The sequence below is a fragment of the Phyllostomus discolor genome, chromosome 14 (assembly GCF_004126475.2).
Source record: "Phyllostomus discolor isolate MPI-MPIP mPhyDis1 chromosome 14, mPhyDis1.pri.v3, whole genome shotgun sequence".
NCBI lineage: Eukaryota > Metazoa > Chordata > Mammalia > Chiroptera > Phyllostomidae > Phyllostomus > Phyllostomus discolor.
This window is the reverse complement of record NC_040916.2, coordinates 61,082-133,170: the sequence shown is the minus strand read 5'-3', so window position 1 is coordinate 133,170 and position 72,089 is coordinate 61,082. Positions and strand designations below refer to the sequence as shown.

At 37.3% G+C, this 72,089-nt stretch overlaps 1 protein-coding gene across 1 annotated transcript; it reads right to left on the bottom strand.

Moving 5' to 3' along the window:
• Positions 1-38,259: 38,259 nt before the first annotated feature.
• On the bottom strand, positions 38,260-51,290 carry FCRL1 (Fc receptor like 1). The gene is made up of 7 exons (XM_036015906.1): positions 51,092-51,290; positions 46,774-46,794; positions 44,275-44,544; positions 42,938-43,225; positions 42,495-42,773; positions 40,787-40,814; positions 38,260-39,845 (listed from the first exon to the last, which is right to left on the bottom strand). Exons 1-7 carry the CDS (start codon positions 51,120-51,122, stop codon positions 39,677-39,679), a joined length of 1,086 nt encoding a protein of 361 aa, XP_035871799.1. The 5' UTR covers positions 51,123-51,290; the 3' UTR covers positions 38,260-39,676.
• Between the last annotated feature and the right edge of the window lie 20,799 nt (positions 51,291-72,089).

The window sequence follows — 72,089 nt, the reverse complement described above, 5'->3', positions numbered from 1 at the left end:
AAATGTAATAATATCCATATAATAGGGATACCAGAAGAAGAAGAGCAAAAGATAGAAAACCAATTTGAAAGAGTAATGCTGGAAAACTTCCCTAATTTGATGAGAGAAAATGTCACAAAAATCCAGGAAACATAGAAAGTCCCAATCAAGAGGAAACCAAAGAGGCCCAGTTCAAGATGCATCATAATTAATATGGCAAAATACCAAGAGAAAGAGAGAATCTTAAAGGCAGCAAGGTGGAAACAGGAAGTAACATACAAGGGAGCCCCAATAAGGTTAGCAGCTGACTTCTCAATGGAAGCCTGAAGAACATGGCAAGAATTAATCCAAGTAATGAGAACCAGAGACCTTTAATCAAGGCTACTTTACCCAGTAAAGCTCTCAGTCAAGATATAAGGCCAAATAATGAGCTTCCCAGACAAAAGAAGGCTAAAAGAATATGCCTCCACCAACCAGTTCTGCAACAGATGCAAAGGGACTTCTTTAAGGCAAAGAAGGAGAAGGAGAAGAAGAAGAAGGAGAAGAGGGAGAAGAAGAAGGAGAAGAAGAAGAGGAAGAAGAAGAAGAAGAAGAAGAAGAAGAAGAAGAAGAAGAAGAAGAAGAAGAAGAAGAAGAAGAAGAAGAAGAAGAAGAAGAAGAAGAAGAAGAAGAAGAAGAAGAAGAAGAAGAAGAAGAAGAAGAAAAGAAGAAGAAGAAGGAGAAGAAGAAGAAGAAAGAGAGACAGAGAGAGGGAGAGAGAGATGGGGGAACACAGGTACAAATGAATAAGTACCCATCAATAATAAACTTAAACATAAATAGATTAAACATAAATGGATTAAATGTTCCAATCAAAAGACATAGAATAGCTTAATGGATAAGAAAGCATGAACCACATATATGCTGCCTACAAGAGACCTGCCTCAAAGACAAAAGACCTACACAGACTGAAAGTAAAGGGCTGGAAACCCTTTCCAAGCAAACGGACAGGGGAAAAAAGCTTGTCTAGCAATACTCATATCAGACAAAATAGACTTTTAAAAGAGGGCCATAAAGAGAGACCCAGAAGGTCACTTCATAATACTCAATGAAAGAATCAACCAAGTAGACATAAACATTGGAAATGTATATGCACCCATCATAGGAGTGCCCAAATACATAAAGAAGATCTTAGAGGACTTCAAGAAAGATATTGACAGCAACACAATTATAGTAGATGATGTTAACACCCCACTATCAAAAATGTACAGATCTTCCAAACAAAATATCAACAAAGATATTGTGGCATTTAAAAATGCTCTAGAGGAAATGGAATTAACTGATATATATAGAGAGAGCCCTTCTTCCCAAAGAAGCTAAGTACACATTCTTTTCAAATGCACATGAAACATTTTCAAAGACAGACCACATGATAGGACAAAAGCATGCCTCAACAAATTCAAGAAAATTAAAATAACAAGCATTTTATGTGACCACAACACACTAAAACTAGAAATCCACCCCAAGGAAAAAAATCCAAAATACTCAACATCATGGAGATTGAATAGCATGCTATTGAACAATGAATAAGTCAAGATGGAAATTAAAGAAGAAATAAAAAAGTTTCTGGAAACAAATGAAAATGAACTCACAACAACACAAAACTTAGGGCATAAAGTGAAAGCAGTCCTGAGAGGGAAGTTTGTAGTGATACAGGCCTACCTATAATGGGTAGAAACATTTCAAACAAAAAACCTAACTCGACACTTAACAAGAACTCGAGGAACAACCACAAAGACAACTCAGAGCATGTAGAAGGAAGGAAATAACCAAGGGCAGAGCAGAATTAAATGCCATAGAGACTAAAGGCACAATTCTAAGGATCAATGAATCCAAGAGCTTGTTCTTTGAAAGGATCAACAAAATCAATAAGACTTTAAGCAGGCTGATCAAGAAAAAAAGAGAGAGGGCCCAGATAAACACAATCAAGAATGAAAGAGGAGAGATTACAACTGATGACACATAAATATGATGGATTGTAATAAATCACTACAAAGAACTGTATGTCAAGAAATTTGAAAACCTAGGTGAAATGGACATATTTCAAAAAAGATATAATCTTCTAAATCAGAATGAAGAAGAAGTAGAAAGCCTGAAGAGAACAATAATAGCAGATGAAATTGAAGCACTAATCCAAAAACTCCTGACACACATAAGTCCTAGACCAGAATGTTTCACAGAATTCTACAAAGTATTTAAGGAAGAGGTAACCCCTATCCTTCATAGATAATTCAAAAAAATCTGGAATGATGGAAGACTCCCAAACTCATTTTATGAAGCCAACATCATCTTAATACCACAACCACATAAAGACACAATAAAGAAAGAAAACTTCAGGCAATTCTGGATTAATATAGACTGTAAAATACTCAACAAAATATTGGCAAACCACATGCATTCACCATGACCAAGTGAGATTCATCCCAGAGATGCACAGATGGTACAATATTCACAAATCAATAAATGTAACACATCACACAAAGAAAAGCAAAGACAAAAATCACATATCAATAGATGTGGGAAAATCATTTTATAACGTACAACACCCGTTTATGATAAAAATACTCAACAAAGTGGGAATGAGGGAGCATTCCTCAACATAATAAAGGCCATATATGAAAGAACTACAGCCAACATCATACTCAATGGGCAAAAACTAAAATCTTTTCCACTTAGATCAGGAGCAATACAAAGTTGTCCACTTTCACCACTTCTATTCAGCATAGTATTGGAAGTTTTAGCCACAGTGATCAAACAAGAAAAAGAAAAAAAAAGGCATCCAAATTGGAAAGGAGGAAACAAAACTGTCATTGTTTGCAGATGACATGATAGTGTACAGAGAAAACCCTACAGACTCTGCCCAAAAACTGTTGACCTATTAAATGAAATTCGCAAAACAGCAGAATACAAAGTCAATATCCAGAAATCAAAGCCATTTTTGTATGCCAACAATGAAGCAGCAGCATCAGAAATTAAAAAAAAAAAATCCCATTTGATATACCAACAAGAAAAATAAAATACCTAAGAATAAGCCTAACCAAGGAAGTAAAAGACCTATATACAGAAAACTATGCAACACTGAAGAAGGAAATCAAGGAGAATACAAACAAATGGAAGCATATACCTTGTTCATGAATTGGAAGAATAAACATCATCAAAACGTCCATACCACCCAAAGCAATTTGTAGATTCAATGCAATACCTATTAAAGTAACAATGGCATATTTCACAGACATAGAACAAACAGTTTAAAAATTTATGTGGAACCATAAACAACCCTGAGTAGCTACAGCAATATTGAGAAAGAAGAGCAAAGTAAGTGAGATCACAATACCTGATACCCAACTGTATAACAAGGCACTGTAATCAAAACAGCCTGGTACTAGCATAAGAACAGACATATGGACCAATGGAACAGAACAGATAGCCCAGAAATAAGCCCAAGTGTCTATGGTGAATTAATATTTGACAAAGGGGCAGCAATATAAAATGGAGTAAAAATAGCCTCTTCAACATATGGTGTTTGGAGAACTGGACAGCTATATGCAAAAAATGAAAGTTGAACACCACCTTACATCGTACACAAAAATAAATTCGAAGTGGATAAAAGATTTAAATATAAGTCATGACACCATTAAAGTCCTAGACGAGAACATAGGCAGGAAAATATCAGATATTTCATGCAGCAACATTTTCACTGGTATTTCCCCTAGAGCAAGGGACATAAAGGAAAGGATAAACAAATGGGATCTCATCAAAATAAAAAGCTTCTGCAAGGCTAAGGAAACAATATTAAAATGAAAAGAGAACCAACTGTATGGGAAAACTTTTTTTGCCAATGATACCTCAGACAAGGATTTAATCTCCAAAATATATAAAGAATTTACATGACCCCACTCTAAAAGACAAGCAACCCAAATTAAAAAATGGGCAAAGGACTTTAACAGACACTTCTCCAAGGAGGACAGACAGAGGATCCAGAGATATATGAAAAGATGTTCAATATCCCTAGCTATCAGAGAGATGCAAAAAGAAACCACAATGAGATACCACTGCACACTGGTCAGAATGCCCATCATAAACAAATCAATAAATAACAAGTGTTGGAGAAGTGGTGGAGAAAAGATAACCTTAGTGCACTCTTGATGGGATTCCAGACTGGCACAACTACTATGGAAAACAGTATGGAATTTTCTCAGAAAACTAAAAATGGATTTGCATTTCAGACCAGCAGTCCCACTGCTAAGACTATATCCTAAGAACCCTGAAACACCAATTCAAAAAGAACCTATGCACCCCAATGTTCACAGAAGCACAATTTACAATAGCCAAGTGTTGGATGCAACCTAGGTGCCCATCTGTAAATGAAAGGATCAAAAAACTATGGTACATTTACACAATAGAATTCTATGCAGCAGAAAGAAAGGAGCTCCTATGTTTATGACAGCATGGATGGAACTGGAATGCATTATGCTAAGCGAAATAAGCCAGGCAGTGAAAGACAAATATCATATGATCTCGACTTTAACAGGAACCTAATCATCAGAAGAAATGGACAAGCAAAATAAACCAAAGACACTGAAACAGAGAGTGGACTAACAATGACCAGAAGGGAGCGAGGAGGAATTTTCATGGGAAATGGGGAAGGGTTTTCAGATACAAGTATGGGGGACACATAGATGGAAACAAGAGGAGTGGAAGCTGGAGGGAGGTGGGGAGGCCTGTGGGGTAGGCTGGTATGGGAGTAAATGGCAGAAAACTGTACTTGAACAACAATTAAAATAAAAATTAAGAAAAAGAACAAAAAAGCCTGGTCACAAAGTAAAAGCTGTTAAATAAAAATATTTTTAGTAATTAAAAAAATAATAATATTTCATTGTATATATGTACAGCACCTTTTTATTCACTTGTCTACTGATGGGCTACTGGGTAGTTTCTATATCTTCACTATTGTAAATAATGCTGCAATAAACATGGAAATGCATATATTTAAAAAAAATTGTGCTTTTAGTTTCTTTGTTTTTATACTCAGAAGTGTTATCACTGGATCCTAAAGCAGTTAATCCATACAGTTTTCCGTGGTAGCTGCAGCAATCTGCATTCCCACTAACAATGTAAAAGGGTTCCTTTTGTTCCTCATCCTTGCCAACACTTGTAGGTTTATTTATTGATAATAGTCATTTTGACAGGTATGACGTGATATCTCACCATGCTTTAAATTTCAATTTTCCTGATTATTAGTGTTATTGAGCATCTTTTCATATGCCTACTTCCCTCTAGGTATTCTCTTTGAAAAGTGTTTATTCAGGTTATGTCCCCATTGTTTAATTTGATTGCTTATTTTATGGTGTTTAAATCCCCAAATTTACAATTTTTTGTAAAATTTGTATATAAACCCCTACCAGATGTATTATTGGCAAATATCTTGTCCTAATTAGTAGATTATCCTTTCATTTTGTTGATGGTTTTCTTTGCTATGACAAAAATTTTAGTTTGATATAGTTTCATTTGTTTATTTTTTCTTTTTTGTCCTTTCTTGAGAAGATATTTCAGAAAAGGTATTGCTAAGTGAAATGCCAAAGATTTACAGATTCTTTTCCTTTAGAAGTTTTATTGTTATAAGTCTTACACTTAAATCTGTATTTTGAGTATATTCTTATGTATGGTGCTAGAGAGTGGGGTTGTTTCATTTTTTTCCTGTATTTGTTCAAATTTTCTAACACTATGCATTTATTTATTTTATTAATCCTAACCTGATTTTTCTGTGTTTTTTTTTTAATTTAGAGAGAGAAGGAGAGAAGGATGGGAGACAGAGAATATGAGAGAGAGAGAGAGAGAGAGAGAGAGAGAGAGAGAGAGAGAGAGAGAACCATCAATGTGAGAGAAAAACATGGGTTGCCTACAGTATTTGCCCCAGGAGAGAGTTGAACTCACAACTTAGGTATTTGTCCTTACCTGAGATTGAAACTGCAAATTTTTGGTACATGGGACAAGAGTTCAACCAACTGAGCAATCCAACCAAGAGTCCAATAGTATTTATTGAAGAGACAGTTTTTTCCCCATTGTATATTCTTGTCTCCTTTGTCATATATTAATTGACCACACAGGTGTGGATTCAATTCTGGGCTCTCTATTCTGTTCCATTGATTTATGTCCATTTTTATGCCAGTACTATATTCTTTGATTGCTATAGCCTTGTAGTTTGATATTAGGTAGTGTAATACATTATACCTCATTTTTTCTTTCCAAGATTTATGTGGCTATTTGGTGCCTTTTGTGGTTCCATATACATTTTTGGAATATTTGTTCTTGTTCTGTGAAAAAGGCCTTTGGTGTTTTTTTTTTTAAAGTTCATTTCCTCATTTTTTCAGAATGATGATTTCATTGCTTTTTAAAAAGATTTTATTTATTTATTTTTAGAGAGGGAAGGGAGGGAGAAAGAGAGAGAGAGAAAAACATCAATGTGTGGTTGCTGGGGGTCATGGCCTGCAACCCAGGCATGTACTCTGACTGTGGCACTTTGGTTCACAGCCTGCGCTCAATCCACTGAGCTCTGCCATCCAGGGCTGGCCTTTGGTATTTTGATAGAGCTTCCACTTAAACCATAGTTTGCATAGACATTGTAACAATGTTTGTTCTTCTTATCAATGGACATGGTATATACTTCCATTTATTCATCTCTTCATTTTTTTTCAGTGTCATAATTTTTCAAGTATAGGATTTTTACCCTTATGGTTAAAATTAATTTAGGTACTTTTATGTAAATTTGTTAGGTTCTTTTTTAATTTTTCTTATACTTCATTACTGGTAAATGAGTATTAAATATTAACTTCATATCCTGATTTGTTTTAGTTATTTTTGGTGATATATATATATATATTCTGCATATGAAAGTTTTACCTTTTCTAATTTGTCTTTCTCCTTATTTTTAATATTTCCTTGTTTATGCTATTATAGTTGTCCCACTTTTTACCACTTTATCTTCTCCACCCAGCCTATCCCCTACTCCAGTAATCACCTCCTTCATTGTTGTCCATGTGTACGTATCCTTCATATATGTTTTTTACTAATCCCTTCACCTTTTTTTAATCAGTCCTTGCCTCCCACCTCCCCTCTTATCAGTCTGTTCCATAATTCCATAACATAGAGTCTATTTTTCCCATTAGTTTATTTTGTTCTTTATATTACTCTTATAAGTGAGATCATATGGTATTTGTCTCTTACTGATGGTCTTATTACGCTTAGCATCATACTCCCCAGTTCCATCCATGCTTTTGAAAAAGGTAAGACTTCTTTCTCTTTGCTGCATAGTACTCCTTTATGTAAATGTATCACCATTTTTTTAATTTATTTTATTTTAATCATTGTTCAAGTACAGTTTTCTCCCCCCTACTCTCATTCCAGCCCGCCCACCCAACCCTCCCCCCTTCCCCCCCATTACCCCCCACCCCTAGTTATTGTCCATGTGTCCTCCAAATTTGTTCCTGTAAACCCTACCCATTCCCCCCTGAAATTCCCTCTTCTCTCCCATCTGGCCACTGTCAGACTATCCCCTATTTCAGTGTCTTTGGTTATATTTTGCTAGATTTTTTTTGTTTGTTTTGCTGTTTAGATTCCTGTTACAGGTGATATCATATGGCATTTGTCTTTCACTGCCTGGCTTGTTTCACTTAGCATAATGCTTTCCAGCTCCATCCATGCTGTTGCAAAGGGTAGGAGCTCCTTCTTTCTTTCTGCTGAATAGAATTCCATTGTGTAAATGTACCATAGTTTTTTAATCCATTCATTTACTGATGGGCATCTAGGTTGCTTCCAGCACCTAGCTATTGTAAATTGTGCTGCTATGAACATTGGGATGCATAGGTTCTTTTGAATTGGTGTTTTAGTATTCTTAGGGTAGAGTCCCAGCAGTGGAATTGCCGGGTCAAAAGGCAGATCCATTTTTAGTTTTCTGAGGAAGTTCCAAACTGCTTTCCATAGTGGTTGTACCGGTCTGCAGTCCCACCAACAGTGCACTAGGAACCACCTTTCTCCACAGCCTCTCCAACACTTGTTGTTTGTTGCTTTGTTTGTAATGGCCATTCTGACTGGTGTGAAGTGGTATCTCATTGTGGTTTTAATCTGCATCTCTCTGATGGCTAGAGATATTGAGCATCGTTTCATGTGTCTTTGGATTTTCTGTATGTCCTCCTTGGAGAAGTGTCTGTTCAAGTCCTTTGCCCATTTTTTAATTGGGTTACTTGTCTTCTTAGAGTGGAGTCGTGTAAGTTCTTTATATATTTTGGAGATTAAACCCTTGTCTGAGGTATCATTGGCAAATATGTTTTCCCATACAGTTGCTTCTCTTTTTATTTTGATAGTTTTCTTTAGCTGTGCAAAAGCTTTTAATTTTGATGAGGTCCCATTTGTTTATTCTTTCCTTTATGTCCCTTGCTCTAGGAGACAAGTCAGTAAAAAAGTTTCTGCGTGAAATATCTGAGGTTTTCCTACCTACATTCTCTTCTAGGACTTTAATGGTGTCACACTTTATATTTAAGTCTTTTATCCACCTTGAATCTATTTTTGTATATGGTGTAAGTTGGTGCTCGAGTTTCATTTTTTTGCACGTAGCTGTCCAGTTCTCCCAACACCATTTGTTGAAGAGGCTATTTTTATTCCATTTTATGTTGCTGCTTCCTTTGTCAAATATTAATTGACCGTAGAGGCTTGGGTTTATTTCTGGGCTCTCTGTTCTGTTCCATTGGTCCATGTGCCTGTTTTTAATGCCAGTACCAGGCAGTTTTGATTACAGTGGCCTTGTAGTATAGTTTAGTGTCAGGTATTGTGATCCCTCCTACTTTACTCTTCTTTCTCAAAATTGCAACAGGTATTCGGGGTCATTTATGGTTCCATATAAATTGTTGAAGTGTTTGTTCTATGTCTGTGAAATATGCCATTGGTACTTTAATAGGTATTGCATTAAATGTGTAAATTGCTTTTGGTAGTATGGACATTTTGATGATATTAATTCTTCCAATCCATGAATACGGTATATGTTTCCATTTGTTTGTGTCTTCCTTGGTTTCTCTCCTCAGTGTTATGTAGTTTTCTGAATACAGGTCTTTTACCTCTTTGCTTAGGTTTATTCCTAGGTATTTTATTTTTCTTTTTGCTATTTCCAATGGGATTTTTTTCTTGATTTCTGCTTCTGCTGTTTCATTGTTGGTGTACAGAAATGCCTTTGATTTCTGGATATTGACTTTGTATCCCGCTGTTTTGCCAAATTCATTTATTAGGTCAAGCAGTTTTTTGGTGGAGTCTATAGGATTTTCTATGTACACTATCATGTCATCTGCAAACAGTGACAGTTTTGTTTCCTCCTTTCCGATTTGGATGCCTTTTATTTCTTTTTCTTGTCTGATCGCTGTGGCTAAAACTTCCAGTACTATATTGAATAGAAGTGGTGAAAGTAGACATCCTTGTCTTGTTCCTGTTCTTAGTGGAAAAGATTTTAATTTTTGCCCATTGAGTATAATGTTGGCTGTAGGTTTCTCATATATGGCCTTTATTATGTTGAGGAATGCACCCTCTATTCCCACTTTACTGAGTGTTTTTATCATAAATGGGTGCTGTGCTTAGCAAATGCTTTTTCTGCATCTATTGATATGATCATGTGGTATTTGTCTTTGCTTTTGTTTATGTGATGTATTACATTTACTGATTTGCGAATATTGTACCATCCTTGCTTACCTGGAATGAATCCCACTTGGTCATGGTGTATGATCTTCTTAATGTATTGTTGGATGCGGTTTGCCAGTATCTTGTTGAGGATTTTAGCGTCAATGTTCATCAGCGATGTTGGCCTGTAGTTTTCTTTCTTTGTTGTGTCTTTATCTGGTTTTGGAATTAAGATGATGTTGGCCTCATAAAAAGAGTTTGAGAGTCTTCCATCTTTTTGGATTTTTTGAAATAGTCTGTGAAGGATAGGTGTTAGTTCTTCCTTAAATGCTTTGTAGAATTCTCCTGTGAAACCATCTGGTCCAGGGCTTTTGTGTGTTGGGAGTTTTTGGATTACTGCTTCAATTTCTTTTGCTGTTATTGGTTTGTTCGGGCTTTCTGCTTCCATTTTATTGAGTTTTGGAAGATTATATTTTTCTAGAAATTTGTCTATTTCATCTAGGTTTTCAAATTTCTTGGCATACAGCTCTTTGTAGTAATTTGTTACAATCCTTTGTATTTCTGTGGTATCTGTTGTAATCTCTCCTCTTTCATTTCTGATTGTGTTTATTTGGGTCTTCTCTCTTTTTTTCTTGATGAGTCTGCTTAAAGGCTTGTCGATTTTGTTTATCTTTTCAAAGAACCAACTCTTGGATTCATTGATCTTTAGAATTGTTCTTTTAGTCTCTATGTCATTTAATTCTGCTCTGATCTTGGTTATTTCCTTCCTTTTGCTTGCTCTGGGCTGTCTTTGTTGTTGTTCCTGGAGTTCTTGTAGACGTAGGGTTAGGTTGTTTGTTTGAAATGTTTCTAACTTTTTTTGGTTGGCCTGTATCGCTATGAACTTCCCTCTCAAGACTTCCTTGGCTGTGTCCCATGAGTTTTGGGTTGTTGTGAGTTCGTTTTCATTTGTTTCCAAAAACCGTTTGATTTCTTCCCTAATATCATTCTTGACCCATTCATTGTTTAATAGCATGCTGTTTAGTCTCCATGAATTTGAGTGTTTTGGGTTTTTTTCCTTGGGGTTGGTTTCTAGTTTCAGTCCCTTGTGATCCGAGAAACTGCTTGGTATGATTTCAATTTTTTTGAACTTGTTGAGGCTTGTTTTGTGTCCTATCATGTGGTCGATCTTTGAAAATGTTCCATGTACATTTGAAAAAAATGTGTATTTAGCTTCTTTGGGATGGAGGGTTCTGTAAATATCAGTAAAGCCCAGTTCATCTAGGGTATTGTTCAATGCCACAATATCTTTGTTGATATTTTGTTTGGAAGATCTGTCCATTTTTGATAGTGGGCTGTTAAAATCCCCCACAATAATTGTGTTGCTGTCCATATCTTTCTTGAAGTCCTCTAAGATTCTCTTTATGTATTTGGGTGCTCCTATGTTGGGTGCATATATATTTACAATATTTATGTCTTCTTGGTGATTTCTTCCCTTGAGTATTATGAAATGACCTTCTGGGTCTCTCTTTATCGTCCTTCTTTGGAAGTCTATTTTGTCAGATATGAGTATTGCTACCCCGGCTTTTTTTTTCCTGTCCATTTGCTTGGAAAATTTGTTTCCAGCCCTTCACTTTCAACCTGTACAGATCTTTTATCCTGAGGTGGGTTTCTTGTAGACAGCATATGTGTGGGTCATGTTTTCTTATCCAATCAGCTACTCTATGTCTTTTGATTGGAGCATTTAATCCATTTACATTTAAGGTTATTACTGATAGGTACTTATTCATTGCCTTTTATGTACGTGTGATCCTCTCTCACTCTCTCTTTTCTTTTCTTTCCTTAAAGCAGTCCCTTCAGCATCTCTTGCAGAGCTGGTTTAGTGGAGGTGTATTCTTTTAGACTTCTTTTGTCTGAGAAGCTTCTTATTTGGCCTTCTATCTTAATTGAGAGCCTTGCTGGGTAAAGTAGTCGTGGTTGCAGGCCTCTGGTTCACATTATTGGATTATTTCTTGCCATTCTCTTCTGGCTTGGAGTGTTTCCATTGAGAAGTCAGCTGTTAGCCTTATTGGGGCCCCCTTGTATCTTACTTCCTGTTTCTCCCTTGCAGACTTTAAGATTCTCTCTTTGTCTTGAAATTTTGCCATTTTAATTATGATGTGTCTTGAGGTGGGCCTCTTTGGGTTCCTCTTGATTGGGACTCTCTGTGTTTCCTGGATTTGTGTGACTTTTTGTCTCATCAAATTAGGGAAGTTTTCCGTCATCACTTGTTCAACTAGGTTTCCTATCCCTTGTTCTTCTTCTTCTCCTTCTGGTATCCCTATTATACAGATATTATTACGTTTCATATTGTCTTGCATTTCTCTCAATCCCTCTTCATTTTTTTGAGCCTCTTTTCCTTTTCTTGCTCTTTCTGGGTGTTTTCTTCTACTTTGTCCTCTAGCTCGCCGATCCAATCTTCTGCGTCATCGATCCTGCTTTTCATTCCTTCTACTGTGTTCTTCATTTCAGAGATTGTATTCTTCATTTTCTCTTGGCCCTTATTGAGAGTTTCTATTTCCTTTTTTATGCTGACGTAGTTTTCATTGAGTTCATTGTAGCTTCCCTGTAGTTTCTGGTAGCTCCTTGTGAGCTCATTGAGCTTCCTGACAATCACTGCTTTGAATTCAATATCTGATAGTTGAATTGCCTCTATTTCATTTAGCATTCTTTTTGAGGCTTCCTCCTTTCCTTTCATTTGGGGATTATTTCTTTGTCTTCCCATTGTTTGTGAGACTCTTCTTGTTCACCTCAGCTTCTTATATTTATCTGTTCTGGCTCCCTGAGTTTATGTTGTGAACTTCTTTAGTAGAATAGCAGTGAGTTTTAGTGGTGCTGTTTCCTTGATCGCCGAAGCTCACAGGTCTTGGACTGTCGTTTTAGTTGGCTTTGTGTTTGCCTTTGGGTTTTGATTGTTGTTGAGTCTTTCTTTGGTGGTTCCTTCCCACCAGCTGGTTAAATGTGGGTCACTCTGTCCACCACCTTCTGTATTTTGTTGTGCTGGTGAGGGCAGGTTGTGTTGAAGCTGGTTCTTCTGTGTGTACAAGGTTTAAAGAAATCTTGTTCAGTTGCTTGTATTGGGTACTGTCTCTACTGTTTAGTTGTATTTCCAGATAAGTCCTGGATTGAGGTTTGTGTGGTTACTACTCCCTCCTTCACCTTCTTTTGCTGTTATCTGTTAGTGGTTCCTTTGTTGTTGGGTTTCCTCTTCCAGTGGGTATCCTGGTGTTCACCTCCTCCACCTATTCATTTTTGTCATCAGTTGGAGGGGGAAGGCAAAATGGTTTAAGACAGCAACAGAGAATTCTATGCTATTTACAGTAGTAGCAGGTAGGGAAGATATAGGAGATCCTTTCACTATGTATAGTGTTAACCGTGGTCTTTCACCCAGCTAGCTGATTTTTAGAAAGAATGGAAAGAAGATAAGACTCTTGTTGGGGGAGGAAGGATTGTTAGTTGGATCTATAAAGCAGAGAGGTTGTGGGTGGTCAGATTCTGGGGTAAGGTGAGAGTAAAGGATAGTAAATAGGTGTAGTGTGTGAGAGAATAGAGTTAACCACTACAGTAATAGAGTTCAGGAAACTTTGAAATGGGGTAAGATCTGGGGGGTGGGGTGTTGTGAAGTAATTACAATTGCATGGAACAGCGGTTATTTACAATAATATTATGGCAACATTCATATGACAGAGTCTATGAGATCTAGGTAACAAGAATAGGGAGTACAGAACATCGAGTAGTGTGCTAATGGGACACAGGCGAGTTAAAAGACAGTAGATTAGTAATACAGTATGGAAAGAGATATCAGGGGAAAGCTGTCAGGTCATACAATATATCCAGCCTAGCAAAGCAGGCTATACAAAAAGAAGAGGGATATAAAAATACTGTTAAAAAAAGATGTAGGAACACTGGAAAAATAATAATGATACAAATATGCAATAACTTGCAGGTTCTCTGTAATAGCAGAGTGACATTTATCTCATTGTCCCAGCTGTTGTGATGCCCCTTCTTTGGTTTCAACTTTGGTCTTTTCACAGATCCAGGATTTTGTCTCACTTGTAGGTATTTAGGAAAAAATTTAAAAAAGTAAAAAATAGAAAAGGCAGACGAAGGAAGGAAGAAGAGATAAAATTGGAGGACAGGAAGGAGGAAGGAATAAAACAAGAAATCAGGTAAGAGAGGAAAAATAAATCAAAAGAATAAAAACAATAAAACTTAAAAAATTAAAAATTGTTAAAATAAATAGACTCAAATTAAAAAGTCTCTTGATTTCAAAGTGGCCAAACCGGTTTTTCTGCTCTTGCTGGTTGAGACAGGCTGAAGGATGATTTGTTTGGCTTTACTTCCTTGGCCAGTGGAGTTCACACTGGCTCCTCAGCTTTGGGCCCTGGGTGTGGGAATCAGGTCTTTCCCCAGGGTTACTGCTGTGGGCTGGGGTGCGGGGATGCTCTCCCTGCAGGCGCACCGTGTGCCGGTGCACCCGTCAGCTGGGATGCAGACAGGCTGGAGCTACGATCACTTTAGGAGAATTCCCCAAACAGTGTCTGTGTCTATTCACTCCTTTCTCTTGAGAAGTTCCTCCTGTTCAAGCCCACCGCTCCCCACAGTGGCCTGGCTTCTCCCACCGCCAAAGCTCCAGCCAGACCGGTGACCATGGGAGTCCGGGTCCACTGCTCGACTTGGCCCCTCCGGTGTCCACCACCGCCTCCAAAGGCGCTCCCCCCCCCCCCCCCCCGCCCCCCGTGTGTTTGCCAGCACCTGGATTCCTCCCAGAGCCGCTCAGACCTTGCTCAGCTGGGGAGGGAGCAGGTGACCTGGCTCTCTCCCTAGAACCCTATGGTAAACCCAGCAACGGCCCGGGCCTGGGGCTGCAGCCCCAGGCCCACACGCTTGTACTGGGACCCTACCTTGTTGCAGCACTCCCCTTAGGATCTGTTCTTTGTTCTTTCAGTTCTGCCACAATCCTTGGTCCTCTGTTTTCAAAAATGCTGAAATATGTTGGTTGCTTGCCTTTCTACTCCATAGATCGGTCAGGATTTTCTCCCCTGAGCAGAGGAAAGCCGAATCTGCTCCTTCCTACTCCGACGCCATCTTAGATCCCCATGTATCACCATTTTTTAATTCACTCATTTACTGATGGGCACTTGAGCTGTTTCCAAATCTTGGCTATCATAAAGAGCCCTGCTATAAACATCTATAAACATGGGGGTGCATAAATTCTTTCGAAGTGGTGTTTTGGGATTCTTCAGGTATATTCCCAGAAGTGGAATTGCTGGGTCAAAAGGCAGTTCAATATTTACTTTTTTGAGGAAATTCTATACTGTTTTCCACAGTGGCTGCATCAATCTGCATTCCCACCAACAATGCACTAGGGTTCCCTTTTCACTACATCCTCAATAAATGTTGATTTATTAAGGATAGTCATTTCAGAAGGAGTGAAGTGATATTGCATTGTGGTTTTAATTTGCATCTCTCTGATGGCTAGTGACACTGAACATTTTTTTCATTTGGCTATGGGCCATCTGTCCTACTTTATTTCTTTTTGTTTTCTAACTTATGTGGCTAGGACTTCTAATACTATGTTGAATACAAATCGTGAAAGTGACATCCTCCTGTTGTCCATAACTTTAAAAAAATATATTTTAGCTTTTTTTCATTCCATTTGATGTTAGCTGTGAGTTTGTCATATATGGCCTTTGTCATGTTGAGTTAGTTTCTTTTTTCCCACTTTGCTGACCATTTTTATCATAAATGGGTATTGGATTTTGTCAAATACTTTCTCCTCATCTATAGATATGATAACACATTCTCAATCTTTCATTTTGTTTATATAATGTATTATGTTCATTGATTTGCAGATATTGAACCATCCTTGCATATCAAAATAAATTCCATGGAATATAATCTTTTAATTTTTTATTTATGTATTTTAGAGAGAGAGTAGAAAGGAGAGGGAGAGAAAGAAACATCAGTTTGTTGTTTCACCCATTTATGCATTCATTGGTTGATTCTTGCTATGCCCTGACTGAGAATTGAACCTTCAACCTTGGTGTTTCAGGATGACAGTCTAACCACATGAGTTACCTGGCCAAGGCTTAATGTATTGCTGACTTTTGTTTGCTAATATTTTCTTGAGAATTTTAGAATCTATGTTTATCAAGGATATTGGCCTTTAATTTTCTTTTTCTTTTTTTGCAATGGCTTTGAAACATTTTGGAATCAGGATAATGCTAGCTTCATCAAATAAGGTGGAAGGCTTCCTTCCTCTTGAATATTTTAGGATAGTGTGAGAAAGAGGTTAATATCTTTGAATATTTGGTAAAATTCACTTGTGAAGACCATCAGGGTAAGACTTTTAGTTATTGTTTTTGGAATTTTTTTCATTACTGAATCAAGTTACATTAATTGTAATCAGTCTGTTCAGATTTTCTGTTTCTTATTTATTCAGTGTTGAAAGAATGTATTGTTCTAGTAATTTTTTCCTTTTACTACAGGTTTTTTTTAATTTTGGCATATTATTGCTTATATTTTCTGACATTTTTATTTGTGTTAACACTTATCCTATTCCATTTGTACTTTTATTTATTTAGGTCTTTTCTTTTCTTTTTTCCCCTGGGGAGTTTCATTAAAGGTTTGTCAACTTTGTTTATAGTTTCAAAGAACCAGGCTTGTTTTTCTATGTTTCTTTTGCTGTTTATTTTTTTCTCTAAACTTTATGATTTTTTTCTCTCTTATTTACCTAAGGCTTGTTTATTTGAAGGAATGACCTACTGTTAGCAGCAGATGATGCTATGAACATGTGTACAACCTAGCATTCACTACAAGTGAGACTGATAACTCAATCTCTTTTCTCCTGCTTGATTTTTACCCCTTGCCTCACTTTTGACTCCAAGTGTTGGCATTTCTTAAAATTGTTTTTAATTTGTTAGTGGGTCCTTTTGAAGTGTAACCCCTCTATGTTGATTGTTAAATTTTAATCCTTACAGAATTATAATACTTTCTACTGTCTTCCTGAATTCTTGGGTGATTTAAAAAAATTAATTTATTTTTATTAAATTCTTATCATTTTATTATAAAAATTTATAATAAAATTTTATTAAAATAAAAAAATTAATAAAAATTTTAAAACTTTTATTAAATTTTTATAAAATGCTAGCCTCATAAAATAAGGTGAGAGGCTTCCTTCCTCTTGAATATTTTAGAATAGTGTGAGAAAGAGGTTGCCTTTCATGTGCTCCCTGCTGGGGACCTGGCAACTCAGGCATGTGCCCTGAACTAAGAATCTAATTGTGACCCTTTGGTTTGCAGGTCTGCACTCAATCCAGTGAGCTACAACAGCCAGAGCATATTTTTTTTAAATAATAGTTTATTGTTCTTCAAGGACAATTGTCTTCATTTTCCCCACCACCACCACCCCACCTCAACCATCCTCACCTCCCACCCTCAGTCCTACACCCCTATGCTTTAGTCCATGTATTCTTCATACATGTTCCTGAAAACCCCTTCTCCTTTTTCCTCCTTTATCCCCTCCACATCCCCTCTGGTTACCATCAGTTTGTTATTAATGTCATTATCTCTGTTTATATTTTGATTGCTTATTTGTTTTGTTGATTGGGTTCCACCTATAGGCCAGATCATATGATATTTGACTTACACTGCCTGGCTGGCTTACTTTCACTGCCTCACTGCCTTAGCATAATGCTGTCCAGTTCCATCCATGCTGTCACAAACATAGGAGCTCCTTCTTTCTTTCTGCTGCATAGTATTCCATTGTGTAAATATACCATAGATTTTTAATCCATTCATTTACTGATGGGCACTTAGGCTGCTCCTAGCACTTGACTATTGTGAATTGTGCTGCTCTGAACATTGGGGCATATAGGTCCTTTTGAATTTGTTTCAGAGTTCTTAGGGTATAATCCTAGTAGTAGAATTGTCAGGTCCAAGGGCAGTTTCATTTTTAGTTTTCTGAGGAAATTCCATACTGTTTCCCACAGTGGCTGCACTAGTCTGCATTTCCACCAACAGTGCACTAATGTTCCCTTTTCTTCAGATACTCTCTAACACTTGCTGTGTGTTGATGTGTTTATCATGGCCATTCTGACCAGTGTGAAGTGGTATCTCATTGTGGTTTTACTTTGCATCTCTCTGATGGCTAGTGATGCTGAGCACTCTTTCATATATCTCTTGGCTTTCTGTATGTCCTCCATGGAGAAGTGTGTGTTCAAGTCCTTTGCCCATTTATTAACTGGATTGTTTGTATCCCTGCAGTGGAATTGTGTAAGTTCTTTATATATTTTGGAGATCAAACCCTTGTCTGAGGTATCATTGGAAAATATGTTTTCTCATATGTTTGGTTCTCTTTTCATTTTAACCCTGTTTTGTTTTTTTTTTTTTTTTTAGTTATGCAGAAACTTTTTATTTTAATGAGATCTCATTTGTTTATTCTTCCTTTTATGTCCCTTGCTTTAGGGGACATATCCGTGAAAATATTGCTACATGGAATATCTGAGTTTTTTCTGACTATGTTGTCCTCCAGAACTTTCCTAGTGTCATGACTTATATTTAAGTCTTTTATCTACCTTTAGTTTATTTTTGTGTATGGTGTAAATTGGTGGTTAACTTTCATTTTTTTTTTTTTTGCATGTAGCTATCAGATCTCCCAACACCATTTGTTGAAGAGGCTATTTTTTTCTCCATTTTATGCTTTTGTATACTTTGTCAAATATTTATTGACCATAGAGACATGGGTTAATTTCTGTGCTCTCTATTCTGTTCCATTCTTCTATGTGTCTATTCTTACATTAGTAAAACACTCTTTTGATTACCATGGACTTGTAATATAGTTTTGTATCAGGTATTGTCATCTCTCTTACTTTGTTCTTCTTTCTTATAATTGCTGTGACTATCCGGGATAATTTATGGTTCTATATAAAGTTTTGAAACATTTGTTCTGTATCATTGAAATATGTCATTAGTATTTTAATAGGGATTTCATTGAATCTGAAATTGCTTTGGGAAGTATGGACCTTTGATGTTAATTCTTCCAATCCATGAACATGCTATATGCTTCCACTTATTTTTCTCTTTCTTAATTTTTTTCATCAGTGTTGTGTAGTTTTCTGGATAGAAGTCCCTTACATCCTTGGAGATGTTTCTTCCTAGGTACTTTTTTATCATTGTTGATATTTCAAATGGGATATCTTTCCATGATTTCTGTATCTGGTATTACATTGTTGGTGTACAAAAATGATTTTGATTTCTGAATATTGACTTTGCATCCCACTGTTTTGCCAAATTTACTTATTAGGTCCACTAGTTTTTGGTGCGATCTTTAAAGTTTTCTATGTACAATATCATATCATATGCAAAAATGACAGTTTTACTTCCTCCTTTCCAATATGGATTCCTTTTATTTCTTCTTTTGTGATTTCTGGGGCTAGGATATCCAATCCTATGTTGATTAGAAATGGTAAAAGGAGACATCCTTGTTTTCTTCCTGATCTTAGTGGAAAAGAGTCTAGTTTTTGCTATTTAGGAATGTTGTTGTCTGTAGGTTTTCGTATGTGTCCTTTATTATCTTGAGGAATCCTCCCTCTATTCTTACTTTGCTGAGTGTTTTTATCATAAGTGGCTACTGTACCTTATCAAATACTTTTTCTGAATCTATTGATGTGATTATGAGATTTTTCTATTTCCTGTTGTTTGTGTGATGTATCCCATTTATTGATTTGGGAATATTGTGCCATCATTGCATCCCTGGGATGAATCCCACTTGGCCATGATGTATGATGTTTTAATATGTTGCTGGATGCAGATTTCCAATATATTGTTGAGGATTTTAGTCTCTATGTTTATCAGCAATACTGGCCTGTAGTTCTCTTTCTTTGCTGTGTCTTTATCTGGGTTTGGATTTAGGATGATGCTGGCTTCATAAAAAGAGTTTGGGAATCTTCCCTCTTCTTGGATTTTTTGGAATAGTCTGTGAGGATAGGGGTTAGTTCTTCCAATAATGTTTTGTAAAACTTTCATATGGAACTGTCTGGTCCAGGGATTTTGTGTGCCAGGAGTTTTTTGATTACTGCTTTAATTTTGTCAGCTGTTATTGATCTGTTCAGGCTTGTTGCTTCTTCTTCATTTTGTTATGGGCAATTACATTTTTCTAGAAATTTGTCCATTTCAGATAGGATTCCAAATTTCTTGACATGTGGTTCTTCATAGTAATTTCTTACAATCCTTTGTATTTCTGTGGTATCAGTTGTAATGTCTTCTTTTGCATTTCTAATTATGTTCATTTGGATCCTCTTTCTTTTTTTTTCTTGATGAATCTGCTTAAAAGATTGTTGATTTTATTTATTTTTTTTCAAAGAACATGCTTCTGGATTTATCGATCCATAGAAATATGCTTTTACTCTCTATGTTGTTTAACTCTGCTCTGATCTGGTTATTTGCTTCCTTCTACTTGCTCTGGTATATCTTTGTTCTTGTTTCTCCTATTCTTGTAGGCATAATGTTAGGTTGTTTATTTGAAATATTTCTATCTTTTTTATGTAGGCCCGTATTGCTATGAACTTCCCAATCAGCATTCCCTTTGCCGTGGCCCATTAGTTTTGGTCTGTTGTGATTTCATTTTTATTTATTTTCGACAACTTTTTCATAACTTGTTTTTATTGTTATTCAAGTACAGTTTTCTGCCTTTCCCCCCAACCCCTCCCCACCACCCCAGCCCCCTACCCCAACCTCCCTCTCCTATTTCCAACACTACAGTGTTATTATCCATGTGTCCTCCATAATGGAGCCTGAAAACCCTTCACTTTTTCCCCTATAATCCCCTCCCCTCTATCCTCTGGTCATTGTCAGCCTGTTCTATATTTCAGTGTTTTTGGTTATATTTTCCTTGCTGCTTTGTTTTGTTAATTAGGTTCCTCTTCAAGGTGAGACCGTATGGTATGTGTCCCTCACTGCCTGGCTTATTTCACTTAGCATAATGCTCTCCAGTTCCGTCCATGCTGACACAAAGGTAGGAGCTCCTTCTTTCTTTCTGCTGCATAGAATTCCATGGGGTAAATATACCACAGTTTTTTTTTTTTTTCCATTCCTTTACTGATGGGCTCTTAGGTTGTTTCCAGCATTTGGTTACTGTAATTGGGGTGCATAAATTCTTTTGGATTGGTGCTTCAGTGTTCTTAGGATATAATCCAAGCAGTGGAATTGCCGGGTCAAAAGGCAGTTCCATTTTTAGTTTTCTGAGGAAATTCCACACTGTTTTCCATAGTGGTTGTGCCAATCTGCAATCCCATCAACAGTGCAGTAGGGTTCCCTTTTCTCCATAACCTCTCCAACACTTGTTTGTTGGTTTGTTTATGATGGCCATTCTGACCAATGTGAAGTGGCATCTCATTGTGGTTTTAATTTGCATTTCTCTGGTGGCTAGTGATGCTGAGTATCTTTTTATATGTCTCTGGACCCTCTGTAAATTCTCCTTGGTAAAGTGTCTCTTCAAGTCCTTTGCCCAGTTTTTACTTGACTAGCTTGTCTTCTTAAAATGGAGCCATGTGAGCTCTTTATATATTTTGGAGATCAAACCTTTGTCTGAGGTATCATTGGCAAATATGTTTTCCAATACAGTTGGTTCTCTTTTCATTTTAATGCTGTTTTCCTTAGCTGTGCAGAAGCTTTTTATTTTGATGAGATCCCATTTGCTTATTTTCTTTTATGCGCCTTACTCTAGGGGCCATATCAGGGAAAATATTGTTGCTTGGAATATCTGATATTTTCCTGCCTATGTTCTCCTCTAGGACTTTAATGCTGCCTTGACTTATACTTAAGTCTTTTATCCACTTTGAATATATTTTTGTGTATGGTGTAAGTTGGTGTCCAGTTTCTTTTCTTTTCTTTTCTTCTCTTTTTCTTCTTCTTCTTTTTTTTTTTTTTTTTTGCGTTAGCTTCCAGCTCTCCCAATACCATTTATTCAAGAGGATATTATTACTCTATTTTATGTTGCTGCCTACCTTTTGAATATTAATTGACCATAGAGACTTGGGTTTATTTCTCAGCTCTTTGTTCTCTTCCATTGGTCTATGTGTCTGTTCTTATTCCAGTACCAGGCTTTTTTGATTACAGTGGCCTTGTAATACAGTTTGATATCAGGTATTGTGATTCCTCTTACTTTGTTCTTCATTTTCAGAATTGCTACAGCTATTCGTGGTTGTTTATGGTTCCATATAAATTTTGAAGTGTTTGTTCTATAGTTATAAAATATGCCATTGGTACTTTAATAGGTATTGCATTCAATCTATAAATTGTTTTGTGTAGTGTGGACATTTTGATGATGTTAATTCTTCTCATCCATGAACACGATATATGTTTCCATTTGTTTCTGTCTTCCTTAATTTCTTTCTTCAGTGTTGTGTAGTTTTCTGCGTACAGGTCTTTTACCTCCTCAGTTAAGTTTATTCTGAGGTATTTCATTTTTCTTGTTCCTGTATCAAATTGGAACTTTTTTACTGATTTCTCTCTCTGTTTCCAGAAACTTTTTGATTCCTTTCTTGATCTCATTGTTGACCCATTCATTTTTTAATAGCATGCTATTCATTTTCCATGAATTTTACTGTTTAGTTATTTCCTTGAAGTTGGTTTCTTATTTTAGTCCCTTGTGGTCTGAGAAGAAGCTTGATTTTATTTCAGTTTTGTAGAATTTGTTGAGAGTTGTTTTTTGCCCTATCATGTGGCCTATTTTTGAAAATATTGCATGTGCCTTTGAAAGGAATGTGTATTTTGCTTCTTTGGGATGAAAATTTTTACATCAGTTAATTCCATTTGCTCTAGGGCATTATTTAATGCTGCAATATCCTTCTTGATATTCTGTTTGGGATATCTATCCATTTTTGATAGTGGGTTGTTCAAATACCCTACTTTAAAGTGTTGCTGTGTATTTCTTTCATGAAGACCTCCAATATTTTCCTTGTACATTTTGGTATTCTTATATTGGTTGCACATATGATTATAATGTTTTTGTCTTCTTGATTGATTCTTCTCTTAAGTATTTTAAAGTGTCCTTCTGTGTCCATTTTTATGGGCTTTGTTTTGAAGTTTATTTTGTCAGATATAAATATTGATACCAGACTTTTTCTCCTGTATATTTGCTTGGAATATTTTTTCCAACCCTTTACTTTTAGTCTGTGCAGGTCTTTTGTTCTGAGGTGGGTGTTTTGTAGGCAACATATGTGTGGGTCATGATTTCTTATCTATTCAGCTACTCTATGTCTTTTGATTGGAACATTTGGTTCATTTTTATTTAAAGATATTTTCATAGGTACTTAATCATTCCCATTTTAACTCACTTTTTACCATTGTTCTTTTTACTCTATTTTTCTTCCTGTTCTTAAAGCAGTCACTTTATCGTTTCTTACAATGCTGTCTTGGTGAAGGTGTGTTGTTTTAGCCTTCTTTTGTCCAGGAAGCTTCTTATTTGGCCTTCCATTTTAATGGAGAGACTTGCTGGAAGGAGTTGTCTCAGTTGCAGGCCCTTGCTTTTCATTACTTTCAATAGTTCTTGCCATTCCCTCCTGGCTTCTAATGTTTCTGTTGAGAAGTCAGCTGGTAGCATTTTCTGGGCTCCTTTTCATGTTACTTCCTATTTTTCTCTTGCTGTGTTCAAATTCTCTCTTCGTCTTTAAATTTTGCCAGTTTTATTATGATGTGTCTTGCAGTGGGCCTGTATGGGTTCCTTTTGATGGGGCTGTCTCTGCTTCCTGGACTTGTGAGGTTTTTTTCTCTCACAAAATTAGGGAAGTTTTCCATCATTATTTTTTCAAACAGGTTTTTCTCCCTTACTCCTTTTCTACTTCTGGTATCTGTATTATCTGGATATTATTCCATTTCATATTGTCCTGCATTTGGCTTAAACTTTGTTCATTCCTTCTGAGCCTTTTTTTTTTCTTTCTTGCTCTTTATAAAAGTTTTTTCTACTTTGAAATGTGGAGGATACTGTCCTGCAGTATCCATCTCGGCTGCGGATGCTCGTCAAAATATGCTAAAAACATACACAGAGACAAACAGGTCCTGTGGGGGAATAGGGACAGAAGGGCCACTCCTCATGTGGGGAGTGCCTTTGGCCACCCTCTCTCCTGAAGGGCGCCCCGTATCTATCCCCAAGCAGATTTTTATTGAGAAAACAGACTTAGTTTCTGGATTCACAGTCTGGCAGAAAAGATCAAAAGATGTAGGCAACTTAGAAAGGTGGAGACAGAACTCCTGCTGTGATTCTGGGCAAAGGTTTGGGGTTTTAACATATGGCTCAAAGGGCAGTTTTGGTTTCCTGTCTGTGCTTTCAAATTCCAAGTTAATAACATCCTCCAGCAAACAGATCTCACAGGATCTTGCATATTCTATGTCCCAGGACTGATCACCCCGGGGATCCGCCATTTCTGGTCTGGGCTGCCCCTGCAGGCAGAAGACAGAGGCAGCCAGGAGTCTTGGATTTCTCACATTTAAGAACAAAGACTCAGGCTTTGACAGAGCTGAGGGGGCAGGGGTTGATGTCCATCACCCCTTCATTTCCACAGCCCTGTGAATTTCTTCCCTCAGGCATTCCCACATGATTGCATCTGTCTTAGGTTCATTCTCTTTCTTAGAGAATTGTTACCTGTCATTTACTACCAATCATGCCAGGGAAATAAGTTTTGTCTCCTCAGTGGCTCCTGGTCTGGAGGTCTTTCACTTAGCCTAAGTCATGGGGGGTTACAGTTTCCTGAGACCAGGCAGGGCGGTCCCCAACATTGTAATTCAGCTGGCTGATTAGATCCTCTGCTTAATCTAACCTGCTTTTGATTTCTTCTACTGCGTTCTTCATTTCAGAAATTGTATTCTTCAGTTTATCTTGGCTCTTGTTGATAGTTTCTATTTCCTTTTTTTTATATAGTTTTCAGTGAATTCATTGTAGTTTCCCTGTAGTTTTTGGTATTTCTCAGTGAGCTCATGGGGCTTCCTTATAACCAATGCTTTGAATTCAATAACTGATAGTTGACTTGCCTCTATTTCATTTAGCATTCTCTCTGAGGCTTCCTCCTTTCCTTTCTTTGGAGGTTTGTATCTTTATATTCCCATTATTTGTGGACTCTTCTTGTTTGCTCCTGCTTTTTCAATTGATCTCTTTTGACTTTATGTTTTTGTGGTGTGAACTTCTATGGTAGGAGGTCTGTGAGATTCAGTGGTGTAGCCTCCTTGATCACCTGAACTTGTTGCTCTTGGGATTCCCTTTGTGCCTTCTATGCTGGTTCTCTGGATGTAATTGGGTTTTGATTATTTTTTGCATCTTTCTTTAGTGGATACTTCCCTCCAGTAGATTGACTGAGGGTCACTCTGCCCACCACATCTTGTGTGCTGTGGTGCAGGTGATGCCAGAACAAAACCACTAACCACTAGCCCAGGGAACAAGCCAACACCCACAAATATAACTCCCTTCCCACAATCCCACTATCAACATCAAATGAACCAATATTAATAAGGATGTAATGTGATTAAGACTATTATAAGAAAGGAGAGTAGATATGAGATGACCTCTTGAAATAAAAATGATTTTGAGAGTGTAGAGGGAGAGGCACTAATAAGAGGTTGGAGTTGGAGCAATGAAAAGAGAGAAGGTAAATTTTATCTCATGAGTAAAAATGGGAATGAAGAATGTGAAATGGAGTATGAGAAGGGAAGTGTATAATATTAGATTTGCACAAAATTCAAATAATATAAAATAAAGTGAGAAAGAAAAAAAGGGAAGAAAATAGTAAATAATTAATAAAAAGTATAGGAGTCTAATTGGATAGAAATATCCACCACATACTATCAACACAAAATGAGCTAAAATTATTATAGGTGGTATGGGAATAAGAGGGGCAAAAGAAATGAAGGAAAGTCTAAGAGATGTTTAGAGGAATGGGAAATGATTTTGAAATGATAGAAGGAGAGGGAATAATAAGTGTAAGGAACAAAAACCAGACTAAGAAAGGGACAAATTAAAATTTGGGATGCAAGAAAAAACAAAAAAGAAAGAAAAGGAGAATAAAGAAAAATAAAAGTGTGGTATTAAAGGAAAATAGAAGACAAAAGAAAAGAAAGAAAAAAAAACAGACTAAGATGGCAAAATTAAAATTTGAGATGAAAAAATATTGTAGGAGAGGGGATCAGTAAAACTTGATATTTGAAATACAGAATTAGTGAAGCTCTAGAGATAAAGTTGAAAAAAAAATCTAACAACAACTACCTTACCCATAACTAAATAATAAAGATTGTTGAAGGTGGACAGAGAATGCAGGTATTTTAAGAGCAGGGCAAAAGGATGTGAAATAACACTTGAAAAAAATTGTTTTGTGTGTCTGGTTGAGGGAGAAACTGTAAGAGTGTGGAATGGAAACAAGTTGTAGCCAGAGAGAAAACAAATTTGAACTAAAAATAGTAGATCAAAAGAGGAAGGTAAAATGAACTAAGAGGAGGGAAGTGCAAAATATGTTAATTGAAATATACTACAGTAAAAAAATCTAATGACTTAATATGTACAAACTTGGTGGTCAAGAAATGAATGTTAAAAAGCTATGCAGGAAAAAAATATTGCAAATCATGAAGGAGACCACAGTGGCTTTTCTCTTGGTAGTCTCTTGTATTTACTACTTTTTTTTTTCTTTCTGGATCTGTCTCTGGTGATGTTGGATGTTGACCCTGTCTGACCTTAAGCAATGTGTTCAATACTTCCAATGATCTGCTGCCCTTGGCTGTGTCCTTCAATTGTTAATCTGGTCACTTTGCACTCATCAGTCAAGTTTAAGCACCATAGAGTGGGGCTGAATCCCTCTTGGGGTGGGTCTATTGTTTCCCCTCAGGCTGCTGCCAACTGAGTGATGACTCAACACCAGGATCCTGTCATCTACTCTCTGAGTTCTCTCCCCAAAGCTTCAGTCCTTAGTCTCTTCTCAGATGTCATCATCCACTCTACTCCTGCCTTTGCCATAGCCCATGGTAAGTTGCTGCAAGTGAAAATTTGTGATTTGGCTCTTTAAATGACTCCTGCATCTCCAGACATCTATCTCTGCAGCCCTGCTGCTTTTCACTGCTGGTTGTTATCTGTGTACTTTTTGTGCTCTGGTGCTCTAGGCTGGGAATCCTAGCTTAGGGTTTAGATCCCATTCTTCTCAGGGGGACCTAACCACCACTTAATTACCCTCATGTGCTGCCACCTGTGGGTTCTTAGCCAGCCCTCTCAAGTCTCTACTGCACTCTTTACCAGACAGGTTGTGCTGAAGCTTGTTCTCCTGTCTGTACAAAGTTATACAACTACTCTCTGGCTATTGCTCAGTTGTTATTCTGGGTGGTTTCTCCACAACTGCCTTGCAAATTCAGAATGGCCCTGGGAGGAGGTCAGTGTGACTTCCAATCATTCTTCTGCTGTATTCCCTCTGCAATGCCAATTTTTATGCTTAACACTGTTTTCAATTACCTTTTTATAAATCTGTAGTAGGTAAATTTCTCTTATTTTTATCTGTTTGGTTATTCATTTAAAATTATGTAACATTTATCCATCGCTGAGTGAATGAATAAATGTGTCTTCTGTCTGGGGATTATATCTTTGCGAATTGGTAAAGAGTTGTTATTAACATATGTTAGAAGAGCGAGCAAAATCCTTTGAAAGTAAATTAAGGCTGCAAACCAGAAATATAACCTGGATCTTGGTTCTTGGTTATTCTTTTGCCACCAACCACCAATGTTCAACTGCCAGGAAAATATCTACAGTAAGCTGCTGTGTGTGATATTATTAAGGGTTAGTATGGTCCATAACCATGGTATATAATTTCCCTTAGTTATTTAGACCACTCTGCCTGGGAAGTCATAACCCATCCACATTTTTTAAAAACCCACACACATATAATTAAAAAAATAGAGGTTTCAAAGTAAATTGTATTATATCCTGGGGAGCTTCTAAGAGCCTACTGTCCACTAAAAGCCCAGATTTCATACCAGGAGATATTTTTACACATGGAGGTAAGGAGGAATACTCTCTGTGGCAGATACTGCTGAGATATGTATCAAGAACATCACTAAGTCATTTTGTGCCTTTGTTTCCCCTGAAATTGCAACACAGGATTCACCATTATTTCCTACCACAGGAATAGAGATTCATTCTTTGTATTAGGTTTGTAATAACTTCTGATAGTGAAAAAACTTATACTCCTCTTAATGAAAAAAGAAATTTGATCTTTGTAAAACTTCAGTCTCCTAAAGATTGCTGTCTAAAATAAAAACTTACTTCTGCTCTTCTCTGACTGCCTAGAAAAAATATCTAAGTAATTCTTTTAGAAATGTGATCTTTGGAGCATCTCCATATTTATATCTGCCAGGGAGATAATGGCCAACAGCTTTTAGGGTTTCTTAATCTGTATGAATTCCTGTCATGCTATTTGACAATACAGGGCCCCAGTGAATTTCTGGAAATTAATAAATTGTACTATAAAAAGGATGGATGATGACAGCCAAGTAGATGGGAGCTGAGTCCACTTGCTCTTGCACCCAACTGAAACACTTAGCTGATCTTCCAAAAAATAAAGTGAGCAGTCAATGGAATCTTAGTTGATATTAAGTTTGGAAGACAAAGAACACAGAAGATGCTTCAAAGTGATCAGTAAAGAGGTTTTATAGATGGACAGGGAAAATCCTTGCATATGGCACCAGCATCCACAGTGCCAGCATCTATGTTGCCTGCAGCCGTGGTGCCTATATCCATGGAGAACCTGGTCAGAAATAGCAGCTTAGCAGCACCATCCTCTCCCACAGCAGGGAATCCTCAGCCCCTGGGCCAAGACTAACTTGGATACACAAAGTCTTCGGAGAGAACCACACTACACACACACACACACACACACACACACACACACACAGAGCTAGGGAGGGGCACAACCATGCAGCAGCAAAGGCCAAACAGGAGAATGCCAGAGAGTGAGAAAGATACTATCTGTACCCACATTTTGTGGAGGAAGTGGGCCATAGCTAGCCATGGCCACGATAGACTCTTGACTTTTTGGAGAGGTGGTGTGTACAGAAAAGCAGGCAGTGACTCAGTGCTTCAGTGAGAGCTCCCAGGGACACATTATTAAAGGGGAGCTGAGGCATGCTAGGCAGAAACCCTACATGTGCAGCTGCCTTGCCAACAATGAAAAAGGATTATAGGTGTGATTTGCTCCCTCTCAGTAGATCTGGGAAGATTGATCAAAAAGGGGCAAAGCAATGTGAATTGTTGGCCCCAGCCTGGTGCAGCTATGTAGAGCGGAGCATGAAAGTCACTGTATGCTGTGAGGGCAGTGGGCTGGGGACTGTGTCCCTAGATTATTTAGTGCTATACTGAGCCCTTTTCCTTGACAGAACCCCCAGGAAGGGTAGGTAACACCCAGCCTCCATCTCCTGCAGGGGTGGGGAAAGATCAGCAAAACTGGCTGGGCAGGCTTAACAATCCTGCAGGGGACATTTCTGCAAAAGAAAGGCACTAAGAGAAATGCCTTAAATGGCTCACTTCGAACTCACAGGGAGACAAAGTATATGAGTTCTAGGGCCCTATTTCACTGAGGCCATCAAAGCAAGAAGTACAGAACATGGTGCAACAAGGGCAATTCAGGGCACTGCCCAGCCTCAGCTCACACATAGAACTGCTGTCTATACCAAGCAGGAGAGAGCTGACACTATACACACATTGTCTTCCCATCCCATGTGATACAGACAGTTATGTAATTAGAAACTATACATTATTGGGATTAAACTGAGGCAGACTAAGACAGAAGATGTAAGGGCATGGGGAACACAAGCTCAGAATTTTCCCAGAAGACTGGATAGCATCTTTCATGGGGAGATGCAGAGGCCCACTTTCTTGATCACAAAAGTCCCTTTTAGAGACAGGTGATGGAGATACAGGCAGTGTTGCCAGAACTTGGATCACCCAACCCAGGACCTTGAGCTGATTAAAAAAAAAAAAAAAAAAAAAAAAACCAGAGATAGATCCATAAAGAAGTCAGAAGGCAAAAGCCAAGAGCTGAGATGAATTTCACCTCACTTTTCCTCAGAAATTGCATGTTTTTTCTTTCTTTCTTCTTTTCTTTCCTTTCACATAGCTGTTTAATATTTCTTCTTTTCCTTCAGTTGTATTCCAATTAACTCACTACTCTTGGTCTTTTATTTTTTTAATTGTTTTTATTAAGATTACATATATTTTTCATATTATTGTTATTTCAAATCCCACATAGCACCTTTTTCTGATCTTATTCCATTTTCCCTCCTTCCTGACATTTCTTAATGTTGTTTTAAACTTTATTTCTTCCCAACTAGTCCATGTTCCTATTTCTTACTCTATCTCTCCTCCATGTCTCCTTGTAAAAGCATTCTTCCTTCCTTACTTCAGCTCACATTCTTATTTCCTCTTAAAATAGTCTTATTTCCTTTCCACCTTTATAAATTATGGCTAGTTAGGTGAGGATATCATACTTATTATTGTTCTTCTCCAATGGTATTCCTTTTTGTTCACTATTTGTTTATACTTTAAATCCTATAGGATACTCTCCCTTCATCTTATCCTATTTTGCGTTCTTCTTGCCATTGATCAGTTGAGTTAGGAACTTTATTCTAATTTTTAATTGCCCTTCTTACCTGAATTCTATTCCTTACTCTTAGTTTTCCTCCCCCACCCCCCAAAATCATTTTTCTTTATGGTTGACATCTCACATTCACTTTTCTTTTTTGTATAATATTCATACTACTTTTCCACTTCTATTAATCTTTGTTCAGCTCCTGTATTGACATTGCCATGGTTTTTCTACAGTTTTTTTTTTCATAGATTCAATCAATATCTTTTTGGTTTTACTTCAAACCTCATAGTATACTCTTCCTATTTCTCACTCAATTTTTGCTATCACACTTCCCTGTTTTACTTGCCTTTTAAATTTTATTCTTTCCCTTTCTTTACCTCATTTCGATTCCTTACTCTTATTATTTCTCCTACCATGTCCCACTCAAAAATTTTTTATGCTTTTAGTCATATCATATATCCTTATTCTTATCTTAAAATAGTCTTAATCTCTTTCCACCTTTATTAGTCTTTGCTAAATTTCTGTTGATATTGATGATGTGGTAGGGTTTTTTGTTGGTGGTTGTTTTCTTCTTTTTTCTTTTCTGGCATGAGTTTATTTTGTGTTAATATTGGTATGTTAAGCAATGCCTTTTAAACAGCATACAAGATGTGGTTGGAGTTGTGACTGCCAGTCAGCCTGTTGGAGGGGAGAAACCACCAATGAAATAACCACCAACAAGCAAGGCCCACATACAACAAGAGAGCCCACACAAACTGAATAAAGAACAATGCTAGAGCATCCAGATCACAGATAAAAGGGACTGCACCACTGAGTCACACATAACTCTTATTAGAGAAGCCCAACCCACAAAGACAGGCAGGCAAAGCAGATCATCCTGAGATACAGAAACAAACAAAAAGACACACCTAAAATTGAGAGACAAAGAAAGAACCCACAATCAAAAGAAATGGAAGAACCTTCAGAACAAAGTACTGAATGAAATTTAGCCAAGCAATTTATCAGACATAGAATTAAAAAAAAAATGGTTGCAAGGATGCTCAAGGAACTCAGTGAGAACTACAAGGAAGTTAATGGTATCTGCAGCAGCATAAAAAATGAAATAGAAACTATGAAGAATAACAACGAAGAAATGAAGAATTCAATATCTGAAATAAAAAAAAATACACTAGAAGAAATTACAATCAGGCTAGATGAAGCAGAGGACTGAATCAGTGGGCTGAAGGCAAGATAGAAAGAAATACCCAGGCAGAGTAACACAATGAAAAAAGACTAAAAAAGAATGAGGATAGTTAAAGTGAGCTTCAGGACAAGAAATGTAATATCATTTGCATAATAGGAATATCAGAGGGAGAAGAATAGGAGCAAGAGATAGAAAACCTACTTGAGGTCCTGGCTGGTGGATTGCAGCTCAGTGGATTGAGTGCAAGCTGCGAACCAAAGCATCATAAGTTCAATTCCCAGTCAGGGCACATGCCTGGGTTGCCGGCCATGGCCCTCAGCAACCACACATTGATGTTTCTCTCTCTCTCTCTTTCTCCCTCCCTTCCCTCTCTAAAAATAAACAAATAAAATCTAAAAAAAAGGAAAAAAAAAAGAAATGCCAAATTTAATTTTAAAAAGACTTCATCTTCAATTAAAAAACAAAAAAGAAAAGAAAACCTACTTGAAAAAATAATAACAGAAAATTCCCTAATTTGGTGAGGGGAAAAGTCACACAAGTTCAACAATCATGGAGGGTCCCAATCAAGGTGAACTAAAAGGGGCCTATTCCAAGACACATCATAATTAAAATGCCAAATGTTAAAGAGAGAATTTTAAAGGCAGCAAGGAATAAACAGCAAGTAACATACAAGGGAGGTCCAATATGGCTATAAGCAGATTTCTTAACAGAAACACTACAAGCCAGGAGGGATTGGCATTAATTTTACAGATAATGAAAAACTAGGACCTTCAACCAAGACCACTTTATCCAACAAGACTCTCATTCAAAATAGATGATGAAATAAAGTGGCACATTCTCCTTAATCAACTGAGCTGGATGCTCTAGGAATATCCCTCATGTGGGTTATGCAGCCTTCCTGTTGTAATTGAATTTTGATAGTCATTGTTCCTTTTGTGTATGCGATCAACTCCAAGGCTAGTTCAAACCAGACCATGGCATGAGAACTGTGGTGCAGATGTTCACCACATAAAGCAAAATTTGCCTTAGTCTGGTACCTGCCAAGATCTTCCTTTGTATGTGCTTTTGTGGAGCTTACTGAATTCTGCTCTGATGTGGTCTGTAGCTGGCCACCAGAGTGTGTTTTTTCTGGACCTTTAGGTAGGGACTCTTGTACAGGCCAAAGTTAGATGCTGCCTGTGACTGTCCCTGGGCAATCTGTTTAAAGATACAAGGGATCCAGTTTGTGGCTTTCACTGCTGTCCAAGGAGTGTGTGGGAAAGACCATGATACGTATCAAGGTTGACTTTTACCAGCACAAGGCCAGGAGCAGTTCATCAAAAGTATTAAAGTACTCTGAAATTTGTCTTCACCTGCCTCCAACTTCTGGTTGCCTGTGAGGCTCAGTTACTGAAAGAGCCTCTTGTGGTATTGGAGTTGCACTAGATAGGTCCACAATGAGTCTCCAGGTAACAAGTGGTTTTTACCAGAGTGATACAGTTCAAACTTGGTTCTAGTACTGAGTCTGAGACCATTCATCAATTATTCAAATATCACAGGGCACATTTACAAGTTACCTACAAAGGAGCACCGATTATGCTGTAATCTGATTACACAACGGAAACATTTCAACCCAGAAGGGAGTGGCATGAAATATTCAAGGTGATGGAAAGTAAAGACCTACAACCAAGGCTACTTTACCCAGAAAGGCTGTCATTTAAAATTGAAGGAGAAATAAGGAGCTTCCCAGACATAAAAAAGCTAAAGGATTTTGATAGCACCAAATCAGTACTGCAACAAATGTTAAAGGGTTTGCTGTAAGAGAAGAAGGAGAAAAAATGAAAGAAAAAAAAACAGAACAGGAAAACAGTCTAAAAATGAATGGCACTAAACACAGAACTATCAATAATTACATTAAATGTAGATGACTTAAAATCTCCAACCAAAATACATACAGTAGCTGAATAGATAAGAAAAAAAGACCTATATCTATATATATGGTGTTTCCAAGAGACCCATCTCAGATTGAAAGATACACACAGACTCAAAGTAATGGGACAGAAAGAAGATATTTCTTGAAAACAGAAAAGAAGAAAATGCTGGATATCAGTACTTACACTTGAAAAAGTAGACTTTAAAAGTAAGAGACAAAGAAGGACATTATATAATGTTAAATGGGTAAATGATCTGAATAGACACTCACCAAAGAGGACATACAGATGACTAATAGACATATGAAAAGATGCTCAATGTCACTAATCACCAGATAAATGCAAATTAAAACCACAATGTGATACCACCTCACAGCTGTCAAATGGCAACCATCAATAGATCAATAAACAACAAGTCCCAATGAGGATGAGGAGAAAGCAGAACCCTTATGCACTATTGGTGGGAATGCAGACTGGTACAGCCACTGTGGAAGGTAGTATGGAGATATCTCAAAAATGAAAAATACATCTGCCTTTTGACCCAGCAATTCTACTTCTGGAAATATAACCAAAGGAACCCAAAAACACATTTGAAAGAACATAAGCACCCCTGTGTTCATTGCAGCATTATTTACAATCACCAAGATAGCAGGCAGTCCAAGTGTCCATCAGTAGATGAGTAGATAAAATGACTATGGGACATATATACAATGGAATATTACTGGGCCATAAAAATAAAATTTTACCTTTTGCAACAGTATGAATGGACCTGGAGACCATTTTGCTAAGTGAAATAAGCCAGTCAGAGAAAGACAAATACCACATAACCACTTATATGTGGAATTGAATGAACAAACTGAACAAGGACAATGGAGAAAGACTCCTAGATGAGTGCAGAATGACAGCTAAAGGATGGGGTAGGTTAGAGGATGGAAGGATTGAAGAAAAAGGACTCATGGCCATGGAGAACAGTGTGGTGATTGCTAGAGGATTAAATGGTAATGGAAAAATACAATTAAGATTAAATCGACAAAAATCAAAATAATTCTTATTATCTTAGTATTTAAAATCCATGTGGAATTATGAAACAAAACCTTGGTCCTACAGAAGATAATAATTTTAGGCCCCTGCATAAAATCTGGATCATTAGAACAATTTCCATAAATGAGTGATTTGGTGGGTAAAAGATGCAACCACCAGCAGACAGAGATGACAAGAAATCTTCTGTTTGTATGAGCTCTAGAGATTAGAAACTTTCCCATAGAAATATCAAAACTCTAGGATTGTGCCACTCTTATTGGTATGTTTCTGGGAAATGCCAAATAAGGAATTATTATAATCAGTCCTTGGAAAGATACCTCCCACAAGTTATAAAAGTGAATACAAAATAGATTTTGAGGGACACAGAAATCCAGGACAAGGATAGGGTGAGGGTGAAATGGAATAAGACAATAGGAGAGTATTCTATTAACAGTGCTAACAAGTAGTGAACAAATAGGATATCCTTTGAAGAAGTACAATTACTCTTAGTTCACCTATCTAGTCACATTTTATTAAATGTCAAAAACATATAAGTCTCTTATTAGAAGGGAAAAAGAATGTGAACTGACTTTAGAAAGCAGAGTGCTTGTACAAGCTTTGATAGAGGAGGAATAGTGAAAGTAAGGGATAGGACATGAGAGAGAATCTTAAAAGGAGGAAGAAGAAAGGAGAGAGTTGCCTAAAAAGGAGTTCCCATAAGACTATCATCTGATTTCTCAAAAGAAACCTTGCAGACAAGAAGATAATGGTAGGAAGTATTCAAAGAGATGATAAGGACCTATATCCAAGATTACTCTATCCATCAAAGCTATCATTTAGAACTGAAGGTCAGATAAATTGCTTCCAAGACAAGGTAAAACTAAAGGATTTCATCATTACCAATTCCTTGTAGTATAAAATGTTAAAGGTTCTAAACTAAGAAAAAGTAGAAGATCAAAACTATGAGGAGTAAAATGACAAAAACTCACAACTACCTACAATGGAGTGTAAAAAAATAACCAAAAACAAACTGGGTAAGCAACTATAACAGGAGCAATGTCATAAAGATGAAGATCATATAAAGGGTTGTTAGTGGGTAGGACATGGCAGGAGAATGGGGGAAATGGTACAGGGAATAAGAAGCATAGTTGGTGGATACATAATAGACAGGGGTTGTTGAGAATAGTATGTGGAAAAGCCAAAGAACTCATATATATGATCCTTGGACATGAACTAAGGGGAACACTGTGGGAGGAAAAAGGGGTACTGGGTGGAGGGGATCAAAGGGGAAAATGGGAGAACTCTAACATTATAATAAAATGTTAAAATATACTTAATAATACAAAATTAAAAAGAGAAAAAATGATTGCAGAAAATTAAAAATTGATAAATATATAAAACTGGTTGAAACATCACTGAATGGGATGCTCTGGATTTTGAGGAATGAAGAAGAAATTAAAGCAATTTCCCTTAATTTTAGAGAGATAAGTAGGATAACATCATCTAAGAAAACTGACCAAATTAAGAAGCAGATGGTGCTTCTGAATTTATCACAGGATTTTCTTCTTTACATTTATCCTACTTGTTCATTGATATGTTTGCCTAAAGAAATAAAAGGTAGCACCAGCAGAAAGAAAGAAGGAATTCTTACCCTTGACTAAGCATGGATGGAAATTGTGAGCATTATGTTAAGTGAAATATGCCAGGTGGTGAAAGACTAATACCATATGATCTCACCTAAAAGTGGAACCTAATTAAAAAAAACAAGCAAATGAGCAAAATAGAACCAGAAACTTGGAAATAAAGAACAAACTGACAGTGGCCAGAGGGGTGGGCAGAGATAATGGAGGAAAGAAGGAAAGGGGCAAGCAAAGGAACATGAATAGAGGATTTATGGGCACAGACTATGGGGTGGATTGACTGTGGGAGTTGTGGGGGATGGGGTAGGGGAGAGCAATGAGGAAAAATGTGGGACAATTATAAATGAAAAATAAATTTAAAAATACTTCATGACATTTTTGAATAGGTATATTTCTAAATATATATTTACATGTATGTATAAATGTTTGTACAAACAGAAAAATAATTATAAGTTTATTTAAAAAGCAGAAAAATCTACAGATCTGTGATTTCAACAATGCTTGTTTATTTTTATTTTTTCTTTTTTTGTTGTTGATGTTGAAGTACACTTGTCTCCATTCCCCCCCCCCACTATTCCCCACACCCAACCATACCCACTTCCCACCCTTGATCCCACCCCCTTTTGGTTTTGTCCATGTGTCCTTTATACAGGTTCCTGAAAACCCTTACCCCTTTCCCCCCATTATCTCCTCCCACCTCCCCTCTGGTTATTGTCAGTTTAACAATGCTTAATTTTGAACTGTATATATCACTTCTGATGTTAGATTATAAGGGAAGACTTTAACTTTTATATTTTATGCTTCAAATCGCTTTAACTTATAAGAATTAGCAATTGATTAATTTCAAATAGAAACTTCAAATCATATTATCAAGTTTTCAAAGCACTTGTAAATAAAAAGGGAAATTTCATTCATAAAGCTTCTAGAGGCTGCAACAAATGCAGAACATTGGCTGTGGTAACACAAATATTATTTCTTTATAAATCTAGATTGGCTGGTGCATAAAAAATAAAATTGAGTATAATTCCAATAATGCCTTATGAAACTGTTTTTTTTTTTTAATTCTGACCCAAGGAAATGAAGAAGAGAGAGAGAGACATCAATGTAAGAGAAACATTAATTGGTTGCCTCCTGAATACACCCCACAGGGACCAACCTGCAACCAGGGTATGTGAACTGACTGTAGATTGAACCTACAAACTTTCAGTGTATGGGACAATGCTTCAAACAACTGAGCTACACTAGCCATGGTTATAACTTTGTTTTAATTCTAATTTGGTAGCTGTGACTCCAAATGTTACAAATAATATATTTTATGGAGAAACAGGATAATTAATGTAAGTTGTAGGGCTGGAGATCAGTACTGTCTGAGCAGAAAAAGCACTTGGACAAAATTATATACATACAGCTCTCTATATGTAACAGTCCCATGAAATCACTAATGTTAGGTTTTGTGCACTATAAACTTGAGGGTTTCTTTCACTCTAAACAAAAGGGTTTTATTCACTGTCCCTCTACACCAAGATCCTAAGTTCTTTTTTTCCTGTCCTGTTCACCTTAGAAAAAGATGTTAAAGAACAATTTGACCTATGCCTAAAAGAACCACTAAGAATCAGGTTCTGGTAACAGAGTCCTTTCCACTCCCACATTCATGTTGATTCTCCTGGATGGTCTCTTCAGGAATTAAGTCAACTTCATTTTAAAGTAGATGTAGAAATAGTCTTGAGGAGGGAAGCACCTGCATGAATTTACTGGAAAGCTTATTCTCCAGGATCTTTCAAGAACATACTAGTTCTGAGGCACAGTTCATAAATGGTTTCAAAGAGCAGAGTCTTCCATAACTTTACATAGCATCTTCATAGTTTACATCTATAAGTCTTGCTTTATTCAGTCCAGAATAAATGACTGAAGAGTCCTAGAAGCAAAGGCACAGGGATAGGGCCAGAGCAGGGAAGATGAGTAGAACATGCCTCTCACCAGTTTTACTTCCTGATCAGCATAAATGATCTTATCATGGTGTGCCATGCAGCATATGAATTAGAAGTTCTTGAAAGTCTTTGGCCCTAAGCAGGCATTTTCAGAGAGTCTGCACTTTACTGGGGGGCTACAAAGGTGCTGCTAATGAGCTGCAAACTAATGCAAACATGCAAAGTCTTTTCTCATTCTTATGGGCCATTGGCAATTCCATTGGCTATCATTTAAAAAAATGTCAGAATTGTGTATTCATACACTTAATTTAGCATCACACTGGACTGGAGTTTATCAAGGACTTGAACACGGTACAGAGACATTTGACTGTCACACTACACTAGACAAAATTACAAAGCACCTATGTCCTTGCACACATGCAGAATTAGAATTCCTTTATTTTATAAAAACATTTTTGTATCATCAGTGATGTCATGAACTATTCAAAGTTTGTAAATTACTGATTTTAATGACAAAAATCATTGTTTAGCTTATCCATTTGGATTTCTATTGCTTGGTTAATCTTACAGCATAAATTTATGTATGTATGGCTCAAGAGTATTTAACTGTAAAGACTTCTAAATAGAATTTTTATACCAGGTATATATTACAGTTTAATCCCAATCATTCATATGTTCATGGCTAAAAGATATGTATATGTAAGCATCCCAAATTTTCTCCTACAGTGACACTTTGCTGGTATAATTAAATGTTTTTACCCCTACTGTATGAGAAGATAAGGAAGATAGGCCATGGGATCTTTTGTTTTTTTCATAGTGGCCATAATTTTAAAAGTATGAGAACCAGGCCCCAGAAGAAAGAAGGAGCATGGGTGTCAGAACAATAGGGATTCTAACTCACCTTCCCCTCAGTATGTATCTTCAGGGATTCTACTGTGGAGAAAAAGGTACATACTATGATATTCTGCTTACACTTACCATCTTTCAGTAAATCAGTGATAATAAAGGTTTTTTCCTCTCCTATTTCCTATTGACTTATTCCCAGTAATATTTTTGTCTTTTCTGCCTATCACATACACAATTCCCTTATTATGCAGAGAAAAATTAGCATGCTGGAGGTAGAATGGTAAGTTCATCCTACCATTTATACCTTTCAGCATGTGTGGGCCCACCATATACTAGGTAGGATAACAGTAACAACTAGGCAGTTGTGTTGGGGTGTTGTAGGGAGTACATAGGGTTACTCAAAGAGGACAGGTGGAAGCCTGACTACAATGTAAGATATACATTCCACAGTCAGGCCAAGTTAGCATTAGCAATGGGCTCTACTTGAGGCAGGTTCCAGAACAAAGTCCAGTCTTCATATAGGCACAACAGTTAACTCCAAAGTTAGAAGCAGCAACCAGGGACAACACTGCTGTACATAACCACTTCTTGGATCCAGGAAAGACAAAAGTGAGAGACAAATTCACTTCCTCAAGTCTTACCTGCTGTTAATTGCTGTTCTTGTTGCATATAGTACACCAAAGAATAAACCTCATCTCCACTTACAACATTTACTGAAAGAGAAACAGGGAGGCATCATGACACAATCCCTTCTTCTTGAAATTTAACATGCTCATACATACCACTTATCACAGCCATGAAGAAAAGGGATTCATCTATTTGAAGAGGAGGCTGGAGCACAGCAGGGTCAGGTTTGACTATTAGACATCACCCAGTTCTCTCTTTCCCAAGTCACTCTATCTACTTTTGTCCAGGTCATTTGGGAAACCTCACCATTTTCATATATAGGCTGTAGTTGCTCTGTGGCAGTTGAGTTGACATATGGGGATCCTTGGGGTTCAGGGCTGGAAAGGCTCCTGAAAACACAGAAACACATATTATCCATCTGGTATAGCATTTTAGATGTCTCAGATTATTATCTGGGATTATGACTAAGACACTGAATGAGAGAAACCTGCTAGAAAAATCCTAATATTGTAGAATAGTAATTTCTGAGAAAATCAGCAATCAATATAGTTGTATGGTATAAGCCCTAGACCTATACATGGGCTGAATAAGAGCTGAATATGCCCAGAGTACCACTAGGGTATATATTCCATGAATGAAAGGTCCTTATCTGACTGGCTCACTGTGGTGTTGCCCACACCTGAAACAGTGACATTCATTTTATAGGTGCTCAGTACATATTAAATGAAGAAATACTGATTAACTAAAGATGGAAAACAGATTGCTAAGCAGAACAACATTTTTGTTGACATAAACAAGAACACACTATAAAAATATATCAAATAAACATTGATATCTCCAGATTGAAGTATTCAAAAGGCTTTTCCTCTTCTAAAACTTCTAAAAATTATAATAAAAATGTTAGTATGTTTATTACTCTCTAGCTTGTGTTACAGAAGTGTGTATATACCTTAACTATTCTACAATACTTCACCACTTCAGATTTTTATGTATTTTCGTGCCTTTCAGCACTCAATAGAATGACTTACAGACCTTCAGATATTGGTTAATTGATTGAATAAATGCATAAAATGGGTCAAAGTAACATACTTTTCTTATTCAAATTTAGTGAAAGAGTAAGTTAGGAAGAATGATGAAAGGATTTGAATTAATTAGTCAACATATAAAAGAAGAGGAATAGCAACTGAATATTCAGTTATCAATGAGAGAACTATGGAGTGAATGTTTTGGATATAACAAAAATAGGAAAAAAGCTCTTGAGAGGGGACAATTAGTTATTTAAATCTATTTTCTACACTATCAGTGCAAACAGAGAAAGCAGAAGCCTCACCTGCATGGATCCCTGGCTGAATTTTTTCCTGCAAATCAAACAAATGAGCACACATGTCAATGGAAGAACTCTTTCTTAGTGTTTTTATGTAGCTCTTGTGCAAGGAGTGTTTTTCATGCCAGTGTGCCTGTCACAAGGTATCACTGTATGCCCAAAGGACATACTGGCAGTCATTCAAGCAAATTCTTTATTTTGCAGATGAAGACACTCAGGTCTAGAAAAATTAAATAAGCTTCCAAATGACAGTAAATATCAAAGTTAAGACTTGGGCTCAAGCTTCTGAACCTTATACCTGCTATATTTTTTGTTTCTGGTTTTACAGTCACACCACCTAATCCTATCATGACAATACTCCTCAGAAACAAACACTGACTCAACCACATCATAGATGGGGTGAGGTGCACAAAGATGCAGAAAAATCACATGATTTAAATAAGAATCTCACATTATCTTCTCTTGCCCCATCTCCAACTTGATTAATGGATAACAAGAAACCAAGATTAAACATAAAAATAAATATCTAATTACCAGCTGTTATAAAATGTGAAACTAAATAACTTGGTGCTTTGATGAAGAACAATGAAAAAGAATTATAGGCTGTGTGGCCAAGTAAACCCTGTTGGAAAAGAATGACATTTAGGCCAAAAAGTGGAAAAGATACAGCAATGAGTAGAATGTATGGATGCATAGACAAGCATTTCAGAGTGGGGGAATCATGTGACTGTATTCTAAGGTGAATAGGAATTGATGCATTGACTTTAGCTATGAGATGGTCAGTATTGCTTGAACTGCTCACTGTATTTCTCTTCCAGTAGCTGATTAATTATTTAAATAATTACATTTTTATATAAAAAATAAATCACAGGGGCACTAGATATCAGCTGAACCTTAACTGAGAACACAAAGGGGATAGAAAAGATTACTAACAACATTGCATTACTTTAATATGTGTCATTCGCATGCTAAGTCTTGTAAGCAAATCTGTAGGCATTGTAATTAACAGAATATATTCACTTTCTCTCTTTTTTCTTTTATTGTTGTTCAAGTGCAGTTGTCTCCATTTTCCTGTCACTACTTTCCTCTGCCCTACCCACCCCCACCCCCCACTCCCAATCATAGCCCCCTTTGGGTTAGTCCCTGTTCCTTGATGACCCTCCCCCTTCTTTCTCCCATTATCCTTATAGTATATGCATCACAAACTTAGCCATTGTCATTGAAAACAAAGGTCACAGTAACAACATAACAATCTCTATATATACTAACCTATTTTTATCTTGAGCCAACAGAAAAATAATAGGACCATGGCAGTGAGAACAAGGATTCCAGGCAACCCCTGAAAGATTACTGAAGTAATGTTTTTTCTGTTCTTTGTAGACACTGAGGAGAGAAACGTGTGCATGAGCTGCCAATGAGAAGGGCTTTGATTTAGAGAGCAGACACCTTGAATATGCATTGTGGCCAAGGTCTGCTCTTTGCAGTGAGAGTGGGTAGCAAAACTTCTTTATCCAAAGTCCTGCAGCCTTTCACAAATGATAAAAGAAGAGATGCACTTGGTTATTATATCCTCCATCCCCCTCAGATACATCTCCTAGGACAGTGCCACCCACTAAAACCCAATCCTTGGTTATGCAGCAGCAGAAGCACTATGAAGTCAGCAAAACTCTCCCAGGCTGTGGAAAAAAAGACATTGACTAAGGCTGTTCCGTACCTGTGATGTTGAGTGTCACCACTTCACTGCATTGGGTCCCCAGGCCATTGTTGGCCTCACAGAAATAGTTTCCAAAATGTTCTGCAGTCAGAGAGAAGTTGAAGGATGCTCCTCCTCCAAAGGGGGCTGTGCTGTTCCCCATGGTGACATTCTCATGATAAAACTGGTACAAGATTGGGGGAGATCCTCTCCATGCTTCACAGTGAAGTTCTATTATATCCCCCACCACCTTCTGGGCCCCAGAAGCCCTGAGGGTGAGAACAGGGCGAGACACTGGAACTGACAGAGATAATGCAATGTCTGAGAGGGTCTCTGATAATATAACAAATTCATAATCTCTTCCCACAGGGGCTGAGCCTCATTCAATTTTGTCAGGATGCCAAAAGGGAACATGGAGCCCAATTTGTGACCTAATAATTGAACTGAAGGTTAGTGGAACTTACTTCTGACAGTGATGCTCACTAGCCCACTCAGACTGGGACCATAGCCATTGTCAGCTGCACAGTAATATTTCTCAGCATCACTTTCCCTCACCATAGGAATCTCAAACTTTGCTGTTAGTGAGCGCTGTGTCTTCGATTCCAGGTTTAAACCCAGAGCCCCTTTGTACCAGAGGAAAGTGATGTCTCCTGTTCCCTCAGGGACCAAGCAGACAAGAACCAGCTTTTCTCCCTCCGTCACGTATCCCCCTGGAGGCTGTGTCTCCAAGCTCACATTATAGACAGGGATTCCTGCACAAACACAAAATGACATATGAGAGCTGTGAGTAGGAAGAGTTCTAAGGACAGAGAGTAGTTGTGGCCATCCAGAAAGAAAAGGTCTTGGATAAAGTCAATAATTTATGTAGGTTAATAGCGAAATGTGGGGGAAGGGGCTGATGTTTCTGCTGACTAAGAATTGGCATTATTTGGTTTGATAGTGGCAGGATAAGAAAGGCACCATAACATTACCATGGAGGGTGCAGCATTGCCTCCCTCCCTATGACAATGGACTTTCCCAAAACCCTGATATCTCAAACACTCCTTTTACAAGACACAAAAGCATAGTTATTAAAATTCCAGGTTGCAAATCAAACTTCCTGGGTTTGAGAGATATTCCAACATGGTACTAGAACAGGGCTTGCTTTCTAGGTTTTGCGTGTGTGTTCCACCTTCGCTAATGTTGAGTTTTGAGCAAACCTGGGAAAGCACAGGTTTCTGGAGAAAATTTGCTTTATGGCACAATGGATACATCTTTGTCCGAGAATGAAAGAGGATATCAGAATCATCAATCCTGAGTTCAAATATCATGGTTTAGAATCACAAAATGCCCCCTTTATTATCTTTAAAAACCAGATCCAAACCTTTCTTTCATAGGCCTTTTCCAATAGCCTATTTCAGAAAGCCTTCTTTTACCACCTCAGTTATATTTCTCTCTTCTTTGCATTTTTGTCTAGTTAACCATATATATACACAACACCACCATATATTTCACCTTAGTTATTTAAAGTGTTGATTGAGCATCAGCTACTTGTAATCAGGGATATGTATTATGCAAATATTTTCCCCACACTCACCAGGAGAGTGAAGACATGCCGTAAGGGTTTTCTAAATATTATTCTGCTTGTTTGAATGGGAATAACAAGGATGAGGGAAGATTTCTTAAGAACTCTGATAGAGGCAAGTTCAAGTGGAACACCTATTTCTGCAGGAGCAGAACTTTCCTGACTGCACGAGTCAGGAAAGCACAGGCTTATGCCCTCCTTAAGCCCACCCCAGCAAAGGGCCCCACTGGCACTCACTCTGCACGTGTATCTGGATACTCTTGCTCCTTATTACTTTAGTTCCAGCTGTCTGTGCTTCACACCAGTAGGACCCTGAATCTTCCCTCCTCACAGCAGTGATCTGGAGCTCCGTAGAGTTGTTCCAGCTCAGCCCCAGGATATAGCCATCTTTGAAGAAGCAGAACTGGAGCTGGACACCTAACTTCTCTGGAGGGTATTGGGTCTTACAAGTCAGGGTCATTGAGTTACCCTCTATGGGCCAAGAAGGGCTGGCTGTCAAAAGCAGCACTAGAGAGAAGAATTAAACAAATATTTCAGGGCAATAAGGTTTAGAGTTCCTGGTAGGAGTCACTTTGTATTCTCAGCTTTTTAAACAAGATTGATAACCAGCCAACTGGACACATAGACAACACTCACATCACCAACCACACGTGAACCATGGACTTTCCTTTGCCAGCTGCTCATTCCCAACACATCCTGCCCCTGTAACATCACTGCTCACCACAAATCAATACTTACTTTGACTTGATTCTTACTCACTGAAGTTTCTATCCATGAACTAAGAACATCATTTTTGGAGTTAGTGCAAGAATATTGACAACTGTTACTATAGTTGGCATTAGAGAAGATGGAGCTTGAAGGTTTAGGAAAAGTGAATATATCTCATTCATCCTTGTTGTAAGCCACACTGGTTATTTTATTCTATTGCTTTTGCCCTAACATCTCTGACTATCTCTTTCAAAGACAGAATATGCAACCTGGAGGATCAGTCAATCTGATAAAGACTTATAGAAACTCAATGCCTTCTTTACTGATTCTCTCCATGCACAATACTTCCCTGGAAATGTTCTGGAACCACACATCTACACAGTCTGTGCTCGGAAACTTCTTTAGCAGCCATGTTTATAAAGAGAAAATTTAATCCATATCTTAAACCTCAGGGATATATCCTTTATTGGTCTTGGGGTCTTTTATTTCTGGATGAATTAAACATGGTTATAGTTGTATTCTGCTTTCACGTCATCTCTTTATGGTAAAGAAAGAAAGGGGCTTTTCTTAGGAAAATTCTTAAAATTTCCCAAATAGCAGCAACTTTGAGGGTTGAATAAACAAATATATAAATAGCCAGTGCTGCTGTGTCTTTTTAATTCACCACATTAAAATACCAAGTGTTCTAGATCACTGAGAGGTTATTTGTGGTTTAATATCTACAGTGCTTCCTATTGGCTGCTTTCCCTGAAACTTAAAAAAAATAATTCTAGAATAGTAGTAGAATATTTTCCCTGTGCTGGAGTGTGGAATGCCCTGCACATGAGTAACATTCTCTCCTTGGAAAATTGTAGTCCCCAGAGGAGTGAGGAGCAGTAGAATTTTAGGGTCTGAGCAGAAAAGGAAAAGAAAAAAGGCATCTAGTCACCTTTAGCCAACTTTTCTGAATGAAGTTGGGTTGAGGATGAAGTAGGTCATCAGAGATATTTGCAAGGTTTAGAGCTCAGTTTTATAGTTCAGAGATTATTTAAAATAATTCTCAGACATAGAGACCACCTGGTAAATTATTGGTGGAAGGATTTTTCTTTTGTCATCTTGGATGTAACTTTGGATTTCTGCCTAAGCTAGGGTTAGGCACATGCATACACTTAGAGAGCAAAAGGCATTAAAACAAGGCACGATTCAGACTTGGACAAACATAGGTGAGTAATCAAGAGGTAGGGTTGGTTTTGAATATCTGTTATAATAGGAATTTCTAATCCTGTGTTACCTGGATGCACATGCAGCCTGAGTTTTTTGATGTGACAGGATAACCATTTTTAATTATGTGTTTAGTATTTTATGTACAAAAAAAGAGTTCTGACCCATATTAGGTTAGACACACTTTAGTGAAATATTTTTTTCTGAGGGGAAATTGCCTCCTCTCATCAGCTGGTTAAAAAAAAAACTTTAAATGAGGATCACAACAATGAAGTAAGTTTGCATAAATCAGATTCTAAGAGAGTAACTACACTGTGTAACTATGGTGGTAGCAGAGCTAAAAATTGAAAAGAATCAGCAGCACTATATTGTTTTGCACGTGACCCAAGGATTGACTGTAATGTTGTTCTCCATGGATGTGTGACTTTGACATTTTCTCCATCACTCTTGGTGGAGCACCCAGCTAGGAAAAACAGGGGTCTTGGAGCCCATGATGCTGGGAGAGCATAAAGTCTTCTAACATTGGTCTTTCATACCCACATCTTCTTTGTGTAAACAGCAACTTCCTCCCTAAGCTGGGACTTCCCAGAACAAAGATACTGTGGTCTTAAAAAAGTCAGACCAACACCTGTTCCCTCGCTGAGCAGGCAAGTATCTGGTGTAGAGACTATGTGAACACAAGAAGCCTTGGCCCCCAAAGGAGCCACTGTTATTTATACACATAAATAGCTGTCACCGGATGTCAGACAGTCATTGTCAGACTTCCAGTTTTGGTCTCGTGTCAAGATACCAAACATACTGTGAAGAAGAAAGGGAAGTGCAACTCACCGGTTGGTTTGCAAAGTGGAACTGGAAGAGAATTTAGCAAAGATCAGTACAGGGCAGCAGATCTTTAACATATGCAAAGTTTAAATTTCCAAAGAGCTTTCCCAATAATGACCTTAATTGCCTGGTATCTCTCCCACATCTTTCCCTCCCTTTCTCCTTTATGCTTTCTCTTTTCTTCTGTATTTTTCTCCTGTCCTCCCTATTTTCCCCTTCCTTTCTCCCATTTTTATTTTTTCCCTGCATTTATTTTCTCACATCCCACATCACCCACAAAACACCTGCCCATAAAGCAAACCATAATCCATTTTACAATTATAAAGCAATTTCCAATAACTTCTCTTTTTTTAAACATTTCTTTCTTTAAAAAAAGATTTTATTTATTTATTTTTTTCAGAGAGGGAAGGGAGGGAGAGAGAGAGAGAGAGAGAGACCTCAATGTGAGGTTGCTGGGGGTCATGCTCTGCTACCCAGGCATGTACCCTGACTGGGAATCGAACCTGCGACACTTTGGTTTGAAGCCCGTGCTTAATCCACTGAGCTACAGTAGCCAGGGCCAATAACTTCTTTATTTTATAACTACTTAGCAGTTCCCTTCTACAAGTCCCTCATTTTCATCCCCTACTCTCAAAGGCCTGGATGACCCAGCTTATTCACCCTGACTCATGGTAGCAATAGTCAGAAAAATATAGTGGAAAGGCTCTTGTTCAAGACACAATAATTACTAAGAACTGTAAATTCTGTGGAAAATACAGGTTCTGCAGCCAGGTGGCACAGATTTGAATCTTGGCTCTTCCTCTTACAAGTTGTATTATCCTGAGAGAAATGTTTCATTTCTCTATGATTTTAATTCCTTTTATATAAAAGGTAGATAATATCAGGCTTTCTTTACAGAGTTTTGTGAGAATTGAATAAGTTGATATCTATAAAATGCTTAGAAAAGTGCCCAGTACCTAGAATTGATTTACATTCAATAAATATTATCTTATTATTATCTATTGAAGTCCACGTTTAACTTGAGATGCCTCATTTTCTAGGTTAAATGCTTATTTCAGTAATTTGTTACAGAAGTAAAGGAAGATAATTAATACAGGCTAACATAAAATTACATTTTCTTTATTCATCTGTACAAAAATAATATATGCTAGGGACTTGCGTTACAGTGGTAAAAATAAATGGTAGCCTTTTCTCTCAATAAATTTACATTATAATGGAAGAGACTGAGTTAAAAATAAATATATGGTATGATTTAGTGACAGGTCAGAGCCATAAGAAAAATAAATAATAGCAATAAGTTACTGATTATCTTTTCATGGCCTTGACTATTTAGATAGATGCCAACTGAGTAGAAACATGAATGAAATTATAGAGAATGCCTACTGAATGTTTGGGAATGATCATTTCCAGTAGACAAACAGTAGTTGCAAAGAATTTAAGAAGGCATATCTTATACAATACAAGGAAGAATAAGAAGACCAGTGCATCTGAAACTAAGTGGACTGACAGTGGTTAATATTGGTATATAAGAAGTAAGCAGGAGCCTGTCATAGAGGGATTTCTGGACCTGGTAATAGCTTGGGAATTTGTTCTAGATATTATGGGGAGCTATGGACAGTTCTGACTTAATTTACATTTGTGAAATCACTCATACACTGTGAGAATAATAGACTGAAGACATACAAGAGAAGCAGGAGAACATAGTGAAAGTTTAATCTGAAAGAGTGAGGATGATCAAGGCTCAACTTAAGCTGTGAAGAGGCCAAATTTCAGTATAAATTACTTGAACAACAATAAAATAATTTAAAAAATAAATTTTGAAAGTATAATACAAACTACTTACAGATCAGACATAGAGTATAAAAGAAAAACAGGAGTTAAGTGTAACTCCTAGATTTTTGTCAATAGCAACTGGAAAAATCATGGTGACATTTACAAAAAGGGAGAAGTCATGGGGATAAATAGGTTAAGTTTTGTATTGGAGTGCACTTGGAAGACCAAAGGATCTGCTCAGATATGTTGGGTTTAAGAAGCCTATTAGACAACTGAATGGCAATTGAATACATGGTGTTCAAATGAAATGTCAAATTTGGAGAAATAAGCTTGATTTTAAGTATGTTAAGCTTAAAGTGACATGTATAATGACCAAATTGTATAATTTGGGAAGCAAGTATGAACTAAAAAGAGAAACCTAGGGAGCAACCTTAAGAAAGTGAAACACTTTGAGATCAGTAAATAAGCAGGTATTGAGTTAGAAATAAAACCAAAAGAATATAGTATTCAAGGATCTAATTTAAAATATATATCCAGAAGAGGGAGTGATCAACTGTGTTAGATACTCCTGAAAGGTCAAATGAAATGAGAACTGTAAACTAATCCTGATGGGGCAACATAGAAGTGGTTGGTGATATAAGCAAGAGCAGTTTTAATGGTGTGCGGGGAATTAAACATTTATTTAAGTGAGTTTAAGAAAGAATACAGAAGTTTAAAAACCTAGAACAGTTTAGCAGTATCCAGGAGTTAGAAATGAGGGAGTCTTGACTATAAAGGGAGGGCGTAAGGAAATTGTTTTTCTTTATTTTTATTGTTTACACAGTAACAAATGTCCTCACTCACCCCCACCTTTGTCTACCTACCTGTCACCCTCATCCCGACTTGTCTCTGGCTGTCACCACACTGTTGTCTCTGTGTATGGGTTACACATTTTTGTTTTTTGACTAATCCCTTCACCTTCTTTCATCAAGTTTTTTTTTCTTTCACCTTCCCTCTGACAGCTAGCTATCAGTCAATTTTATGTATTCATGCCTCTGTTTCTATTTTGTTCATTAGTTTATTTTGTTCATTAGATTCCATATATAAGTGAGATCATATGGTATTTGTCTTTCACTGCCTGTTTTTTTTTTCACTTAACATAATAATATCCAGATCAATTGAAATGATGACAATGTTCTGTGTTTTGATTGTGCTGGTGGTCACATGACACAAAAACTTTGTAAAAAATTGTAGATGTTGTATCCAAAAAGTGAAATTTACTGTAATATGAGCTAAAAATAATTTTTTAAAAGTATAAAATGATATGAAATAAAAGAAAGAAGAATGGTGGAGCAAATGGAGGAAACAATCAGGTCACATTTTTATTATTTTAGGATAAAATATATTATAGGATGCCTACATACTTATGAGAATGACACAGATGGAGAAACTTTTTGATGATGGAGCAAAATTTTTGAGAAATAAAAAGAATTTGGCGCCCAATGCACAAGTGGAGAGTCCTGTCTTTGATAGGATGAGGAACAATATATTGATACTAGGGGGAGAAAAAGCAGAGTACATAAATATAGAGGAGTCTGAGTCAATAGATATAGCAGTAGAATGAGGAAAGTTTCTTCTGAGTGATTTTATTTTTTCAGTGAAATATGAATCAGAATTATAAATTAGGAATAACAAAGGAGAAATTTACGAAAAAGGAGAAGGTATAAAACAGTAGTTATCAAGAATGGGAGAACACTGGTTATGAAAGTGTAGGAGGATTGCCTGGCATGGCTGATTATTGATTGTTCTACATTAAAAGGAAAATAAGTCAGCAGGATTGTGCCTTCTGTTTAAAATCACATTAAGCTGCTTAGGCACAGGTGTGAAGCATAACAAAAGTGTGTTAATCAGGAGAGCATTGTGGGGGAAGAGAGATGAAGGTGTAGCCAAAGGAGTATTGTGATGGACTACAGAATCTAAGCCAATTACTGTGAGAAGTAAGGATGTAGAGAGTAGTAATTGACAATGGAAAAAGTAATCCTGGGCAGTTGAATACATGTTGGAGATGGATCATTAGAGAACATGAGCTGGGGATAAATTGTTTTAAATGTGTGTGTTTGTCTGGAGGGTGATGCTGAAAACATGGAAATAGGAAAGTTGTAGGTAATGTTCTAGGATTCGATGGTGGGAATGGGATATCATGAAAAAATAAAGAAAAACAATGTTGATAGTAGGAAGGACAAAGAACTAAAAGACCAATTTGTTGTACAAATTATCTTTGTGGTTCTTAAAAATATTACAGCAAAAACACAATCAGAAATTAAAAATAGAAAGACAGATGGTGAACATATCCTATGAGATAAAAAATAAAATAATATATTTATTAAAATTCTGGTTTTCCTGTATCTACCACTTTCTGCCTAACTCCGAGCCCCCAGCTGAAAGTAGAAAGCTGAGCATCCCTGAGCATAGCCAAGTCAAAAAATTAGTCCTCAGAAGTCCCACAGCTCTTCAAGAGTTAGAACCCCAGTGTGATAGAATCCCATACTCTGTTTTGAGTTGTTGTACTCACCACAGATCAACAGCAAGAGCTTCAGCAGCATGAGGACAAGGTCAGGGACTATAACTCAAGATGCTCTCTCATCAAAAAAATAATTTACCTCAGAATAAAGAGGCAGTGGTTTTTAAGAGGTTTGAGGAAGTAAGGATTAGAAGTCACCCTGAAGCACAAGTTTACAGAAATAGAAGAAAGAACAAGAGCCCTCTAATGGCCAATTTGTATTTTCTTTCTTGTAGAGGCTGAGAAGTTAAAAGATACTTCTTTTCATAGTTCAATTTAATTTCCATAATTTAAAGATAACACAAATTAATATATCAAGTCCTTCCCTAAGAACTCAGGCATCTCAAAGGAAGTTTCCTAAAGATAGTTTCTGATTTTGATGATGTGTATCAGGTTACCGTCTTCTAGCAATTAAAGTTGCATGTTTTCACCTTTGATACGTATGTGTCACTCAGCACATCCTTTCATTTCTCAGAAGCCTCTAACGTAGTCACAACAATGCAACCATTTCATTAAGCCAGAGACTGATGTGCTGTCACCCAGGTTATGTATAGTGTCTGACATTGTTGCATGTGATGATGTGTACATATGATGAAGTTGTTCCTAAAACACAAGCTTCAATATGTAAGCTTCCAGTGTAGGAATAAGGAAGCTTGAAACAGCTGAAAAACAAAATCATGGAAAGTCACAGGATTTCTGAAAATAGAATACAGGAAACAGACATGTGCAGATTAACTTCTGGCATTTGGAGAGAGTTCACCATTATCAGTAACTCTGGGCACTTGTGAATTTTCCCCTCCTTTCATCATAAATCATGATATCTATAATCCCTATCATTGTTTCCCTTAACACATTGAGGCCACCAGTTCTTGGTACTTGGACTCAGTGTGTAATTCAGATTATAAATTGGAAGAGAATAAGCCATCTTAATATTGAACATTTTTAACCATTTATAGTGTAAGATTAAGAAGAACCAGACAATGTGTGGAAACTAAACTATCAGAAAATACAGAAAGATATTATATAGTAATCACAAACAAGTCTAAATAAAAAGATTGAGAAAAGAAATAAGTGGCCAGTGGCCCACAAAAAAGAAAAAAAAAATGGAAAAAAGACGTAGTACACCAAAGGCTTCAAGGTAATTTTCAAAGACATATGCCACAATTTTGTTTTTTGACTTGGGAAGAAAGTCTGTATTTGGATGAGTTTCTCTAGTTTAAAATTTTAGTGATTTTACTAAACGGCAAATTTCAGTAGCATGAGGAACAACATACTAATGATAAGGAGAGAAAAGCCAAAGTACATAAATATAGAAGAGTCTGAGTTGATAGATACAGCAGGAGAATGAGGAAATTTTCTTTTCTCATTATATAAATAAATAAAATATTTGCATTGAGAAATATGGTATCCTCAAACTCATGATGTAGATATAGGTAGCTGTGTTTTTGCATACACTGCGCTGTTCTGCACTATTTTCTGTGCTATGTGTGAGCCTTTAAATTTCTTCAGATTAAAGTATTTTCATTCCTTCATCAGCAGTTTGTTGTGCATTATTTTAGATGTTCATGCTTTTATTTTTATAACATAGTAATTGATACATGCATATTAATAAATAAAATGTGAATATAAATTACTAAAAACTAGATTAAATAGAAAACAATGAACCAACTCATCAAGATTCTAATGAGGTAAATGGGGATAAGATCTGATTCAGGAGATGGTGAGTGAAAGGGTGCACCACTGAGAAGGAGAGGAATGTGAAATAATTTTATCACTAGGGCTTCACAATCAGGATAAAAATTTTCAGAAGATGGTGGATTTGGAACTTCTATTTGGAAATCAGCACCTTTTGCTCCATGGATCTGTGATGACGGCAGATACCTAATCAGAACCAAGATACAAAAGTGTGGAGAATAAAGCAGCATAAAATGACGCAGAGAAAAAATCTACACTGGTCACAAGCCCTATCAAACAACCTTGGGCTTGCATTCTGTATGAGGAAACTGTAGTAATTAGCTTTTATGCGTCAAACTGACTGGATCATAATACACAGGTTTGTTGTCCAATAAAAGAATAATCACCCAATGTTCATAGCAGCACAATTTACAATAGCCAAGTGCTGGAAGCAACCCAAGTACCCTTCAGTAAATGAGTGGATCAAAAAACTATGGTGCATTTACACAATGGAATACTACACAGCAGAGAGAAAGAAGGAGCTCCTACCTTGTGCTACAGCATGGATGGAACTGGAGAACATTATGCTAAGTGAAATAAGTCAGGTGGTGAGGGATAAATACCACATGATCTCACCCTTAACTGGAACCTAATCAGCAAAAGAAAAAAAACAAACAAACAAAATATAACCAGAGACATTGAAATTAAGAACAATCTGACAGTAACTAGAGGGGAGGAGGGAAGGGGTAATGGGGGGAAGGGTTTTCAGGAACTACTATAAAGGTCACTTGTACAAAACCATGTCCCAAGGGAAGGGTGGAAGCAAGGGAGGGAGGTGAGTTTGGCTGTGGAGGGGGGGAGTAGTGGGGGGGCAAAAGCAGACAACTGTAATTGAACAACAATAAAATAATTAAAAACAACAAAAAAAGAATCTTTGTTCACATATATTATGGATGGAAAAAGGTGGGTTGCAGAGAAAAAAATAGTAATGTAATAAATTGGATTACTCTCCCAATTATTGACTCTCTGCATATCATCTATATCTATGATCTATATCTATACTTATAGATACATAGATAATACTTGCTAAAGTATCCTTTGGGAGGTGTGAATGTGACTGATTCACTGTATTTTAGATTTTGTTTGGCTATATGACATGCTTTGGTAAATAAGATGTAAGTGTAAAAGTATTTGCTGAATTCAAGCATACATTAACTTTAGTTGCCTGGATTGACTTTGATGTTCCTTCAAACCACTTCTCTAGAATGAGGATAAAGAGAAAACAAGTGCATCCTACAGTCTAAAGGCAAATGAAGCTGTGGCCAGCTGAGCCCAGCAAACCCTCAGTTGACAGTGCATTCCTCAGCATAGAAAAGAAATAAAAATTTACGATGTTAGCCATGGGACTTTTTTGTTTTATTTTCATTGTTTATTCTATTACAGTTGTCCCAGTTTTAACACTCAGCCCACCCCTCCCTCCCTCCCTCAGTCAATCCTTGCTCCATTGTCCATGTCCGTGGGTTATTTATACATGTTCTTGACTAATTTCTTCCTTTCCTCCTGCCATTCCTCCCTCCCTTTTCCCCTTTTACATTTGTCAATCTGTTCCATGTCTCTGGTTATATTTTGCTCATTAATTTATTTTGTTCATTAGATTTCAGTTTTAAGTGAAATCATATGGTATTTCTTCCACAGACTGGTTTATTTCACTTAGCATAAAAGTCTCCAGTTCCATCCATTCTGTCACAAAAAATTAGAATCCCTTCTGTTTGCTATTTAGTATTCCATTGTGTAAATGTACCACAGCTTGTTTATCCACTCATCTACCAATGGGCACCTAGGCTGTTTCCAGTACTTTACTATTGCAGTGTTGCTATGAACATAGGCATGCATAAGTTCTTTTGAATTGATAGTTCAGGATTCTTAGGATATATTCCGAGTGGTGGAATTGCTGGATCATAAGGCAGTTTCATTTTTAGCATTTGAGGAGATTCCATACTTTTTCCACAGTGGGTACACTTGTCTGCATCCTCACCAACAGTATACTAGGGTTCTCTTTTTTCCACATCCTTGCCAATGCTTGCATGTTGATTTATTAATGATAGACATTCTGACTGATATGAGGTGATATCTCGTTTTAATTTGCAACTCTCTGATGGCTAATGACGTTGAGCATTTTTTCATGTGTTTATGGGTCATCTATATGTCCTACTTAGAGAAATGTCTCTTCAGGTTCCTTGCTCATTTTTTTAATAGAATTGTTGGTTTTCTTGGCATAGAGTCTTATGAGTTCTTTACATGTTTTAAAACCCTTGTCCGAAGTATCATTGGCAAATATGTTCTCCCATACACTCTGTTCTTTTTTCATTCTAATGATGGTTTCTTTAGTTATGCAGAAGCTTTTTAATTTGATGTAGTCCCATTTGTTTATTTCTTTTCCTTTATATCCCTTACCTTAGGAGATTTATCAGCAAATATATTGCTATGCAGGATGTCTGACATTTTACTGCCAATGTTTTCTGCTAGGACTTTTATGGTATCACAACTTATATTTAAGCCTTTTATCCATTTGAGTTTATTCTGGTGTATGATGTAAGTTGGGGGTCTAGTTTCATTTTTTTTTTTTGCATGTACCAGTTCAGTTCTGTTAACACCATCTATTGAAGAGACTGTTTTTACTCTATTGTATGTTCATGTTCCCTTTGTCAAACATTAATTGACCATAAAGACATGGGTTTATTTCTGGGCTCTCTATTCTCTCCCATTGGTCTAGGTGCCTGTTCTTATGCCAGTACCAGGCTGTTTTGATTACAGTAGACTTGTAGTGTAGTTTGATATCAAGTACTGTGATCTCTCCACCAACCTTGTTATTTTTCCTCAGAATTGGTGAAGCTATTCAGGGTACATTTTTGTTCCATATACATTTTTGAAATATTTGTTCTAGATTTGTGAAATATGCCATTGATATTTTAATAGAAACTGCATTGATTCTCCAGATTGCCTTAGGTAGTATGGACATTTTAATGATGCTTACTTTTTCAATCCATGAACATGATACATCCTTCCATTTATTTGTATCTTCCTTAATTTCTTTCATCAGTGTTCTGTAGTTTTCCAAGCCCTATAGTCTACACACACATACACACACACACCTTACTTAACCTAATAATTTAATTCTGCAAAGTAACAAGATATAAAGTCAATATTCAGAAATCAGTAGCATTTTTGTATACCAACAATGAATTATCAGTAAGAAAAATACATTTTACTAACAAAAGTAAAGTACCTAGGAATAAATTTAACCAAGGGTGTAAAAGACCTGTACTCAGAAAAATATAGAGCCATGAGACCTTAATGTGGTTTGTTACCAAAGCAAAACTAATACAGTAGCACAAAAAAAAAATGTGTGACTGGCTATTCACATGAATTATCACTGTCTCCTCTTTACAAAAGAGATGAGAGAGGGAGATGGGGAGAGAGAGAGAGAGAGAGAGAGAGAGAGAATTTCTTTCCATACGTAGGAAGAAAATGATCAAATAGATGTGACAAATTTGATCAATAAATTTAGGAAAATGAATTAAGCATCCTTTTGGTGCCAACCTGGAAACTTTCAGGCTTCAGCATGCTCTAATCTGTCATCATCCACACAAAAGCGGTCTGCTGCAAAAGCATATGGCTGCACTGATTGCCTGGGTTTGGAATGGTAAACCTGCTAAGTATGGCATTGGGCTTTGAGAACCCAGTGAAGCCACACCACTGGGTCACTTCCTATACATACTTTTTTTTATTGTTGTTCTATTACAGTTGTCCCAATTTTTCCACCATTACTTACACATACCCTGTGCACCCCACCACTGTCAGTCAATCCCCACCCTGTTGTCCATGTCCATGGGTTTTTTATACATGTTCCTTGACTAGACCCTTCCTCTTCTTTCCCCCGTTAGCTCCCTTGCCCATTCTCCTCTGGTCACTGTCAGTCTGTTCATTATTTACATCCCTCTGGTTCTATTTTGCCCCTTTGTTTGTTTTGTTCATTAGGTTCCACCTACTGGTGAAATAATATGGTATTTCTCTTTACCACCTGAATAATTTCACTTAGCATAATGCTCTCCAGTTCCATACATATTGTTGTGGTGGGTAAAAAAATCCTTCTTTCTTGCTGTTATATAGTATTCCATTGTGTAAATTCACCACTGTTTTTCGGTCCATTCATTTACTAGTGGGCACTTCATTTATTTCTGACAAATAGCTATTGTCAATTGTGTGGCTATGAACATTGGGGTGCATAGGTTCTTCTGAATTGGTGTTTCAGGATTCTTGGAGTACAATTCAGCAGCGGGGTCAATGGATCCAAAAGTAGATCCATTTTTAAGTTCTTGAGGAATTTCCATACTGTTTTCCACAGTGTCTGCACCAGTCTACATTCCCACCAAGAGTACACTAAGATTCCTACATGCCTGTGTTTCTCTACATCCTTGTGTTTGTTGATTTGTTAATGATGGCCCCTCTGACCAGTGTGAAGTGGTATCGCATTGTGGTTTAATTTGCACCTCTATGATGGGTAATGATGTTGAACATTCTTTCATATGTCTCTCAGCCCTCTGTGTGTCCTCCTTGGAGAAGTGTCTATTCAGATCCTTTCCCATTTTTTAATTTTTTAATTTTATTTTAATTGTTGTTGCAGTACAATTTTTTATCTTTTACTCCCATCCTAGCTCACCCACCCAGCCCTCACCTCCTCCCTCCCATTTCCACCTGCCCCTTGTTTTTCATCCATGTGTTCTTTATACTTGTTCCTGTAAACGCCTTTCCTTTTCCCCTGAAATTGCCTCTCCTCTCCCCGCTGAACACTGTCAGTCTGTTCTCTATTTCAGTGTCTTTGATTATATTTTGCTTGTTTCTTTGTTCTGTTGTTTAGGTTCCTGCTAAAGGTGAGATCATATGATATTTGTCTTTCACTGCCTGCCTTATTTCACTTAGCATAAAGCTTTCCAGTTGAAACCATGCTTTTGCAAAGGGTAGGAGCTCTTTCTTTCTGCTGCATAGAATTCCATTGTGTAAATGTATGACAGTTTTTTGATCCCTTCATTTACTGATGGGCACCTAGGTTGCTTCCAACACTTGGCTATTGTAAATTGTGCTGCTGTGAACATTAGGGTGCATAGGTTATTTTGGATTGGTGTTTCAGGGTTCTTAGGATACAAATCTAGCAGTGGAATTGCTGGGTCAAAAGGCAGATCCATTTTTAGTTTTCTGATAAAATTCCATACTATTTTCTATAGTGGTTGTACCAGTCTGCAATCCCACCAACAGTGCACTAGGGTCCATTTTTCTCCACAACCTCTCCCACATTTGTTGTTTGTTGCTTTGTTTATGATGGCCATTCTGACTGGTGTAAAGTGGCATATCATTGTGGTTTTTATTTGCATCTCTTTGATAGCTAGCAATGCTGAGCATCTTTTCATGTCTCTGGATCCTCTGCATGTCCTCCTTGGAGAAGTGTTTGTTCAAGTCCTTTGCCCATTTTTTAATTGGGTTGCTTGTCTTCTTAGAAAGGAGTTGTGTAAGTTCTTTGTATATTTTGGAGATTAAACAATGGTCTGAAGTATCATTGGGAAATATGTTTTCCCATACAGGTGGTTCTCTTCTTATTTTAATACTGCTTTCTTTACCCATGCAGAAGCTTTTTATTTTTATGAGATCCCATATGTTTATTCTTTCCTTTATTTCCCTTGCTCTGGGGGATATATCAGTAAGGATATTGCTGTGTGAAATATCTGAGATTTTCCTACCTATGTTCTCCTCTAGGACTTTAATAGTGACATGGCTTATATTTAAGTCTTTTACCCACCTTGAATTTACTTTTGTGTATGGTGTAAGTTGGTGCTCGAGTTTCACTTTTTTGCATGTAGCTGTCCAGTTCCCCCAAAACTATTTGTTGAAGAGACTGTTTTTACTCCATTTTATGTTGCTGCCTCCTTTGTCAAATATTAATTGACTGTAGACTTGGGTTTATTTATAGGCTCTCTGTTCTGTTCCATTGGTCCATGTGCCTATTTTAATGCCAGTGCCAGGCTGTTTTGATTACAGTGGCCTTGTAATACAGTTTGGTATCAGGTATTGTGATCCCTCCTACTTTGCTTTTCTTTCTCAAAATTGCAGCAGATATTCGTGGGCATTTATGGTTCCATAAAATTTTTTGAAATGTTTGTTCTATGTCTGCAAAATATGCCATTGGTACTTTAATAGGTATTGCATTGAGCCTGTAAATTGGTTTTGGTAGTATGGCCATTTTGATGATGTTAATTCTTCCAATTCATGAACACCGTATATGTTTCCATTTGTTTGTGTCTTCCTTAATTTATTTCTTCAGTGTTGTGTAGTTTTCTGCATACAGGTCTTTTAACTCCTTGGTTAGATTTATTCCTAGTTATTTTATTTTTCTTTTTGCTAGATCGAATCAATCTTTTTTCTTCATTTCCACTTCTCCTATTTCATTGTTGGTGTACAAAAATGCCTTTCACTTCTGGATATTGACTTTGTATCACGCTGTTTTGCCAATTTCATTTATTAGGTCAAGCAGTTTTTTGGCAGAATCTATAGGATTTTCTACATACACTATCATGTCATCTGCAAAGAATGACGGTTTTGTTTCCTCCTCTCCGATTTGGATGCCCTTTATTTCTTTTTCTTGTCTGATCACTGTGGCTAAACCTTCCAATACTATATTGAATACAAGTGGTGAAAGTGGATAACGTTGTATTATTCCTGATCTTAGTGGAAAATATTTCAGTTTTTGCACATTGAGTATGATGATGGCTGTAGGTCTCTCATATATGGCCTGTATTATGTTGAGGAATGCTCCCTCTATTCTTGCTGAGTGTTTTTATCACAAATGGATGCTGTACCTTATAAATTATTTTTCTTCATCTATTAATATGATCATATGATTTTTGTCTTTACTTTTGTTTATGATATGTATTACATTTACTGACTTGCAAATATTGAATGATCCTTGCATCCCTGGGATGAATCTCACTTGGTCATGGTGTATGATATTTTTAATGTATTGTTGGATGAGGTTTGCCAATATTTTGTTGAGGATTTTAGCATCTATGTTCATCAGTGATATTGGCCTGAAGTTTTCTTCCTTTGTTGTGTCTTTATCTGGTTTTGGAATTAGGATGATGCTGGCTTCATAAAAAGAGTTTGAGAGTCTTCCATCATTCTGGTATTTTGGAATAGTCTGTGAAGGATAGGGGTTAGCTCTACCTTAAATACTTTGTAGAATTCTCCTGTGAAACCATCTGGACCTGGACTTTTGTGTGCTGGAAGTTATTGTGTTACTGTTTCAATTTCATCTGCTTTTATTGGTCTATTCAGGCTTTCTGCTTAATTTTTACTGAGTTTTGGAAGATTATATTTTTCTAGAAATTTTTTCATTTCACCTAGGTTTTCAAATTTCTTGGCATACAGTTCTTCATAGTAATTTCTTACAATCCTTTGTATTTCTGTGGTGTAAGTTGTAATCTCTCCTCTTTCACTTCTGATTCTGTTTATTTGGACCCTTTCTCTTTTTTTTTCTCTTGGTGAGCCTGCTTGTCAATTTTGTTTAACTTTTCAAACAACAAGCTCCTGAATTCATTGATCCTCAGAATTGTGCTTTTAGTATCTATGTAATTTAATTCTGCTCTGATCTTGGTTATTTCCTTCCTTCTACTTGCTTTGGGATGTCTCTGTTGTTGTTCCTCCAGTTCTTTTATACTCAGGTTAGGTTGTTTGTTTGAAATGTTTCTCTTTTTTAGGTAGGCCTGTATCGCTATGAACTTCCCTCTCAGGACTGCCTTGGCTGTTTCCCATTTTTGTGTTGTTGTAAATTCATTTTCATTTGTTTCCAGAAACTTTTTTCATTTCTTCCTTAATTTACATCTTGATTTATTAATTGTTTAATAGCATGCTATTCAATCACAATTATTTTGAGTGTTTTGGGTTTCTTTCCTTAGGGTTTGTTTCTAGTTTCAGTCCCTTCTGGTCAGAGAAAATGCTTGGTATAATTTTAATTTTCTTGAATTTGTTGAGGCTTATTTTGTGTTCTGTCATGTGGCCTCCCTTTGAAAATGTTCCATGTGCATTTGAAAAGAATGTGTATTTTGCTTTTTTGGGATAAAGGGCCCTATATATATCAGTTAGGTCCATTTCCTCTAAGGCGTTTTTAAATGCCACAATATATTTATTGTATTTTGTTTGGCAGATCTGTCCATTTTTGACAGTGGGGTGCTAACATCCCCTACTATAATTGTGTTGCTATCAATATCTTTCTTGAAGTCCTCTAAGATCTTCTTTATGTATTTGGGTGCTCCTATGTTGGGTGCATATATATTTACAATGTTTATGTCTTCTTGGTGGATTCTTCCCTTGAGTATTATGAAGTGACCTTCTGGGTATGTTTTTATGGCCCTTTTTTTGAAGTCTATTTCATCTGATATGAGTGTTGCTATCCCGAGTTTTTTTTCCCTATCCATTTTCTTGGAAAATTTGTTTCCAGCCCTTCTCTTTTAGTCTGTGTTGATCTTTTGTCCTGAGGTAGGTCTCTTGTAGGTAACATATTTGTGGGTCATATTTTCTTATCCATTCAGTTATTCTATCTTTTGATTGGAGCATTTAATCCATTTACATTTCAGGTTATTACTGATAGGTACTTATTCATTGCCATTTCGTACCTGTGTCCCCCCTCCCCCTTCCTTTCCTTAAAGCTGGCCCTTTAGCATCTCTTGCATAGCTGGTTTGGTGAAGGTGTATTCTTTTAGACTTCTTTGGTCTGCAAAGTTTCTTATTTGGCCTTCTATCTTGATTGAGAGCCTTGCTGGGTAAAGTAGCCTTGGTTGCAGACCTCTGATTCTCATTACTTGGAATATTTCTTGCCGTTCTCTTCTGGCTTGGAGTGTTTCCATTGAGAAGTCAGCTGCTAACTTTATTGGGGCTCTCTTGTATGTTCCTGTTTCTCCCTTGCTGCTTTTAAGATTCTCTCTTTGTCTTGGTATTTTGCCATTTTAATTATGATATGTCTTGAAGTGGCCCTCTTTGGATTCCTCTTGATTGGAACTCTCTGTGTTTCCTGAAGTTTTGTGACTGTTTCTTTCATCAAATTATGGAAGTTTTCCATCACTGCTACTATAGCTTGCAGTGAGTTCATTGTAGCTTTCCTGTGGTTTCTGGTAGCTCCTTGTGAGCTCATGGAGCTTCCTGACAACTATTGCTTTGAACTCAGTATCTGATAGTTGAGTTGCCTCTATTATATTTAGCATTCTTTCTGAGGCTTCCTCCTTTCCTTTCATTTGGGGATTGTTTCTTTGTCTTCCCATTGTTTTTAACTCTTCTTGTTAGCCTCAGCTTCTTAAATTGATCTGTTCTGGCTCCCTGTGTTTATGGTGTGAACTTCTGTGGTAGAATACCTGTGAGTTTCAGTTGTGCAGTTTCCTTGATCTCCTGATCTCACTGGACTCGGGCTGTCATTTAAGTATGCTGTGTGTTTGTCTTTGGGTTTTGACTGTTGTTGGGTCTTTCTTTGGTGGTTCCTTCCCACCAGCTGGTGAAATGAGGGTCACTCTGTTCACCATCTCTTCTATTTTGTTGTGCTGGTGATGGCAGGTTGTGTTGAAGCTGGTTATTCCATATGAATAAAGTTTTGAGGATTCTCTCTTGCTCTTTTTCAGTTGTTTGTATTGGGTACTGTCTATACTGTTTACTTGTATTTCCAGATAGGTCCTGGATTGAGGTTTGTGTGGTTTCCACTCCCTCCTTCACCTTCTTCTGTTGTTATTTGTTAGTGGTACCTTTGTTGTTGGGTTTCCTCTTCCAGTGGGTATCCTGGTGTTCACCGCTTCCACCTACTCTTTTTTGTGATCAGTTGGAGGGGGAAGGCAAAATGGTTTAATACAGCAAGAGAGTATTCTATGATATTTACAGTAGCAGCCAGAGGAGCAGAGATAGGAGATCCTTTGGCTATGTATACAGTTAACCGTGATCTTCCACTCAGCTAGCTGATTTTTAGAAAGGATGGAAAGAAGACAAGACTCTTGTTGGGGAAGGAAGGATTGTGAGTTGGATCTAGAAAGCAGTGAGGTTGTGGGAGGTCAGATTCTGAGGTAAGGTGAGAGTAAAGGATAGTAAACAGGTGTAGTTTGTAAGAGAATAGAGGTAACCACTACAGTAATAGAGTCCAGGAAACTGTGAAGTGGGCTAAGATCTGGGAGGGGTGTTGTGAAGTATTTACAATTTCATGAAACATCAATTATTTACAATAATATTAGAGCAACAATCATATGACAGAATCTATGAGATCTAGAGAACAAGAATAAGGAGTATAGAACCTTGAGTAGTGTGCTAATGGGACACAGGTGAGGTGAAGGACAGTAAATTAGCAATACACTATGAAAGGGATATTAGGGAAAGCCTGTCAAGTGATACTATATACCAGCCTAGCAAAGCAGACTAAACAGAAAAAAGAGGAATACCAAAACACATTAAAAAAAAAGATGTAAGTATAATGGAAAATAATAATAATACAAATATGCAATAACTTGCAGGTTCTCTGTAATAGCAGAGTGAAATTTGTCTCACTGTCACAGCTGTTGTGATGCCCCTTCTTTGGGTTGCACTCTGGTCTTTTCACAGTTCCATTTTTTTGTCTCACTTGTAGGTATTTTTTTAAAAAAGGCAGATGAAGGAAGGATGAAGAGATAAAATTGGAGAAAAGAAAGGAGGAAGGAATAAAACAAGAAAGAAGAAAAGAGAGGAAAAAGAAATTAAAAGAGAATAAAAATAACAAAAAATTTAAAAATAAGAATTGTTGAAAATAGAATAAAATCAAAAAGCCTTTTGGTTTCAAAGTGGCCATACCAGTTTTTCTGGTCTTGCTGGCTGCAGTAGGCTGAGGGGTGATTGGTATGGCTTTTCTTCCTTCCTGATCTGCACTCAGTCAGTGGTGCACACTGTTTGGGAGCTATCATGGCACCTCTCCCCTGCTCCCTGTGTGTGGGAACCAGGCCTTTCCCCAGGGTCACTGCTGTGGGCTGTGGTATGGGGGTGCATGCTCGTGCTTGCACGCCCTCGGCCAGGCTGCCTCACCCTTTCCAGTGGTATTAGGGTGTGCAGGGTCCTCTGCACAAGCACAACCTTCCCTGCAACCTCGTGATTGCTGCCCGGCTGAGTGGCACAGAGTCCAGAGCGATTGCTGTAGGAGAATTCCCCAAACAGTGTCTGTCTTTTCACTCCTTCCTCTTGAGAAATTCTTCCTACTCAAGCCTGCCACTCCATACAGTGGCCTGACCTCTCCCACAGCCCAATTCTCCAGCCAGACTGGTGACCACGGGGGTCAGGGCCCGTTGTGCAACCCAACCCCACTGCTGTCTACAGACTCTGTGGGTGCTCACAGCCCTTGTGTGTTTGCTAGCAACTGGGAAGCTCCTGGTGTAGCTCAGACCTTGTTTGGCTATTGTGAGAGCAGTCGTCCTGGCTTCCTCCCAAGGACTCTGTGGCAAACCAGGTAGTGGGTGCTGAGCCTGGGGCTACAGCCCCACCTCCGGACCCAACGTTGGTCCCTGGTACCCCACTGTCTTGCCTCACTCCTCTCACCATCTAGTTTTTTGGTTCCACCACAATTCTTGGTCCTGTATTTTCATATATGTAGAGGTATGTTGTTTGCTTGCTCCTTTACTTCGTAGATTGGCCAGGATTTTCTCCTGTGTATAGGGGGAAATGGAATCTGCTCCCTCCTACCCTGATGCCATCTTCCTTCTCTCCTCCTTTGCCATTTTTTTAAATTGGATTATTTGACTTCCTTGGGTGGAGTCATGTGAGTTCTTTATATATTTTGTAGATCAAACCCTCATCTGAGGTATCATTGAAAAATATGTTTTCCCATATGCTTGGATCCCTTTACATTTTTTTGATGTGGTCTTTGGTCATGGAGAAGATTTTAATTTGATGAAGTCTTATTTGTTTATTCTTTCCTTATATCTTTTGCCCTAGGAATTTTACCACCAAAGATAGTGCTGCATGGGATATCTGACTTATACTGCTAATGTTTACTTCTAGGACATATATGATGTCACAACTTATATTTAAGTCTTTCATCCTTCTTGAGTTTATTTTTGAAAATGGTGTAATTTAGTGATCTAGTTTTATTTTTGTTATGCATGTATTTGTTCAGAAATGCCAACACCTTTATTTATTTATTTTAAATATTTTTATTGTTGTTCAAGTGTAGTTTTCTGCAATTTCCCACGCCCCTCCGAACCTCCCTAGCCCTTCCCCAATCCCTTTCCTGTTTCCATCCCCCTTGTTAGTGTCCATGTGTCCTTTATAAACTGTTCCTGCAAACCATTCACTGTTTTTCCCTACAATCCCCTTCCCTTTCCCTTCTGGTCACTGTCAGCCTGTTCTCAATTTCAATGTCTTTGCTTGCTTGTTCATTTTGTTGATTAGGTTCCAGTGAAAGATGAGGTCATATGGTATTTGTCTTTCACTGCTTGGCTTATTTCACTTAGTATAATACTCTCCAGTTCCATTCATGCTGTAAGAAAGGGTAGCAGCTCCTTCTTTCTTTCTGCTGCATAGTATCCATTGTGTGAATGTACTATAGTTTTTTGACCTATTCATTTACTGATGGGCACTTAGGCTGCTTCCAGCACTTGGCTATTATAAATTGTGCTACTATATACATTGGGGTGCATAGCTGCTTTTGGATTGGTGCTTCAGGGTACTTAGGATATAATCTTAGCAATGGAATTCCTGGATCAAAAGGCAGTTCCCATTTTTCACTTTCTGAGGAAATTCCATACTATTTTCTATAGTGGTTATAGTGGTTTCTATAGTGGGATTGCACCAGTCTGCAATCCCACTAACAGTGCACTAGGGTTCTTTTTTCTCCACAACCTCTCCAACACTTGTTTGTTGCTTTGTTTATGATAGCCATTCTGACTTGTGTGAAGTGGTACCTCATTGTGGTATTAATTTGCATCTCTCTGATGGATAGCAATAGTGAGCATCTTTTTATATGTCTCTAAACCCCCTGCATGTCTTCCTTGGAAAAGTGTCTGTTCAAGGGTTTTGCCCATTTTTTATCTTTTTTTATTTTAATTGTTGTTCAAGTAGTTTTCTGCATTTTACTCCCATCACAGCCCACCCACCCAGCACTCCTCACCTCCCTCCCATTTTCACCTCCCCCCCTGTGTTTTTGCCCATGTGTCCTTTATACTTGTTCCTGTAAACCTCTTTCCTTTTCCCCTAAAATTCTCTCCCCTCTCCTCTCTGGTCACTGTCAGTCCGTTTCAGTGTCTTTGGTTATATTTTGCTTATTTGTTTGTTTTGTTGGTTAGGTTCCTGCTAAAGCTAGATCATATGGTATTGGTCTTTCACTGCCTGGCTTATTTTGCTTAGCATAATTCTTTCCAGTTCCATCCATGATGTAGGAAAGGGTAGCAGCTCCTTTCTTTCTGCTGCATAGATTTCCACTGTGTAAATGTACCATAGTTTTTTGATCCATTCATTTACTGATGGGCACCTAGGTTGCTTCCAATACTTGGTTATTGTAAATTGTGCCGCTATGAACATTGTGGTGTATATGTTCTATTGGATTGGTGTTTCAGGGTTCTTAGGATATAATCCTAGCAGTGGAGTTGCTGGGTCAAAAGGCAGATCCATTTTTAGTTTTCTGAGAAAATTCCATACTGCTTTCCATAGTGGTTGTACCAGTCTGCAATCCACCAACAGTGCACTAGGGTTCCCTTTTCTCTACAGCCTCTCCAACATTTGTTGTTTGTTGCTTTGTTTATGATGGCCATTCTGATTGGTGTTAAGTGGTATCATTTGGGGTTTTAATTTGAATCTCTCTGATAGCTAGAGATACTGAGTATCTTTTCATGTGTCTCTGGATCCTCTGTATGTCCTTTTTGGAGTAGTGTCTGTTCAAGTCCTTTGCTCATTTCTTAATTTGGTTGCTTGTCTTCTTAGAGTGGAGTAATCTGAGTTCTTTGTATATTTTGAAGATTAAACAATGGTCTGAAGTATCATTGGGAAATATGTTTCCCCACACAGTTGGTTGTCTTTTTATTTTAATACTGCTTTCTTTACCCATGCAGAAGCTTTTTATTTTTATGAGATCCCATATGTTTATTCTTTCCTTTATTTCCATTGCTCTGGGGGATATATCAGTAAAGATATTGCTGTGTGAAATATCTGAGATTTTCCTGCCTATGTTGTCCTCTAGGACTTCAGTGGTGTCACAACTTATATTTAAATCTTTTATCCACCTTGAATTTATTTTTGTGTATGGTGTAAGTTAGTGATTGAGTTTCATTTTTTTGTATGTAGCTGTCCAGCTCTCCCAGCATTATTTGTTGAAGAGGTTATTTTTACTACATTTTATGTTGCTGCCCCCTTTTTTGAATATTAATTGACAATAGAGACTTGGATTCATTTCTGGGCTCTAGTTTCTCTTCTGTTGGTCCCTGTGTTTGTTCTTATGCCAGTACCAAGCTGTTTTGATTACAGTGACTTTGTAATACAGTTTGATATCAGGTGTTGTGATCCCTCCTACTTTGCTCTTCTTTCTCAAAATTGCTGCAGCTCTTCAGGGTCATTTACGCTTTCATATAAATCTTTTGTTCTATGTCTGTGAAATATGCCATTGGTACTTTAATAGGTTTTGTGTTGAATGTATAAATTGTTTTGGGTAGTATGGACATTTTGATTATTTTAATTCTTCTGATCCGTGAACACGGTATATGTTTCCATTTTTCCACGTCTTCCTTAATTTCTTTCTTCAATCCAACCCTATTTATTGAAGAGACTATTTTTACCCCATTTTATACTCCCGCTTCTTTGTCAAATAGTCATCTATCATAGTGCCCTGGATTTATTTATGAGCTGACTATTCATTTCCACTTATCTATGTGTCTGTTCTTATGTAGTATCAGACTCTTTTGATTGCAGTAACCTTGTAATTTTGATATACAAACATTGTTTGATATACAGCATTGTGATCTCCCATACTTTGTTCTTCATTCTCAAGATCACTGAGGCTATTTGGGATTCTTTTTTTTTTTTGGCTCCACATAAATTTTCAAAATATTCATTCTAGATTTGTGATATATACTAATGGTATCTTAATAGGAATTAAATTGAATTTATGTATTGCTTTGTCTAGTATGGACATTTTAATGATGTAGTTCTTCCAATCCATGAACATGGTATTTGTGTCCATTTATTTGCATCCTTACTTTTTTCTTCAGTGTTCTGTATTTTTCTGAGTAAAGGTCTTTTACTTGGTTAAGTTTATCCCTTGGTAGTTTATTTTTCTTGTTACTATTGTAAGTGGGGTTTTTTTCCTAGTTTCTCTTTCTGAAAATTCACTGTTGGTATACAAAAATGTCTTGGATTTCTGAATTTTGACTTTGAGTATTGACCTGGGTAGTTCTTGGCTTCTGATGCTGGTGAGGTGACTGTTGACTTGTTCCACCCTTGCCCCTCCTTTCCAGATAACAATTTCTTTTTTGGTCATCCAGGAACTGTAATTTGGGGGATGGGTTGATAGGTGGTCAATGAAGGTCACCAGCCAAAATGTGGTGATCCAGCCAAAATGTAGAAAGAGAGGGGTAGAGCTGTGGCTTTTTCCCCTATTCTAACTTTCCAGCCTCATGATGTAAGTAGGAAGTGGGTCCTATCCATTTTCAATTTATTTATTTTCCATAGAATCTAAAAATACTTATAAATATACATCAAATTCCAAATTCCTGGCTAATAGTATGTGAAGTATTTATTCATTTATTCAGCTATTATTTAATGATCTCCAACAATGCACCACACACTATGGCAAGCATTGTGTCTCAGATATAATAGAAAAATTGGAGGACTTCCAGCAAGATGGAGGCAAAGGTGGACGCACCACACCTCCACTCACAACTGAGATTAGAACAACAATTTAGAGGCAGAATAACACCCAAACTGACAGAGAATTTATCTGAATGGAAGTCAGACAGCCAAGAAGTTGAAGTAGACCCTCCAGACCAGTAGGAAGGGAGGAGAGGAGCAGCCGGGCATGTGTCTCGGCTGTGCGGAGAACAGGGAGAATTGGGCACATAAGGCAACCAGGAGGGAGTGCATAAGGAATCTGGAGCGCACAAGGTTGCAGTGGGTGGACCCTGAGTACGCAAGCAGCAGCTGGCAGACCCTTGTGAGGTGGCGATTGTGGACCAGGACAGAACCAAGGCAGAATGCGTAACCCAGGATCCCAGAGAAGGGACTGAGGTCCCAGGAGAACAGAGCTACCACAATTGTTCCCTCCTGCCCCCGCCCCCACCCCCACATACAACGTCACAATCTAGCGACTGGGGTGCCCAGCTCCGGTGAACACCTAAGGCTCTGCCCCTCACCGTAACAGGAGCGACCAGACCAAAAAAAAAAAAAGAGAGAGAGAGAAAGAGAGACAGAGAGAGAGATGTCTCAAACAGAAGAACAGATTAATGTCCCGGGACTCATCATTTTGAGCGATGAAGAGATAGCCAATCTATCGGATGCACAGTTCAAAACACTGGTGATCAGGAAGCTGACAGAATTGATTGATTCTGGGTGCAAATTAGAGGAAAGAATGCAGGTTACCATAAAAGAGGTGAAGGAAGTTGCACGGAGAGCCAATAGTGATGGGAAGGAAACTGGGACTCAAAACAATAGAGTGGACCTGAAGGAAGAAAAAAAAAAAACAACCAAACAGAAAAGAATAGAGAAATAAGAATTTAAAAAAATGAGAGGTTTAGGAACCTGCAGGACATCTTTAAACGTTCCAACACCCAAATTATAGGGGTACCAGAAGGGGAAGAGGAAAAGCAACAGATTGAACACGTATTTGAACAAATAATAAAGGAGAACTTCCCCATTCTGGCAAAGGAAATAGGCTTCCAGGAAATCCAGGAAGCTCAGAGAACCCCAAAGAAGTTGGACCCAAGAAGAAACACACCAAGGCACATCATAATTACATTAGCCAAGGTAAAAATGAAGGAGAAAATCCTAGAAGCAGCAAGAGATAAGAAGACAGTAACCTACAAAGGAATTCTCATCAGACTGTCAGCTGATTTCTCCAAAGAGACCTTACAGGCAAGAAGGGGCTGGAAAGAAGTATTCCAAGTCATGAAAGACAAGGACCTATATCCCAGATTACTCTATCCAGCAAAGCTTTCATTTAGAATGGAAGGACATATCAAGTGCTTCTCAGATAAGGTCAAGTTAAAGGAGTTCATCATCACCATGTCCTTATTACATGAAATGTTAAAGGGACTTATCTAAGACAAGAAGATAAGGAAAAAGCATGTATAGTAAAAGGACAGAAAACTCACAATTATTAACAACCACACCTAAAGCAAAACCAAAAGAAACTAAGCAAACAACTAGAACAGGAACAGAACCACAGAAATGGAGATCACATGGAGGGTTAGCAACAGGGGAGTGGGAAGAGGAGAGAGGGGGAAAAGGTACAGAGAATAAGTAGCATAGATTGTAGGTTGAAAATAGATAGGGGGAGAATAAGAATAATATGGGAAGTGTAGAAGCTAAAGAACTTATAAGTATGACACATGGACATGACTGAAGAGGGAGGATATGGGTGGGAGAGGGTGTACAGGGTGGAGGGGAGTGAAGGGAGGAAAATGGGACAACTGTAATAGCATAATCAATAAAATATATTAAAAAAAGAAAAATTGGTCATTTAAATTGGCATTAAATAAATTAGCATTTTATTATGGCCTCTAACAATGCCCTATGGTATGGTTCATGAAGACATTTCCTCAAAAACCTACTACATATCTTCAATCTTTTGCATGCCTTCCAAGACTTTTTCCCCTAAATCCTTCTTAACCCTGTTTTTTTTTTTCAACCAATAGCAATAAGCAAGGTAGTGAAAGTGTTGATGATTGCACAACGGTGTGAAAATCTTAAAAAATAATTAATATTATACTTTTAAAGATTAATTGTATGATATGTAAATTCTATCTAAATAAAGCTGTTATGGAAAAAAATCACATAATAGAAAACTCCACATAACATCTTACTCTGTGCATAGTCACATTTCACCTACCTTTTTTCCCCCAAATAAAGTTCCTTTTTTTCTTCTATTTTTATTGTTCTAGTACATGTGTCTCCATTTTCCCACTACAACTTTCCCCTGCACCACCCACTCCCACATCCCACCCTCAATCCTAAGCCCCTTTGGATTTTTCCATGGGTTTTTTTTATATATGTTCTATGATGATATTTCCCCTTCTTTTCCCCATTATCCCCATCCACCCCAACTCTGGTTACTGTCAGTTTCTTCTTTATTCAATGTCTCTGGTTATACTTTGCTTGCTTGTTTGTTTTGTTGATTAGGTTCTACTTATAGGTGAAATCATATGATATTTTTCTTTCACCACCAGGCTTATTTCACATAGAATAATGCTCTCCAGATCCATCCATGCTGTTGCAGAGGGTAGGAGCTCTTTCTTTCTGCTGCATAGTATTCCATTGTGTAAATGAACCATAGTTTTTTGATCCACTTATTTATTTATGGTCACTTAAGTTACAAAGGATTGTAAGAAATTACTATGAACAACTATATGTTAAGAAACTTGAAAACCTGGGTGAAATGGACAAATTTCTAGAAAATTTCTAGAAAAATGTAATCTTCCAAAACTGAATGAAGAAGAAATAGAAAGCCTGAACAAACCAATAAAAGCTGGTGAAACTGAAGTAGCAATAAAAAAAAAAAACTCTTAGCAAATATCAGTGCTACATTCTTTCATAAGGCTTAAATACTTCCCATGGTAAGCCCTTTACATAGAATAAATAGTTGATAGATTTCTTTCTAAATGCTACCTAATTTGAGTTCCCACCTTTGGAAAAGTGGAAATCAAATAACTTGATTATAGAAATAAGAAAAGAGAAGCATAGAGATTTCAGTTGGCTGCCCGTGGTCTTGTAGGCCAGCACTGAGAACCCTCTCATGTCTGGATGAACCACATTCCCTTTAAGTCCTGAAGTGTCATCTGTCCCTGAAATGGAGGGAAAGTATACAGCAAATGTCATTTATCCCCAATTTGGAGGCAGTGCATAGCAACAACACACACACAAACAGAATTTATCCTCTTAATTTTAAATAAAGATAGTGATTGTTTTTCATTTTACTTTGAAATTCTAGATTTAGGGAAGTGACAGATACCTGAAGATTTCAGGATGATAGCCCAATTTAGGGGAAAAAATATCTGAGATGATGATTCAGGAAAGAGGAAATTCATTTTGTTGGTAAACA

Bases quoted from the DNA above. Each gene is read 5' to 3' on its own strand.
- FCRL1 (XM_036015906.1), bottom strand. From the start codon at position 51,122: ATGCTGCTGAAGCTCTTGCTGTTGATCTGTG. The intron at 43,226-44,274 runs GTGAGTGCCAGT...GTGTTTGTGCAG, and splicing joins TATCCAGATACACGTGCAGA to GAATCCCTGTCTATAATGTG. The intron at 39,846-40,786 runs GTGAGGCTTCTG...CTGTGTTTTCAG, and splicing joins TCAGCCAGGGATCCATGCAG to GAGCCTTTCCAGCCCTGAAC.